The sequence below is a fragment of the Petaurus breviceps genome, unplaced genomic scaffold, assembly GCF_028583685.1.
Source record: "Petaurus breviceps papuanus isolate PSGF00001 unplaced genomic scaffold, PetGlider_PUasm1.0 90792, whole genome shotgun sequence".
Lineage (NCBI taxonomy): Eukaryota > Metazoa > Chordata > Mammalia > Diprotodontia > Petauridae > Petaurus > Petaurus breviceps.
In genome coordinates this window covers 10,759,897-10,831,985 of record NW_027187347.1, presented here as the reverse complement: position 1 = coordinate 10,831,985, position 72,089 = coordinate 10,759,897, and the positions used below count along the sequence as shown (strand labels likewise).

At 40.3% G+C, this 72,089-nt stretch overlaps 1 protein-coding gene across 1 annotated transcript; it reads right to left on the bottom strand.

The window, feature by feature from the left end:
- Positions 1 to 15,670: 15,670 nt before the first annotated feature.
- Positions 15,671 to 47,280, bottom strand: TIGIT (T cell immunoreceptor with Ig and ITIM domains). The gene is made up of 4 exons (XM_069070030.1): positions 47,144 to 47,280; positions 28,300 to 28,644; positions 19,479 to 19,585; positions 15,671 to 15,978 (listed from the first exon to the last, which is right to left on the bottom strand). Exons 1-4 carry the CDS (start codon positions 47,190 to 47,192, stop codon positions 15,751 to 15,753), a joined length of 729 nt encoding a protein of 242 aa, XP_068926131.1. The 5' UTR covers positions 47,193 to 47,280; the 3' UTR covers positions 15,671 to 15,750.
- Between the last annotated feature and the right edge of the window lie 24,809 nt (positions 47,281 to 72,089).

Below are 72,089 nucleotides of genomic sequence, written 5' to 3'. Positions count from 1 at the left end.
ATATGAAGACAAAATTTGTTTCAGATTAAAGATATTAAAAAAAAAAACCTAGTGAGTAAAAGATAGAGCTGAAGGAAAAGGCAAGAAAAGCAGTGGTTAATCATGTTAAGTTAGAAATCTAAGAGTAGCCTTACCTATTTCTTAACCAATGCTTATCAGTTAGTATTTTATTGTTTCCAGCACATTCACGCTTGTATCCTATTATCCTGGTTTGTTTGTTTTGTTTTTCTTCAATGTTCTTGAGGTTGCACGTTGTGTCGTTGTTGACAATGCCCGATTTTTATTGTATTATACTTTTATCAGTCATTTCCTTTGGAAGGATGGGGAAAATATGTTGTTTTTTATTAATTTTTTAAAATGCACTGGAAATAAAATTGGACACACTTCACTGTTTGAAAAGCAAAACAAAACAACAACAAAAATGAGGTTTGAAAAAAAAAACAGCAACCAAATAAGCAACAGGAGAACAAGCTAAGAGAAATCCCATCTTTGTATTGAACACACATCCAAAATACTATCTCCCATGAAAAATAAAAACCAACAAATAAAAGAAAGAAGAAACAATTGTCAGCCACAAAAAAGAAAACCAGCAGAGCCCGAGCTCAGTTGACTTCAGAACTAGTTGGGACGGGGGAAGGAGGAAGGAGAGAGTCATTGAGTCTCTTCCCTTAACCTTTATATTTTGATATCTTCAAGAAAGTAGTGCACATACACCTTCCCTTCCTTGTAGTCCTGTCTGACTTTTCAGCTTCCTACTTCTCCCTTGCAAGTGGTCCTCCATCGGTAGTGATTTCAGACCTTAACACAGGAAGGAAGCCATCATCAAAAAATAATCACTGGGTCAGTATCTGCCAGTGCTGGAGAATGTGTTGGAACCCACTAGATCGCCCTTCTTTATGGTCACTAGGTGCCATTTGAGCCAGTTAACTCCATTTAAACAAATAGCAAAAACAAAGGTAATTATAATTACTACCAGAAAAAAAATTTTCTTAGCCTGTTGGCTTTCGTTTGCTTAATGTTTGCTGATTTTTCTTAAGGGTAGGGGTGTGAGTGGATGTAATTTCACAATCCTGATACAGTAATTGTTTTGCATCTTCCATGTTTTATGCAAAAACAGACATTTAAATCAATAAATAATTGTGCCCTAGACTGAAAGGTAATGTTTAGGAAAGGAAAAAAATTGTTGGGATTTTTTCTACATTTTTTTGTGAAGAATCTTTTTTGGAAAGGAAGGATACATATTTTTGTTGTGTGATATTTTCTATTTTTGAATGCATTTTATTGGTACAAGACTGTTTTTTTGGTGAAGACATTATTTAAAAAAAAAAAAGAAAAAAAACTTAATCGAAAAGTTTGCCCTTAAGGATATGCTGCAGTTTTGAGGTTTAAAAAAAAAACTGATTCAAGATGCGTGTTAAAGTTGGGATTATATTGTTGTTTTTTGTAATTGTTACAAGAAGAAGTTTGTACCCACTGCTGTTTATTTTGTTTCAGATGAGTAAGTAAAGGGATTGTTCTTGTTTTATTCTTTTTTAAAAAAAAAAGCTATTTATGAAATGTCAAAAACACTGGACTGTGAGTTTAAGTGTGGAAGCATTTTACCACCCTGTGTCTTCAACTAATTGTTGCAACCCCTTTTTCTCTTCCCCCCACCTCAGCCTTGCCAAATGAGAGAAATACAACAGTTGTCAGAGGATAGAAGCCACCAGACTGGGTGGGAGGGATTGAGGGTGGGGAGGCACGATCTTGGCTTTAACATTTCATGGTTTGAAAAAAGTTGAAAAAACCAAAGGCAAAGTTGTTTTTGAAATTCTCTTGTCCATAGCTCTATTTTTTTTGATACAATACATCCTCACCTCTCCACCTTAGCATGCAACATTCCACACAGAGAATACCAGATAATAGGGAAAGACATCCTACAGCTATTAAGAGGTAATAATATATCCAAGTAACACAAAATATGGTGGGCCTGAGAGTTGAGGTCCCATAAAGTTGTCTGTAAATGGAATCTCAGTTACTCAGTGCCCAAACCATACTTTCCTATCTCAAAAAACATTCACCAGTGAAGCCATCCATGAGCTTCACACCTCTGTAACCATTTCCAAAGCCCTTGGTTATCATTGCTGTGTGGGAAGGTTTTGCTTCCACTCTCTTCTTCGTCTTTCTCACGTTCCTTGAATGGGGAGAGACTGAAATGGGAGAGCTAGAACAGTACGATGGAAAGATAACAGCGGCCATCGGGGGAATGAGGGGAAGGGATGATCAGTCTGGGGGATAGTCACCTGCTTTGACTAGTGATGGATACAGTAAGGCCAAGAAATTATAAGATCTTTGGCTGGCTCTGTGGATTGTCAGTTAACTTATTCACTGTGAAGGTGGAGAGCTTTGAGGTTGTTTTTGATAGCTTTTTCCATATTTTTTCAACTTTGAAAAAGTAATTTCAAAAAAAAAGAGTAAAACTGTGATATTTTTAGAAGTCATTTGGATGGAGGGAAGAGAAAAAGAGAATATCAAGAACTGTAACACAACAAACTGGAGATATTTAACTGGGACACTTTCTAGACTAAGATAAACCAATTCTATCCTGGACCCAAAAGCAGCCAAATCTTGAGACTGTCAAACTGAGAGAAAGCTGAAGAGTGGCCTTCATTTTCTCCTCTCTCCTTTTTCTCCTTCTGAATGTTCACTTTTATTCTCTTCTCACTGTTCCAGTTGGGTGACTGCTCCAAAGAGCATTTTTCACAATACTCTGAACCCTGTGAGTTCATACATATACACAAAGATACACACACACACACACACACACACACACACACACACTCCCCACTTATGCTTTTGCTTAATAGTCTTGGGACTCTCTTAGGACTGAATAAAATCATGTGCCTTCTTTTTTTTTCCTTGTATAGCTAGACTAACTTCTTCCTCCCTGAAATATATGAAACAGAGGATGCAGTTCAGATGTTAGTCCTAGGCTCTAGGGTTATCTGAGAAGGATTTTTATTTAGTCCTTTCCCCTACACATCACACACAGATACCCCATCTCCTACATTTCTTCGCAAAATTCCTTACATTTTTCCTGGGGTTTTTTTTTGTTTTGTTTTGTTTTTTGGTTCTCTTTCTTCCCTTGAATCACTTAATAGTACCCTGTGGTACAACTTTGGTCATTGTGAGATCACACCATGGACAGTTTCCATGAAAATCTATGGCCTTATCCAAACAATTACACCCCACTAAACTGGCAACCCAGCATCTAAAATATTTTTCCATGCTGGGGTTTTTTTTTCTATTCCTTTCATATTCTATTCACCTACCACCAACAATTTTAAGGCCTGCCTATAGTAGTAGTCCAATGAAAGAAGGTTGCAATAATTTTTTCTAGGCTCTTGATCTGGGAATCAAATTCATCCTAATGAGTTGCTCCTCTGATATAAACCAGTTCATTTTTACCTTTTGCACCTGTCAGATTTTTGTATCTACTTGACATAACTTTAGCCAAGTGTCATTGCACTTTCTTTCCCTGAATTATGGGGTTAGAGTCCATGTGTCGAGGGCAGGGTGTCCAGTTAATAACTGATGTTAATAATTCAGGGAAGATGGATGATTTTGTTCTTTGTGGAAATTGGCCTGACATTAAGACTGTCCTAGAACTCAAAAGGTGTAGGGATGTCCTAGACAGTAAGTTGAAGTGTTGATCTCAGCATTATTCACAGGGAGAATCAACTGATTCCCTCTAATTGCCAAGTTTCCCCTGCTGTGGTGGGAAGGGGAGTGATGGAACACTCACTCCTATGTAAAGCATACCTTTTCTTCCCTCTCCATCTGTTTCCATGGGACATACACACAGTTATTCACTTTTAGAGTCATAACTTTAGCTTTTCTAATCTATCCCAACAGTCTCTCAACCCAGAAATAACATCTCTTGATAATATGTTGGTGCAAAACAAAATCTTTTCTCTGTCCATCTTTAGCCTCAAAGGTGGAAGAAGAGTTTATGAGCCACATTCTTTTGACCACACACAACAGATAATTCAGTCCCTTTGGGCATTTCTGGTCACCAGTGAACAAATAACATGCCAGCCTTAGAGGTAGTTTTGAAATTTTAGTTTCAGAGAATCATAGAATTTTGCAAGAAAAAAAAAACAATAAAAGGTGAGCCGTGGCAAGCACACCTGAGCGGTGTGTTGTGGGGTGCGTGTGTCTCTCTGTGTCTACATTTAGGGTGCACTTCTAATGGTCTTTGGTGCTGAAGGACCTCAATTTCCTTTTGGAGACTGCATTTGACACATTTGAAACACACATACACACACACACACATGGTATCAATGCAATATGAGAAAGGCTCCATGAAATGGGGTTTTGCATCTTTTTGTAACATTTTGATTTCTCTGGTGCCTTATTCCTCACAGATGCTGGCACTCTCACAGACATGGGGAAAGAACACACAGAAAGCCTCGAGAAAAAGCATATGAGGGATGGAGCGTGTGCAGGGCCATAGGGAAGGTGGGGGAGGACTTGTTAGCTGCAGCTGAGAGGAGAATGTACACCCACTTTCAAAATAAAAGCTAAGTTTCCTAAACAGAAACCTATGAGAAAAATCACCTTTTCTTCACCTGTCCTTTCTTCCTTCTTTTCTCAGTCTTTCTGCAAAGGTGCTGCTAGGTTCAAGGAGTCCAGATTGCCCAACAGCATCCTGCCCCCGGGGCACAAGCCTGACACTGCCACCTCTGCCACAGGCATTGGAAAACACAAGCCTCTCATGCTTGGGGCTTATGCCTGGCAGAATCTCACACCCAAAAGGGATCGGTGGATTCCAATCATTTTGCGTTCAATGCACTTTAAACAAACAAACAAAAAAACAAAACTCCAGACTGTTTAAAATACACAGGGGTGAGGGAGGGGGAGGGGAAAAGGAGAAGAGAAATGTGTGCTCATGTCTGAACCCAGTTCGGTTTATCTCCAGTTCAAACAATATATACACTATATTATGTATAAATATGTACACACTTCTTCCATAGACCCACATATAGAGTGTGTATATGTTGCACATACGTGTTTATTGGTGCATATATGTCCATATGCACATTTCAGACCCAGATACTACACAAACAGCAGTAGAGGAAACGAGGTTGGACTCTTGAAACAGATCACAAAAAAAAAAAGCAGCCACTTGCAGTGACTTTGGTCATTTCTATATGTTCACAAGGAATGGATTGTAATAGAAAAAAGGAAAAAAAAAAAAAGGAACAGCATTATGGAAAGAATGGGCGAAACCATCTTGGTCCAATGGGAATGCAGTAAAGTTCTATACCATTTCATCAGTTCTCATTCTGTCATTTTTGCTTTCATTTTTTTTAAAAAAATGATTATTTAAGGGGTAAAAAAAAATAAAAGGTTAACCTAGATGAACCACAACAAACAAAAAAAACCAACTACAGTGAAAGCCCTTATCTACGGAAGATGTCAGAAATCTCAAAACTCTTGGCCTGGCTCAGAACTACCACGTGCAAACCAATACTCTTAATGTTTGAAATGAAAAGTGAAAAAAAAAAAATACTTTTTGAAGCACCTTAACGTGGCCATCCATTCCAGGAGTGGGTGCCACATTTTTCTTTGAGCACCTTACTGACGTGTTATGCTATCTGCTGTCTTTCTGTTACCTGTTGGCTGAGTGGCTGGCTCTTCACATATACATGCTTGCGCCAAAGGGCCAGGCACATGTGTCCATCATGAAGTTTACTGTGGTAACTGCTGAAAGGTGAACCTGTTTCCTGATTTTCCCCACCACTGCATTGTGATAGGATTCAGAGAAACCCCATTCCCTGCACAGAAATGTTTCTTATCACACTGTATCTTATTATGGAAAGGAATATGGTCCCTTTTTTAGCAATTGCTACTGTACACACATAACACACACACCGTTATGTACGCTGAGATCCATTTGTGTGTCTTGTGCAAAACAGAAAGTTGCTTTGCACCCATCCACCTTCACATACACATCCCAGTGGCATATTCAGTGTCTGTGTGGGTCAGTGTTTCTGCAGTTTCCATTCCCAGAGCATATTTCGAACTGAGGGCAATTATTCTGATCAGCCTCTGTCTTTTCAGGCAGGAGATGGAATCAACCTTTGGGTCTTTCAAGATGAACATCAGTGGCCTTCTCAGGTCATTGTACCCAGGCAAGGAAAGGGAAGGAAGACTGCTTTTCTCCAGTCCGTGTACTGGTGTAGTAACACACGTGTACACAAACAACACACACACACATCCATCCATAAATATGTACGTGGTTTGGGATGAGAAGGTCAATAGTTTTGAGGGGGAGTTTGTTCCTTTTTTTTCTCTCATTATACTCTTAAATGGTTGTCAGTTATCAAAACAAACAAACAAACAAACAGCAAATTTTTTTTAAAAAACCTTGCATACGCCTTTTCTATCAAGTGCTTTAAAATATAGAATAAATACACACATCCTGCCAGTTTTTTCTTACAGTGACAGTATCCTTACCTGCCATTTAATATTAGCCTCGTATTTTTCTCACATATATTTACCTGTGACTTGTATTTGTTATTTAAACAGGAAAAAAGTCAAAAAAAAAAAGAAAAATTAACTGTAGCGCTTCATTATACTATTATATTATTATTATTATTGTGACATTTTGGAATACTGTGAAGTTTTATCTCTTGCATATACTTTATACGGAAGTATTACGCCTTAAAAATACGGAAATAAATTTTACAAGGTTTCTGTTTTGTGTGGAAGAGTAATTGATGTTGCTAAGAATGATGTTTGTTTTTTTGGGTTTTTTGTTGTTTTTTTTTTTAAATGTTACCAGCACTTTTTTTGTAAGTTTCACTTTCCGAGGTATTGTACAAGTTCACACTGTTTGTGAAGTTTGAATATGAAGGAATAATTAAAAAAAAAAACAAAACCTCTTTCCCTGGTTTTCTATCGTGTCTTCTTTATGTGATGGTAATTTTTTGTCTTTTAGCCAGTTGTCCAGCATTCACATACACATTCATAGCACCAAACTCATACTGTGGGGAAGACATAGGGAGTATAAAAGAGGTCTTATTGCCTTCAAAGGCCTTACAGATTTAATTGAGAAGACAAGACAAACATAAAATAAATTGCAATGAAGCATTCAAGCAGGTTAGAGATAATGTGTAAACTGGAAGTGCAAAAAAAGCAAGGAAATCATCTGTATGGGGTCACATCAGGGAAGGCTTCTTGGAAGGTTAGTGTGAATAGAGCAGTGGGCATACATTGGCAGAGATGAAGCAGGAAGTCATTGCAGCTGAGGAGAGCACCACGAGGAAAAGCATGGAGACATGAGCAAGGAATATGCAGGGGAACTTAGGAAGATGGAACTGGACTGGCAAGCGGGGGCTCTGATAAGAACTACTGAGAGATGAAACTGCAGATATGATAGAGGCCTAGAATGTCAGACTTTGGAGTTAATGTTCCATCCTGTAGAAAATAGCAAACCAGCGCATGATCTTGGTCAGGATTGAATCAGGGCAACAAAACAGCATTTGAGAAAAATTATCTTAGTGGTTCTAAGTTAGCTCTACTGGAATTGGGGAAAATATGAATTTAGGAAGGGAGGAAAGAAGTATTTCTTACGTTCCTACTATGTGCTAAGCACCTTTTTATGATCTCATTTGATCTTCACAACAGCCCTGGGATATAGGTACTATTATTATCCCCATTTTCCAGATAAGGAAACTGAGATAGACAGTAGTGAAGTGACTTGCCCAAGGTTATGCAGCTAGTAACTGTCTGAGGTCATATTTGAATTCAGATCTTCCTGACTCTGGATTCAGTGCCCTATCCACTGCTCACTGGCCTCCAAGAAGCCAACACTCAATGCCTGACTGACTCTTTTGCCTTCCATATTCAGAAACAGCTCTGTTCCCACCTGAAAGTCATGGCCATTAGCCCTTCATCCCACTTGAAGCTTTCTCCATGAAGGTAACAGAATGAATAGGCAAGTACTTAAATGCCAAACTACTTCTTCAAAAAAATTCATCAAAATGCTTATTCAATAAATAAGAAATGCCAGCTGTGTTCAGAGCATTATGTGATACAAGAATTAAGTAAAACATCGTCCATGCTCTCAGAGAGGGAAATGCAATACAAACCCAACTAAAATACAAAATGGTATATAAGATACATGGTAATTACCTTGTAAGTGCCAGGAGATATTTTCAACGATATATCTTCCCTTTATTTCTGGGGTGATATGATGCTACAAACCTATGACCAGCAAGCCTTCTGAGCTAGAAAACTCTCCCTTATGTCTGATTTCACAAAACAATTACTTTTGAACCCCTTTAAAATCTTTGGGGCTGAGGACAGTAGGCAAGAAAGAGAACAGGTGTCTAATCTGTAACCTAGGGGGAAAAATTACTTCCCTTTTGAATCCTTGGGTGTTAGGATCCATAAAACTTTCCATAGTGTTAGAGCTGGAAAAGACTTTAGAGATCATCTAGGCTAATTTCCTCATTTTTGCAAATGAGGAAACACACTCCAAAGGTGAAATTACTATTTAATCAGATATTTGTATTACCTGATGTTTCCAGACTCACATAGATAATATTTTAAGACTCAGTTGACTATCTAAACTTGACCTGAGACTATTTTAAATAGACAACTTCTACCCCATAGGCCAAGAAAATAAGATTCTACCACACATGAAGTAAGATTATAGGCAATCATCTACGATGGCACAAAGGAACAAGATTGTTATTGGGGCCAAAAAAGATAAGCTGTCCAGCAGAACTGTAAGGAAAATGTTTAGGGATTCCTGGATTGGTCCAGTTTCCCATGTAGCTATAGTTAGGTCATTTTCCATTTCTGCCACATATTTATTCAATTGCCATATGCATACTATGCAAACTATAGCCATCTGCCTTAATGATACTTTATTTTTTTGCCACTCTCCCACAAACCTTGCTTAAAATTCTCTTTTGCACCTTTATTTTGTAAATATACATATAAACATATACACATACATGCACACACATATAGTATAATGCATGTGATGCGTGGCATCTACAATTCAGGGCCTCATACTTCTATTGAGCACAATATCTCAGTCTCTTGGCTGGGTCACTGATTCCATTCTACTCCTCACACAGGCAGTTCTAGGTTCCCAGAGAAAAATCACCACCTCAAGCTTGCATTCAAACTCTCTTAGAAGTAATTCTATTTTGAAGGGAGAAGGGGAGAAATATGCTCACTGTACTCACGACTTTGGGTCTTAAACTCCAACCAATGTGTTTACATTTATGCAAAACCAGCTACTTATATTAATTATGCATTTAGATCTTAAACATAATTAATTAATTTTTACCTCCAAATATTGATGTTCATCCTTCATTCTCAAAGAAGACCCATGACATCAGGAAGGTGATGTCTTTACCTGCAAGTGAATTGGATTTAAGTGAAACAGGCAGTCATCAGCCTCACTCTCTCCTCCAGAGCCATCAGAGTCCAGTGGCAAGACAAAGGTCAGGACACCTGGCAGCAGCTCCAAATACTAGGGGAGACCTTGGGTTTTCAAACTAAGGCCTTTCCCAGGTCTCAGCTTGTCTGAGGCAACACCCATTCATTAGCTCTTCTTTTAAAGGAGGACTAAAGGCAAATAAGGTTCAGAGAGACAAGAGTCTTACTTACCTCCATCATTTCTTACTCATCTCCCATTACCCCTATAACATGTTTATAATAGCCCACATTCCTAAAATTATACTTTTACACCAATTTCCCTATATGGAAAACAGTTTGCTCTCTCTTCACCTCCTAAGAGGCAAGATAGCATGGGAACAGACTTGGAATCAGGAAGCCCTAGCTTAAAATTCCACCTCAAACATTTACCAGCTATGTGACTACACTTCATCTCTCTCATCTTCTATTTCCTCATCTCTAAAGCTGTGATAATCATAACTCTAATACCTACTTCAAGGGTTCTCCAAGTATCAAATGAAATACAGAGGTGGTAGAGTTCTAGATTTAGAATTCAGCCAGAGGGTTTGAAACCTAGTTTTGCCACTTACAACTTAAGTGACAGTGGACAAATAACTAAATTTCTCTGGACCTCAGTTTCCCCAGCTATAAAATTAAAGGATTCACCCCTTCACACCTTTCTCTTCTTCTTATACCTCACACCTTCAAACTCTGCAATCCAGTGGCACTGGTCTCCTTGATGTTCCTGGCAAACAACACTCCATCTAGGCTCTGAGAGTTTTCACTAGCTTTCCCCCATACCAGGAACTCTCTCCTGCCTCTCTCAGCCTCTGAACTTCTCTGGATTCCTTCAAGGCTCAGCTAAGGTCCTGCCTTCTATAAGAAGCCTTTCCTCGTCTCCCTTAATACTAGGGCCCTCCTGGTATTGCTTATTTCCAATTTATCCTGTATATGTCTTGTTTGCATGTTATCCTCCCCATTAGTCTGGGAGCTCTTTGAGGATAGGGACTATCTTTTGTATTTCATTGTATCTCCACCACTTAGCACAGTACCTCACACATAGTTGGCATTTAATGAATGCCAACTGACTAACTAGATTACCTCTGAGCACCCTTCTAACTCTAAATCTGTGGTCCTAAGTGTGTAAAGCACCTTGAAAGTTTTAAAGTTCTATGTGCATGTAATCTTATGTCATAGATTATATCATAATCCTTGCTCCCAGAAAGCCCTTCCAGCATTTTTCCAGTGGTCTCTTGGCTTCACTTCCAAGTATTCCTGAGGACACCATTGTTCCAGCAGGAAGAGGAGTTCTGTTTGATTGAGCCTTCTTCCCTAAATTATCAATCTCAAGGATGTTGTCTTTTTTTACCTTAATTTTTAATCTCTCTCTGTAGAGTAGAAATGAGTATGGGGGGCTGATATGGCCACCAAAACTATTTCAGCATCTATCAGTTCCTTGGTTCTATGACATTTTCCTGTTCCCCATTCAGAGAAATGAAAGAATTAAGCACATAACCTTCCAGATAAAATTATTCTTTCCTTTGTCAAGAATAGATAGAATTTTCATCAGAATTTTAAGCAGTCAGAGAGAGGCTCCACCCATCTTCAAGGAGCAGAATGCTTGTCTTTCTGGTAGACAGTTACACCTACTGCTGGGGGCAGGGAAGTGGGGGGGAGGGGGGCAGGAGGGCATCATCCAAATAGTGACATGTCACCTCCTAACCATATTTCCAACTTCTGGAGGTCCATTTTTATTATTTTCTAATTTCCAAAGGCATTTTTAATATTTCCCACTATTTTTCACCGTGGCACTCTTTCCTCTTTATCCCTTCCAGACTTTGAAGGAAAAAAACAGGAAATGAAAAGGGGAAACCAATGCACCTCAACTAAACCCAACCCGTTTCCCCTCAACGCTCAACTAACGCTGCTCCTTATCAGCACCTTTTGGTTAATGTCTCTTTTATGAGTTTCCAATTTCTGTAACTATTCTCAGATATACAAACTTCAAGCAAAATGTCACACAGCAAAAAATAGAGCTTCACATTTAGCCAGGGATTGTGGACTTCACAGACATCAGGTCAGTCACCCAATCACTCTTGACTATCAGCAGGCAATAATAATAGCTAGCATTTCTATTGTATGTCAGGGTTTGCGGATGTCTTTTATAAATATTATCTAATCTTATTCTCCCAACAACCCTAGAAGGTAGGTGCTATTATTATCCCCATTTTATAGATGAGGAAGCTGAGGCTTAGAGAGGTTAAATGATTAAATGTCCAGGGTCACACACTACTGTCTGAGATCAGATTTGAACTCAGGTCTTCACTGTGCAACCTAACTGCCCAACAAGCAGTGAGGTCCTTGTTGTACAAATAAAGAGACTGAGACTCAGGCAAGGATTGCTCATGACCTGATAAGAGTATAAAAGAAGCAAGAGTTAAGTCAAATCCCTGCTTAATCCTGCTGAAATACTAGTGACACATCAATACCGTATTATAATCAACTTGTAACATGAAGCCTCGCATCACATTCTTTCTTCAATTCCTCTGTTCAGAAGAAAAATATCACTCACACATAAACCAAATCTCACTGGCAATCTCCTCTGAGAGATGGAAAGAGAAAGGATAATAGCCCTTTTCAGGTTTGTGTTGAATGGCAGTCAAACAGATCTGAGCTACTCAGATGACATCCAAATACCTGCACAAATGGAGATGAGGATTGAAGAAGAGAAATAAGATACTTCTTTTCTGGACCAAGAGAAAGTCCATATTTTTAAATGCAGATTTTTCTTTTAATTAGAACACATGGGTTCTGTTTAGAGCAGGCTCTTGGAAAAAGGGAGTTATCCATGTTCATCATTGTCAAAGAAGGAGCTGTCTAAATTGTACAAATGACCTTTCCTGAGCACACACTGCAGGAAGGAGTTTAGAAAATTCCATTGAGGGTCACTTATGGTCTTCAGAGCTGGCTAGGTTAACAGGGAAAGATACATGAAATCTGTGAAATAATGAACTGTGAATGTTTGTATATATACACACAATAAACAATGTTCTTGTGTGAGTCTTGTTCATGTTGTTTTTAAGTCATTTTTTCAGTTGTTTCCAACTCTTCATGACCTCATTTGGGGTTTTCCTGGCAGAGATAGCAGAGTGGTTTGCTATTCCCTTCTCTAGCTCATTTTGTAGATGATGAAACTGAGACAAACAGGGTTAAGTGACTTGCCCAGGGTCACACAGCTAGTAAGTGTCTGAGGCAGGATTTGAACTTAGGAAGATGAGGCTTTCTGAGTCCAGGCCCAGCACTCTATCCACCACACCATCTCACTGCCCCACTGCTTGTTCACGTTATCCTATAAATACTCCACAGATCTACCCAACATGGTGAGTCTTTTGTCTGGGTCTTTATATATAGACTTTGTGAATCCAGTACAGCACTGGGACTAGCTGTAATATAATGCCAAGGAAAGGCAACTTCCCAGGTTCAAAATACCAGCATAGGTGCTCTCTATTTTATTCAGTAACAAACCCAGAACAGAGAAGATCAAAACATGACATCATTCAAAATACAGCATTTACTAAGTGTGATTAAATAATCTCCAAGGCCTACCCCACCCCAGGACTTTCCAATCATTCAATCAATTACAAAGTCTCTGTTCCAAATACTTCTCCACCCCTAGGCTATACCTTAATTAAGTCCACCACAAAGCCCCTCTTCTCAAATGGAGATTAGTTTCCAAACATAAGTAAAATACATTCATTTGCTCAACCATAGAACACAAAAAGGTCAAAAGTTCCCCACCCCTGGATCACAATTGAATCTACCCCAGAGTTACATCAAGTTTAAACACAGCACTTAATACCCAAATGGAGGTCTTTTCTTCATCTTGACACGAGGCAAGTTCTCAGCAATCTTAGTTCCTGGAGAGACAAGGCTTAGCAAGGCCATAAGATACATTGCCAGTCCCTTCATGAATTTATCCTCTGTCTGTAGAACAGCCCTAGAACCCCTGAACACATTAGCAAAGCCCTCTCCCAGGATTTCTGTAAACATACAACAAGAAAATCCTTCTTCAGGGCTTCTGAACCAACAGAAAGGCTCCCAGACCCCTGCAACAACAGTACTGTCCCTCACCAGTGGACAGTATTCATTCTGTCTGCAGGACAGTCTCCAGACCCCTGCAACAACAGTACTGTCCCTCACCAGTGGACAGTATTCACTCTCTGTCTGCAGGACAGTCTCAGGCCTTCTTAACCAAATGCCAGGTTCCAGGACTTCTTCAACAGGACAGTCTTTCACCAGTGGACAAATCTGGCAAAATAACATCAAAACAGACAGACAAAGTACCAGCAAAACAGCCATGTCTCCTCAGTCCTTGGCAGCTCAGGGGGCAGGTCTCAAAAGTCCAGGGCAATTCAAAGCGGCCACCAGCAATCCTCTTAGTCTCTCTCTCTCTCCACGAAGTGCTGCTTCCAAAAAAGATCTTCCGCCTCTCTCCAGTGTCTCTCCAAATCTACGTCACCAGCTCCTCCCACTTCAGGACTTTCTTTTCACATCAACAAGCCCATCCCACAGGTGGGATTAACAAACTCTGGGTTTTAATACAATCAATTTGAAAACCAAGCCAATACAGGGGAATCTTTAATTGCCATTACTATCACACTAGCATGTCCATGTGACATGCCTAGATTTTGCTACATGACCAGCCTGCTCCAATTTTTGTTTTGTTTTGTTTTTGCTTTTTGGAGGGGGGAAGGCAGGGCAATTGGGGTTAAGTGACTTGCCCAAGGTCACATGGCTAGTAACTGTTAAGTGTCTGAGGTCAAATTTGAACTCAGTTCCTCCTGACTCCAGGGCCGGTGCTCTATTCACTGCACCACCTAGCAGCCCGTGCTCCATTTTATTTACATTTCCTTAGGAACATATTTCACTCCACTTCTATGTGACTGTAGACTGCAAAACACCAGTTTTGGAACATTTGAAATCACATATGACCCAAAGGGATCAGAGGTTCATGGATGTACACACACGAGGAGCCTGAGTCCAAGTAAGGGGACAAGTGGCACCAAGCCAAGTCTGCTGACTCAGTTCCGGGTACCAAAGTCTAAGGGTATTGATTAATTGGAGAGCATTCAGAGAGGGACAATCAAGAGAGTGAAGGGCCTTGAGGCTGTGCCCTATGAGGATCCATTAAAGGAACAATGGACATTGAAGCTGGAGAAGAGAAGCGGAAGGTGAGAGGAGCAGAAGGAAGAGGGGGCAGCATGCTGTCTTCAAGTATTTGATGGGCTCTCATGTGGGAGGGGGTTTGATTTGTTCTGTTTGGCCCCAGAAGGCAGGACCATGAACAATGAGCGGCAGTGGCAAAGAGGTGAATTTAGGCTTGATGTCAAGAAAATATTTCCTAACAGTTAAAGCTGTCCAAAAGTGGATGGGCTCAAGACATGCTGGTAAATATTTAACAACTGGTTCTCCAAGGGAGGATATAGAAATTGAAACCTTCCCTGTGTTGTCTCCCCTATTAGAAGGGATCTCCTTGAAAACAGGAACTATCTTCCTTTCTGTTTATATCTCCAGCACTTAGCATGGCACCTTGTACATAGTAAGCACTTAATAAATAATGTGTTTGTTCATTGATTCATCTTCTTGCCATTCTTCTTGTCACCATAGCCTTTCTCCCTTTTGCTATGGGATGGCCATTAAATCAGGGCTATCATTGCTTACGGAAAGGGCATGTCAATCACCCACCATGTCTCAACTCACTATTTCTGGAATTTCCCAAACAATAACTCTCTTTGACCGCCATCCCTAGTGTCAAAATATATGCTCCTTTCTCACCCTTGTGTTTGTGCATTCAGCACTCAGCACAAAAGCTGAGACATGGTAAGGCTCAATAAATATTTTTCATTCATGCAACCACTCACTGTTTGTTGGTGATGATGGCCCCTATTTGATGATTTCCCAATAACAACCCCTAAATAATGATCCAGTAACAACAGAGAGAATTCAACATCTTGGCCTTTGGACCCCAATGTCTACTGAGTCTAATAAAGTAACCCAACAATGGACTAGGAGATCAACAATCATCAGTTTTGTCCATGGTCAAACCCAAAATCATTTGTCATAATGAAATTGACTTCTCATTCTTCACTAATCAACTGACTTCCTTCCCACCCATCAACTTCCCCCCAAAAACTACACAGACAAAACATCGATTCAAGTGAAGGTGTTTATAAACACATATATGTACAAAATACAAAGGCTGTTCTGCAAGCACTTTTAAGGGATTAATTACCTTGTCTCCACTGGTAAGTTAAAGCTACTCAGACTTCTATAACTGAGGATATTAAAGTATTCATGAAATTGTGCTGAATCATTTTCTTGCTGATAATCTTGATTGATGGTCATCGGTGTGGCTTCTAGCTGGAGACACCTACCACAAGAGCTGGGGCTCAGTTCATTCTGTTTAGAGGGACTCCTGCAGCTGTAATTTACTGAGCTGATCTTGAAGGTTTTTGTCTGCAAAAGAAATTCCAACCCCAGACTGAGTATGTGGAAGATTTGGACCTAGATTTTTAATTATTCTTCAATTTACATAGTTACAGATCCTTGATTTTTCTAGGGGTTTTATCTTCTTAGTTACTTTTTCATTTCTCTTTCTTCCCTCTCTCTCCCTTCTCTCTTTCTTCTATTTCAGGGGAAATAGAGGACATTTTCTATTTCTTACTCTTTTCTCTCTCTTCATCTCTCTCCTATTTATTTTTCTCCCATCTCTCTATCTTTTCTTTCAACTCTCTCCTTCCTGTCCCCCATTTTCCTTGTTTTTTTTTTAAATTTTCCCTATTTCTTTCACTCTTCCCTCTTCATCTCTATCTTCTTCCTATCTCTTCTTTCCCCTATCTCTCACTCTCTTTTTCTTTCTCTGTATCTCTTCTCTCTCATCTCTCATTCTCTTTCCTTTTTCTCCTTTATCTCTATCTTCCCTGTCTTTTCTGTCTCTTTCTTTCTCTTGTCTCTTTTATCTCTGTTTATCTGTTCCCTCTTATCTCCCTTTTTCACTCTATCTTCTCTCTGTCATATTACACACACACACACACACACACACACACACACACACACAAACTATCCATGAGGGATTCATACTTAAGGAACTATTGAAGGGGGGTTATCACAAAAAAGGATGTTAGGGACAAACACACTTGAAGGGCCTCCTGAAGCACATCTTCCAACATTATGTCCCAGCTGTGGCATAAGCAGCCAATGGGAACAGCCTGGTGTGTTGCCATATGGTGCAATGGATTTGGAGACAGGATTTGGCCTCAGCTCCTGACTCTGCCACAATTCAGTTCAATTCAACAAGCATTATTAAATAAAATACTTACTTTGTGTCAGGCACAGTGCTAGGCACTGGGGATACAAAACCAGATACAAAGAAATTGCACCTCAGTGTGTTGCCACTTAGTCCCCTGAGACTCAGGTCCCCATCTGTCAAATCAAAGAACTGCACTAGATGAGTTCTCAGGCCCCTTCAAGTTCTAAATTGATAAGCCTTCCAGTTATAAACCTTGATTCTAAGTTTGTGTGTACACATAGGGAAGGCAGAAGGGGAGGGATGATCACTTGATTCACAGTTTGGGGGCTGACCACAAGTCTCTGAGGGAGAGTTAGAAACAGCAGTGGACTTTGAAACAATCTACTACAACTAACAATAAATTCATGTGCCCTTGAATGGGCACTGTTAATATGATTTGCCCTTTACAGCCATCCCCATCCACTCAGATAATTATCACTGTCTGTTGCATTATCTTCTAATACAAAATAATAGAGTGTAGATCCAATGGGTCAAACTCTTGCCCCCCACCCCAACAAACTGCCCACAAAACTCCCAAGGGCAACCAGAACTAAATTAAAATGTAATTGAGAGATGTTCAACAACAACAACAAAAATTGACAATATGACATATATAATGTTCATTTGTAGTTTTCTAAGTCAATCTGCAGAGGCAACTAGATAGAATGGATCTAGAGTCATGAAGTCCTGAGTTCAAATTTGGCTACAAGACGCTTACAGCTATGTGACTATGGGCAAGTAACTTAAATTCTTACTTAAATTAATTAGTTAATTAAATCAATCTACTGGAGAATAAAATGGCAAATCACTTAAGTATCTTTGCCAAGAAAACCCTAAGGGCAGCATTGGCATGATATGATCCACAGGGTCATAAGAATTCAGATGCGACTGAATGAACAAGTCAATATATGGACTGTTTTCTATTTGAGTATGACTCAACCAGTGTAGGTGACCATCTATATGATAAATAGCAACTGATTGTCTTCCATTCCACCATTATAAATGAATTCTTTGGAAGAGTTGCAGGTGGTTCTAGATTCCTGGACTGGTCAGTCCTGCTAAGAATTTCAAGTGCTCTCCTTGACATAAACATTGTAAGAAATGCCCTTGTGAATTTTACTGACATTGTGATTCAATGTAATATGTTCTTTGACGTTTAATTTATTGGTACCAATTTAATCATGTATTTTGGGGAAAAAATATTTCTAGGACTTTCCTGATGGCACTTGTTAATTTTAGCTACCTTTGCTCAGGCAGTTTGACTAGCAGATTTGTGCAGTAGAGAATCAGGAAATGTGGATTCCAGTACTGGCATTAAGTGAGAAAGTCACTCAACCTTTCTGAGTCTCAGCTTTCTTCTTCATAGAATGGGAATGATAATGGAATCATAGTGTCCACCTCATAGGGCTGTTAGAAGAAAACTGATTCATAAACCTTAAAATACTATATGGTTGTGACTCTAAAACTACACTGACTAGATTGTCCTCCGTTATTCAGTCAATACCCATTTCAGAGATAGTCATTCAAAGGATGGGTTTAGCTGCACTGAAAACTAACAGAAGTTCAGATTTAGAATCTTCAGTGTAAAAGGTCAAGTCCAGCAGCTCAAAATGCAAATAGATACGCAGAAAGGATATGATGTCATAAGTAATTACAGTGGCAGTACTACTATGCAGAATAGACTACAGCTTAAAAAAAAATTTCTAACCAAAGATGCTTGTTAAATATTGGGAGGTACACACTCAGTTTTTACAAAGGTCTTTTTGTGAATAAGCATTTCTCTCTAGTTTTCATACAACTCCTGGTCAAGAGGGAAACGCAGAAAAGGAGACAAGCTTCCCAAGGTTCTAAGGTAGCATGTGTAAGGAGGAGTAGACAGCCAGAATTGAGTGAAACTGGAAAGAGGAGAGACGTACAATGTGGTTCTTCCTAGAGGATACTCAGGGAGAAGAGAGATAGCAACGGATGAACCTGGCTCCTTCAACACATTAGAGAAGAGGTAGAAGCTTGCTGTTTCCTAGCTAACCTTGGATTTGTTTAGCAATGCTTCCATAGAATCTCTGAACCCCAGAGTTGGAAAGGATCTCAAAAATCAAGTCAAGCCTATATCTGAATAGTATTTCTTAGTCTATTGTCCCTAACAGTAGTCCCATTCAATCCCTTACTGAAAACCTCCAAGCATAGGAGATTTACTATTTTCCAAGATAGTTCATTATACTTTTGGACAGCTCTGAATGTTAGGAAGTTCATCCTTATATTGTGTCAAAATCTGCCCCTCTTCAAGGTCCATCTTTAATTAGTCACCTTAAAGCCCTACCTAGTTCTGACCTAGGAAATATGACAGAATTAGTCTCTTCTAGATAACATCCATTCAAAACACTTGAAGATAACTATCATTTTCCTCTCCCCTCCTTACTTTCTCTGCAAAATTTTCTCTTTTTATCTCCTCAAAAGGGATTAGTTTAAAGTAAGGCCATAAAGGTCCCATGACTTCCAAGGACCTTTTGGCCCCTTGAGCCTAGGATTGCCCTTTCCATACATTTCAGACTAATCCATGAAGTGTGTGAAGGGTCAGCATGACTTTCCTCATTGAAATGGAAACATCTCAAAGATATAGGGCTAGGGTGATTACTCCCAGAATTGTAGTCCATGAATCAGATACATTTACCTTGACACCCAAGATCACCAATGTGATGACTGTTGCAGCACTGACTATTATCACTGAGACCATGACTCCAAGAGAGGTCCTTGAATGGGAGCTGTCCAATGCCTCTGCTGCTGAAAGGTGACAAAAAAGCATGGGAGTTGGCAGTCATAAAGAAATGGAGCATAGTACCCGCTGCACCATCCCCCCACAAACTCATAGGAACAGTCTTACAAATGAACACCAAGGGACCTGGCACCTACAGGAGCCAGAATCTTTAAGTCAGTTTAGGAAGACGACATGGCCTATAATTGTGTGGGATTTGAGGGAGGATGGTGATCTTACTGTCAAGAATTAAACTGCAGTGATTCCCTATTACCTTTAGGATTGAAAACAAGATTCTTTTTTTGGCATTTAAAACTTCACAACCTTGCCCCTTCTTATCTTTCCAATCTTCTTGCACTGAACACATATTCTGTGATCCAACCATACTGTCCTGTTTTCTGTTCTTCACATGAAACTACATCTCCCATCTCTGTGCCTTTGTACTGGATGTTTCCTCTACCTGGGATATTCTGGGATAACAAATATTTGATATTTACTGCATTTATCCTAGAATTCCTTTTCAGGAAGCCTTTCACAGTCCTCCCCTAGCCCCCAGCTATTCTGAGGGAAGATAGCCTCTAAGATTACTTTCTATTCTTGTAGATCTTTCAAGTTTCTATTTATATACACATTGTCTTCCTCATTAAAATGCAAGCTACTTGAGGGCAGACTGTTCTTTTCTTTTCTTTGCAATCTCCAGTGCTTTACTTGGTTCCTGGTGCATACTAAGTGATTAATGATTTTTCTTTCATTCTTTATTCATTTTAGAAATTATTTTTATTGTGAATTTAACAATCACAAACAATGTTCAAAGAACCAAAGACGAACCAAACAAAGTAAGAATTAGACAGGAGAAAAGAGTAACTTTTAATGATGCCCTTTCCATGGTCACTTAATTTTAAAATCTCTTGGACATGCTGGATTGAAGTACAGTGATCTTTATTGAGTTTAGGGGAGATAGGTTCATGCTATGATTCCATGTTGCCTCAATAGCTATGGACACTGTGATATGCAAGTTGAGTGTAGAGAAATACCAGGGATGCAAACCATGGTTTATGTAAGAGATGAGCTTCTGAGTAATTGGGTGAACTGTATTATAAGAATTCTTCAACTGACAGTAGGCTAAGTATTCTTAAAGATAGAAAATATATTACTAAAGATGTTATCCAAAAGTCTGTTAGTTTCTGACTATCAGACTGAAAATAAGAGGCTATACAATAATGGATTTCCACCAGGAAGGTCATGAATAGTGCAATTCTCTCACACATGAAAGATGAACTGGGAACCCCCATTAGACATGGCATTAGAGGAGAAAATATGGAGCCAGGTGAACTCCTTCAGGATTAGGTGGCCAACCCTAATGGCGATGGGAGGAATATCACAAAGGAGTGAGTAATCCATGTTGATCAAGAAGTCTTCTACCACCAGAATTGCATCGTAACTTTGGGATTGGGGCATGTCTACAATGAAGTCCAGTGGAACTACCCCCAGGAACAGAACAGGTTTGGTAGAGGTGGCAACAGTCCTATTGACTTCTCCATGGACTCCTTGGACTCAACTAGAGGAATACCTTATAAGATTAGTTATCTCAGCAAACAGCTTTTTCTAACTGCAGTCATCAGAACTATAGGCAACCATATGTGTGACTTCTAAAATACTCACATTTAAAAAAAAAATGAATGTAAGACCCTGTGAGTAGGGATTGTTTCATTCTTTATATTTGTATCTCCAGCGCCTAAAACAGTGTCTGGCACATAGTATACACTTTAAAAATGCTTGCTGGTTGACTTAAAAAAAACCCCACATAGCCAGTGAACATGAAGCATTCCTTTTCAAGTCATGCCAAGGCCCAGCATAGAGACACAAGCAGATGGAGAAGAGACACTAGAGATTTGACTTTCCTTCAGATGTAGTACTCACGCTAGTTTAGCATGATACCATCTAGCATAGGTTTTGGCAGAGTGCCTGCCATAGGTGGGTCATATGTAGTAAGAGATGCTTGAGGATAATGTCTGTAAAGGGCTAATAGGCAGAGCAGTGGATAGAGTGCCAGGACTGAAGTCAGGAAGATTCATCTTCCCAAGTTCAAATCTGGCCTCAGACACTTGCATGGCCCTGGGCAAGTCACTTAACCCTGTTTGCCTCATCTATAAAATGATCTGTAGAAGTATATGACAAACCACTCCAGTATCTTCACCAAGAAAACTCCTCAAGGGCTCACGAAGAGTTGGGCATGACTAAAAAATGGCCAAACAACAAAAAGTATCTAAACTTGAATCTTCTTTCCTGATTGTTGAGTCCCTGGTCTGACTTCCATTTCATGAGGTGTCTAAGCCATACTCACTTCACTCTTAGCTCTATTCATTCTCCAGAGTTCTCCACTCCTTGACAAGTAGCCTTCTCACCCTAAAGATGCCTCTTCCCTGAAGCCCTTCTTCCTTCATTGATAAGTGTCTGACCCATACCACCATCTGTAATGGGAATGGTAATTTGAAGATCTTCCCTGCCCCTTAATAGACTGAATGTAATCACATGGAGCTTGTGGTGGGAGGAATTTGCTAAACTAGTGGAGCAGGAAGGATGGAGCATAGCTGAGAGGGAGCTAGAAATCAGAGCAGTTAGTATAGAGGGAGAGAGAGAACACAGGCAAAGAGACAGCTAGGCTTGTGAGTGTTTGTGGGAAGGCCCAAGCAGGGGAAAGGCTTTGGGATGGTGTTGCCTTCTGCAGTGTTATTGTGTATAGATTTCTTTGTTGCTATGATGGATTTCTGGTGCTGGGATTTGGCTTTCTGGTGTCTGAACAAATGTTTTGCTTCTGACTTATATGTGAAGAGTCTGTTATATTTTGTGATTCAGAACTATGCTGGAATATTCATAGTTGCCATTGGTGCTGTGAATATTGCCTTGGCAATACATCATCTCATGAGCTATCCATATCATGCTTCATTATGCTCCCTACTATTCTACTTCCCAGCTCCTTCTTATGTATTGCCTTTCTCCATTAGTATGTAAACTCCTTGGCACAGGGAGTCTTTTTTATATGTATTTGTATCCCCAGTGCTTACAAAGTAAACACTTAATAAATAAAGCATCTATCTTTCTGCAGGATGTGATCCACCAGTTTTACAAAGTCCTTTTCTTTTTTTAACATTGAATCTGTTTATAAGTTATGAGCTCCTAGAATCTGAGTGATGGTGAAGTCAAATCTAATAAAAGAGCTCCTGGAACTCCTGGAAGATCTGACATTGGTTAAAGTACCACATGGTTTAAAGGTGCTCCATGTTCCTAGGCTTGCAAAGGCATAGTTTCACATCCTGAAAATGATCCCTTCATATCTCAAATTTAGTTTTGACTACACAGCTCCTTTTCTTATCTCATGCAGGTCCTTTCTCCAATAGTCAGCTTATGAGAGCAGATATGGTAAGACCTAAGCAAGTACAAATTATAGCACAACTATGAGAGCATCAACTCCATGGAGCAATCCTATATTCACCGTTCTCTATAATGACATGTTTTTTAGATCCAGGTAGGTTAAGACAGGAGATGAAGTAAGCTAATTCTCGATGCCCCATAATGGTTAAATTCATTGACAGCTCTTTCTAGCACTAGTACATACTGGAAAGCCTTGGAGTATCTCTGTAGGTTGTTGAGACTCCATCAAAGCAGAAAACCTGGGGATGAAGTAGTGAAAGTTAGTTCAAAGGTCCTATCTTATGGAATGTATTTGCCAGTGGTCTTATCATGGGCCCTCCTCCTGGAGTGGGTACTTTTGCAACTCAGCAAGCATCCAGGATGAGCATAAGTTCTTGAAGGTTGCTTGAATAACCTTGTCATGCTGAACAGAATCCAGAGAGTAAAAAAGGATATTGTCAAAGTATATCCCTCCCTATCCCCAAGACCAGTAGATCCCTTTGTGGAAGGAAGAAAAGTGTAAGAATTCTAGTAGAAGGGCCCAAGTTATTAAGAGCTTTAAATATCAAACAGGTGTTTATGTTTTATCCTAAAGGTGATAGGTAACCACTGGCACTTACTGAATAGCAGGGTGACGTGATTAATGCTGTTAGAAAAATCTCTAGAAAAAACTCTAGAAAAATATCCTTGGAAGGTGAGTGGATGATGGATTGGAAAGGTGAGAGCCTTGAGGCAGGCAAACAATTAAAAGGCTATTTCCAGAGTCAGATGGCAATGAGAAACTGAAATGGGTTTGTGACTATGTCAATCAGTCAATCAACAGACATTTTTTAAGTGTTAATATCTGCCAGGCACTGTGCTAAGGAGCAGGGATATAAAAAGAGACAAAACACAGTCCCTGCCTTCAAGGAGTTAACAATCTAATGGAAATGTGAAATTGGAGTAATTTAGTATAGGAGGTTTTCTCCAGGATGTTAGCCAAAAAGGGAAGACAAATAAGGTGATAACTATTGAAAATGGTAAGATCAAGTGAGGATTTTGAAGGATGGGGAGAAATAGGCATATATGTAGGCAGCAGTCAAAGAGTCAGTAGATAGCGAGAGATTAAAGATAAGAGGGTATGATAGTGGGGGCAATCTGCTGGAGAAGTTGGAAGGGGAGAGGATCAGGGTAGAGGGTTGGCTTTGGCCAAGAGGACAGACACCTTTTCATCTAATACTGGAGTGAAGGAGGAGATAATGGAGGAAAATGTCTCAATGATGTGAGAAGAGGGAAGAGATAAGGCTACTTCTCAGCAAAAAGCCTTGATTTGGGCAGGGAGTGAAATAGGAGACAAGATCCCTGACTAAAGGTTGAGGAAGGGATTACCCTGAAGAAGCTTAGGGAAAGATGAGAATGTTTAGAACAGCTTTTGTGGAGACTAGAATATTTCATGAACTAGGGAGGAATAGAATGTTTGTCTTACTGCAGTGAGGGTCCAGTGGGGGTTAAAGAGCAGAAATTTGCATTCAACACAATCGGTACAGTTTCATAATTTCCTCCAGCTCCACTCAGCAGTTCATGAATAGGAGAAAAGAAGACAAGTGTTGGGAGTAATCCAAGTTTGAATTGACATATTAGTCTTAGAACAAAAGGGCAAAGGATTCAAGAGCATGGGATGGAGTAGAGTTTAATCAGGGTCAAATTAGTGCAAAGAGTAGAAGTAATGGAGGGTAAAGGAAGGATAAAGAACTGGGTCATGAGTCATAAGGTATAGGGAAAGATGTGATCATAAAAGGTTAAGATCAAATTAAAAGAATTTCAGAATTCATAGATAAAGAAATGGAACAGTTATATATGATGGCAAGATTAAGGATAAGACTCTATGTGGAGCTGAGGTGGAGTATAGGAACTGAGTAGATAAAGGAAATGGGAAGTTGGGTATTTGAGGAAGTATCAATGTATTTTATAGTCTTCTAGTTTGAGAACAGGAGATGGAGAAGAGAGAAAGACTGTGACACCGATACTGAACTTAAGGAAGGAAGAAAAATGCCTTGGAGGTCAATAGATGACAACCACCAAGACCTAAATTTGATGATAAACTTGGATTGCATGTGAGAGAAATAATTATTAATAATCAATTAATTTCAGGGGAACCAGTTTTTTCCCCCCTTTCTATTTCCTCATTCTTTACTAGGTGAAAGCAGCTTCTGAAGGTGGGGGTTGATAATGATATTAAGTTGACATACTCCTCAATCTTGGGTGAGACCCCCATCCAATTGGGACATAAGTGGTTTGGACAGAGGTAGATCCCTTTGTCTAGATTTCCTGAGGTGGGGTGGTCTGGGTAGAGATGAGTAAGAGTGACATAATCAAAGTCACAGCCCAGCCCCTCATTATAGTATTCATTCTCTCATTAACTGTTAACTCATCAGAGTTGATTTTTGCCTGTCAGGAACACCCACTCTTCCAAGGGTATTTAAACTCTCAGTAGGGATCCCAAAGTTTGTCTTTGGTTTACAAGAGAAAGCCAATGACCATAATTTTATTATTTGCTCACTATAATTAATAAAGTAATTATTAATTACCCAGAAATTATGTCTCTCAGACTTTTTATTCATCACAAACTTTAAAAGGGTTTCCAAGTGAAGGTGGTAGAAGGAATCTGGACTTAGCAACAGCAAACAAGGCATATCCAAAGTCTTCAACCACAACCAGTGGGTCAAAGGGTATGAGAAAAAATGTAGCTAGTGCTGGAAGAGGTGGTTAGAGATGCCTTGCCATAAGGAGGGAGCCATATCTCAGTGAGGGCCAGATCATGAAAGAGTTAAAAAGGAAAAAGTTGGAGATGAAATGAAGTTTGTTAATTATGGGGAAGACATTCAATTGGGTAAGGAGGCAGGTAACTTTAGGGTGAGAAATTGAGGAGGGAGGTGGTGTCATAGTCGAAGTAGATGGGTGTGAAGGAGTAATAAATTGACAATAGGGAACAAGGTTTGTACATCATCAACTGAGGGTTTGGAATCACTGGAATGAGCCAAGTATGAGGGGATGAAAGCATGCTAACCATTGTTAAGTGAGTCCAGCATGCCAGTAGTTAGAGAGAGGCCTATTAAGAGAAACAAAATAAGACTGAAATCTTTCCTTGAATTTCAGCTTCCTGGCAGATGGTTTTGTGTCTTATGAGATCCCAGGAAGCCTACCTCACAACAAGCAGAAGGCCATGGAGGCATGACGGTTATGAGAGCCCAGCCAGGAGGCAAGAGTTGGAGAAATCCCTGGAAGGCAAGAAATCCAAGTGGTCTTATTCCCAGAAGACAGCCTGTCCCTGGAAATGGTCCTGGGATGGACCCCCACTGAAGTGGAAGGCAGGAAGTGATTCTGAGAGTAGAGTAATGAAGATAATTTTGTCCCAGGTGAGCAAAGTGTGAAGGACTTGAGGCCAAAATAGCATTTGCTAGAGAGTAACTGGGCCTCAACCAATTGCCTTCCCAGAGTTTCTCAATCTGCACCAAGTGCTTGACTGGCTCTTCTTCTTCTCTGGTCCCATTAAAAAAAAAGTTCTTTGCCTTTGGTCCCACAGGTTGACCAAAGGGTCCACAGATAGACTTCAGGGGATGAGAAAACTTGAATAAGAAAAAAAAATCCAACTTTAATTTCACTAACTTTTGGTTTCCTTTGTAAACCTCTATATTTTACTTTATGTATTTAAAAACATTATTCTGAGAAAGGGTTCATAGGCTTTACCAGACTGCCAAAGGGGTCCATGACAGAAAGAAAGGCTAAGATGCCCCAGATTAAGGTATAAAAAGGTTGCTATCTGTATTAGCAGAGAGAATACTCACATTAGCAAAATAAATATTTATTAAGCACCACTATGTACTCAAAAGAAACATGAGATGTGGGGTGGCTAGGTGGCAGTGAGTAAATCAACTGCCCTGGAGTCAGGAGGACCTGGGTTCAGATCCTGCCTCAGACACTTAACACAAAAGTAAACTAGCCGTGTGACCTTGGGCAAGTCACTTAACACCAATTGCCCTCCCCTCTCCCCTCCAAAAGGCAAAAAAAAAAAAAGAGTATAAATGTCCAATTACTTAGGGGCAGCCAGGTAGCACAGCGAGTAAGAGCACCGGTTCCAGTGTCAGGATGACCTGGAGATCGAATCCTGGGCTCAGACACTTAGCACCCACTCAGAAATAACTGGCCATGTAACCTTGAGCAAGTTACTTAACCCTGATTGCTTTAAAAAAAAAAAAAAACATGAGATGCACAAATTTAGACAACTCCACGCCAAATGTCCATGTGGGCTATCTGTGCTTGACCTGTGGTAGAGTCTTCTGACCTCCTATTGATCTGACCAGTCACAGTTGCACACACTGTATATTGACCTCAACATACTGACATCATTGTGGTCATCTTTGAGCATGAAGGACAAAAACCCCTAGTCACTGGAGGTACAAAGAAAGGCTGATAACAACAGCAATATTTCAGTATTATTATTGAATAATTATTATATTATTATTTTGACTTTGCCTTCAGCCTGATTTCTTTTAGACACATTTCAGGCATCTATGAATCTAATTTGCCTTTTAGATATGTGATTAAATTATGTATCATTAGATATGTGACTCCATAGGTGTAACTGGTCCCTCCACTCATGTGGATAGCTACTCCATTCAGGATGTCTTCCATCCTGAATGATTCTCATCCATGTCTTTCTATAAATCCTCTAGAGGAGAGGCACCAAACACAGTGGAGGCCTAAGTCTGATTCTTGAGGGTATCCAAGGGTATCCATTTAAAAAATGACACACAACTGACCAACTCCACTGCCTTTGGTGGTTGGACATGTACTTTGAGCATCATCTCTAGTAATATGCTATAGCCAGCCTGCACCTACCAGATCTTTCTTGAGATAACATGTTTGTGAGTTTTTATAAACCTTAAACTGAACTGGGATTTAGGAGATGTATATTCAACTTTTGGCTTTATAAAATGGGATACTATTTGTCTAAGCACTTATAGCACAATGCCTGGCACATAGCAAGCACTAGACAAATGCTTATTCCTTTCCCTCCCTCCCCACCCCTTACACAAATTAGCTGTGCACCCCTGGGAAAATCACTTCATCTCTCTTGGTCATGGTTTTCTTGCCCATAAAATAAAAGGATTGGACTTGATGGTCTCCAGGTTTCTTTCAGCTGTAAGATTTATTCATTCCTTTTGCTTTAGAGTGCCCTTTGTTGAGGGATGGAGGAGGGAAGTTGGAGAGGATGCTTTATCTGCATGGAATAAAGATCTTTAGGATGTCTTGCATTTAAATTACAATTAAGGTTAGTTCATTGCCTTACCTGAACCTCCAGGAAAGCTTGGTTCTGTGACTTCCAAGAAAATGTTTCTTGTGTAAATCCCATCAGGAAAGGTGTGAAAGTTACAATGGTACTCGCCAGTGTCATTGGTAGTTAAGGACAGGAGAGTGATGCCGTGCCCCAGGGCCAAGTTTACCTTCTTTTCGAAGACTGGGTTGATAAAAGATCCATAAACAGAGTCACGTTTAGCAAGCAGTTGGTCATTCCTCTTCCAGGTGACCTGTGTGACCTTAGCTGTAGTATTTAAGAGGTTGCACTGAAAAGTAGCTGAGGTGCCTTCAGCTGCAGACATTTTCTTAACAGCTAAAATTCTCCCAGTCACAGCCCCTGAAGGGGTAGAGAAAGGACAATAGTTCCTGTGAGAACCTGGAGGATAGATACTTGCCTTATATAATAAGCATTCTTTTGCCTTTCCTATAGAAATTTAACTCAAAGAAGAAAAGAACTGAAAAGGAGGGTAAAATCACAATTGTAAAAGAAATAAAGAAAATAAAGAGACACTTACTTACAGCTACATGCTAACAAACCTGAGGAAGATTTCTGGGAAGATAGAGGATTCAATGGTCACAAGGGAAACTACTTCCTTAATATCTTTTCAAAACAATAATTGAAATGCAAAAGGAAAGGAGTTGGACTCACAAAATCCCCAAGATAAAATTAGTTTTCATAAACGGGATAATCAAAGAAATGAGCAAACAAAAGAAAAGTTCCAACATAAGGAATAAATATCATGGATTAAAAGAAACTGAAACCAAAATGCCAGAAGGAAAAAATAATGAATTAACACCCCAGAAACAAAGCTGGAATGATTGCAAGACATATTAATGTGGAAAATAAAAACACAGAAGGAAATAGAGGAAGAAATGAAAATAGTAAAATTAACACAAGATGAAATAAAAATCAAGACAAGATGATGATGAATTTCAACAGCTTGGAAATATCGATAGAGAATATGAAAGAAAAAAATGGATACACTGTGACAAATAATTTGCTTGGGGAAAGAATGATTTAAAAAGTAGGGAGGAAAGGGAGGAAACAGAAAAAAAAAATCCAGATGGAAAAATGCTTAGAAACTTCACAAAGGTGACAGACCAGTAGGACAGAGCTTGGAACGTTATCAGGATTACCCCTAAATGTGAAGAAATATATAATCTGACAAGTATATTTCAGAAAACTAAATAAGTATTTCCAGAAATACTGGGAAAATTGGGCCATTTTCATGTTGACAGAATTCACAGACTACCCATAAGGATGATCCACAGATTCAACTCACTCAGACACATTATAATCAAACTTCACAATTACAACTAGAAGGAAAGGATTTTTTTATGTAGACAAGTGGAATATTAGTATATATCACAAAATATCCTTTTAAATTATGCAAGTTTTATTTTTCAAGATAATAATGAAATGAACTGGAATACGATACACTGAAAATGAATGGAAATAGTACTTCATCTCAAAATCAACCACCAAACCAAGCCAAACAATTTTGAAGAAAAAAGATGTAAGGATATATAGGAATGTCAAGAATGTATGGTGAGCAAAGCTATCCTTATTATCAGAGTAGAAACTGGAGGCGGGGGAGGGAGATGGTGTTGAGCTTAAAAGTGTTTTAAGCTAGAGGCATCGAAGAGGTACAGTGGGTCTGGAGTCAGGAAGATCTGAGTTCAAATTTGACCTCAGACACATACTAACTGTGTGACCCTGGGCAAGTTTTTTAAACTCTATTTGTCTCAGTTTCCTCAACTGTAAAATGGGGATTATAATAGCACCTACCTCAGAGGTGATGAAGTAAGATAATATTTGTAAAGTGCTTAGCACCAGTGCCTGGTATATAATAGATCCTAAATAAATGCTTATTCATTTCCTACCTCTAAAATTGTTTTTGGACCAGACTTCTGATTTCATTGATGGAGGGAGTTCCTGATAAGGAAAAAATGTAAGAAGGTGCAACTCTGAAACTTAGAATCTTCAAGTATTGACTATTGAACTAAGAGGCTAAGTGACTTGCCCAGGGTCACATAGTTAGCATGTATCAGTGGCAAGACTTGAACCCAGGTCTTTCTTCATGGCCAGCTATCTGATATGCAGAAATGACCAAGTCAAAATTGAAATACAATTATAAAAAATCTTACATGAAGCATTATTTTACATCATAGAATCCAACATATTAAGAGAGAAAATTAAAATTATGTTTTCCTTTTCTTTCCATGTCTACCTGGGGTTCAGTATCATTTGCCTTGGTTTTCTTTCTTTATAGATAGCTGTTGTCAATGTGTTCACAGTTCTGATTTTACTAACTACACTTTTCATCACTTCCTATAGATCTTTTCCTATTTCTTTTTATTCACATTTGTCTTTTTTTTTTGGTGTAGTAGCAAAATATAGACACAAAGACTTTCTTCCAACAGTGTGTCTCCAATGAGCACAGAAAATCATACAAGATTTCATGACACATGTAAAAAGGGGATTACTTTGATTGAGCACCCTTTTAATATCAAGTGATGGATGAAAACAAGTTGTATGCCCACCCAAAGTGTTTGATGGTATGATGGTGGACATCCAAGTCAGTCCAAATGAAAGAAAGATTCCTGCTAGATGCTGAGTCCCTCGAGAAGCTCATGTTTGTGGATGAACTTGTGCTGGTTGCATCAAATCCTGAACTTTCTAAATGAAATTCACAATTTTTCCAAATGTGACGTCAGCTTACACAGGAATAACCAAGTAAGCAAGGCATTCCAATTACAGACTATAATATGCAGTTGGATGGACAGGACATAGAACTGGTCCATTGCTACATGCCTCTTAGACTGACACTACAGATTGACAATGATCTGAAACCAAAGTTGAATTGAATGAAGAGAGTGAAATAGATTAGAATTGGGAAATCATACAGCACTTTCAATGACCCACGCTTCTCACTGGTTTTGCATCTTTTTAAATAGTAATAATAATAATAATAAAGATGGAGAATTATATATTTGACAAACAAGTATATCACTTGGATGAAAAATTGTATTTTTTAGAATCAAAGTCTTTAAATAAGATCAATAAAACTATTCAATTAAAGGTATCCTTATGAGTAGTACAAAAAAAGGATTGTAAGTTATAAAAAATAAACTAAGAACAAAAGATGAATTTTTCTCATCCATAAAAAAACAGAAAATGTAAATACAAGGAAACATGGAAAAATCTATAGGTAGTAATGGAAAGGAAACTGAAAAAAATGATGAAAATTATACATAAAGAAGAAATTACAGTCAAAGTTAGTACAAGGGTGGAGAACCTGTAGCCTCGAGGCCACATGTGGCCCTCTAGGTCCTCAAGTCCCCCTTTGACTGTCAAAGGGCTGCACTTGAGGACCTCGAGGGCCACATAGGGCCCCAAGACTACAGGTTCCCACACACACACACACACACACACACACACACACACACACTGTACTAGAATCTCAGAGAGATGTGGAAAGAGACAGAAAGAAACACAATTTTTGTTTTCTCTTAATAAGTCAGATTTTTACACTGCTATGTGGTAAGGACTTTATGTAAGATAACCTGACAATGTTAAAGTCCCAACACAAAACAAGTTTTTGTAAATGTAATAGAAAGAAAATAAACTATGGGTTTAGTTTTAAAAATGTGCATTCTGATTAATGCAAAAGAGAAAGGAGGCAAAATATAACCATTTTTAAATGATGATTTTTCAAAGAAAGTGGGGAAGGAAAGCATCTGACAAGCTTAAAAGCAAAACTCCTATCACTGTAATAAAAAGGGAATAAGCTTCAGGAAATCAAGAATTAGTAGATTTTAAATTGGATGTTTATTTGGTTTGTTAAATAGCTTTGGTAGAAATTCTTACAGAAAATGAATGGAATTTTCACTGAAACAATATCAAAAACAAAAACGGAAGAGTGAAATGCCAGGAGAGAAATAAAAATGAACATTTATAACAATAAATGCAGATGGTCTGAATTGCATGATGCAGTAGAAAGACTACTTGATTTAGAATCAAAGAACCTTACTCAGTGCAAGCTCCACTCCTTTTCTTGATACCTGTCTGACCCTGGACAAATCATTTACTTCTCCAGGCTTCAATTTGCCTAATTCAATAACTAGCCTCTAAAATGACTGGTTAGAGTAGATGAACTGTGTTACAGGGCCCTTCCAGCACTTGGCCAATGAGTTTATGACCTCTTAAGGTTTTATAAAATCCAATCTTATTTTATTTTAAGGTCCATATTCTCTCTCTGCCCTCGTGTCCTCCCCCACTTTGAAAAAACAAGAAAAACAAAGCCCATTAAAAACATGTATATTCAAGTAAAACAAATTCCCACCTTATTTATGTTGTTGTTATTTAATTGTTTTGGTTTCGTCTGATTCTTTGTGACCCCATATGGGGTTTTCTTGGCCAGTATACTGGAGTGGTTTGCCATTTCCTTCTACAGCTCATTTTACAGAAGAGGAAACTGAGGCAAACAGAATTAAGTGACTTGCCTAGACTGAGTCCAGATTTGAATTCAGGTCCTCCTTATTCCCGGCCTGATAATCTATCCACTGCACCACCTATCTGCCTTCTTTATACCCATTTATGACCTCTTATTAAAAGGAAAAGAGTTGTATTTTAAAATGGATTTTTAAATTAATTTTTCAAATCAACTTAAAAAAATAATAGGCTGACTCTAAAAAATAAATTTAATGCAAAAAGAAATAGATTGACTAAAAGTTAAGAGCTTGGTCAAAATTATTGTATAGTTGCTTCTATGCTTTGATTGATCTGGAATCTCAGAAAGATTGATACTCTTTCCAAAAGTACTTACTCCAGAGGTGGGAAACCTGTGGCCTCAGGGCCACATGAGGCCTTCTAGGTCCTTGGGTGTGGCCTTTTGACTGAATCCAAGTTTTACAGAACAAATCCTTTTATTAAGGGGATTTGTTTTGTGCAGTTTGGATTCAGTCAAAGAGTTGCACTTGAGGACCTAGAGGGCCACCCATTCACTCCTTCCCATTCAGTGCTACTCTGTATCCTTCCACTAGGGTTTCACATGCTGCACCCTTCCTCTAGAATTCTTGATATAGTGTGCATAACAATGGAGCCCTGGACCTATGCATCAGCTGTCAGTAGACATTACTTACCACATGACTGGCCGACCTCTTCCAGGCATACATCGCTGTTTGACAACAGCCTTCACACCACTTCTCCTGTTTAATTCTTCATTAGCAATGTATTGCAGCTTGCTCATTCCCATCATGCATCTCTCCATTGCCCTCTAGGTAACCCCCAACTTTAATTCTTCAGAGACTATGGTATTGCACGATTTGCAGCAATTTTTAAAAAAGCAGGAGTGACAGTAATGATAACACCTAAGGTTGAATTCTACCCAGACATCAAAAGAAAGACAGACAAGGGTATTATACAATAGTGAAAGGAAGAATAAATAATGAATATATAACAATTTTTAACTTATATGCTCCAAACAATTCAACAGTTAAATTCATAAAAGAAAGGTTAACAGTAATAGAAGAAGAACTATACAAAGATATAATAATAGTAAAGGACTTCAACAGTCAATTGTCAGAATGACAATATAGCAAAAAGATTGACACTGAGGAAATGGAAGATCTGACAGGCTTATTAAGTGTTAAGAAAGCTAGAAATAACAGGCATATGGAGATAATTAAATGGTAGAAGAAGGGAATACACATGCTTATTGAGTGTATGTAGAACTCTAACAAAATTTGATTATGTATTTATGTTCATAGCCCAGTGGTATAGTTGCAGGAGCAGTACATCTGGAGTCAAAAGACTGGGTTTGAATCTCAGTCCTGTTGCTTATTTTGTGAGTAACCTTAAGAAAGTCACTTACTCTACCTGTGCCTCAGTTTCCTCATCTGTCAAATAATAGAATTAGCTTATATAGTCTCTAAGGTCCCTTCTAAATTTAGAATCCTATGATGTATGACCCCTTATGTTATGACCTAGTTCTTCTTGTTCAGTCATTTCAGTCACGTCTGACTCTTTGTGACCTCATTTGTGGTTTCTTGGCAAAGATACCAGAATGGTTTTCCATTTCCTTCTCTGGCTCATTTTACAGGTGAGGAAACTGAGGCAAACAGAGTTAAGTGATTTACCCAGTCACATAGCTAGTAAATGTCAGAAACTGAATTCAGTTCTTTCTGACTCAAGACCCAGCCTGCTATCCACTGTACCACCAAGCTGCCACCTCTTATGACCTAGATCTTTGATAAATTGAAAAAGGCAAAAATTATACATGCTGTATTTTATACCATAATTCAATAAAATTTAAAAATAAACAACTTAGGGGCAGCCAGGTAGCACAGCGAGTAAGAGTACTGGCTCCAGTGTCGGGATGACCTGGGGATCGAATCCAGGCTCAGGCACTTAGCACCCACCCAGAAACACCTGGTCATGTAACCTTGAGTAAGTTACTTAACCCCAATTGCTTTAAAAAAAAAATAAAAATAAACAACTTGAACAATAGATACAAATTTGCATGGAAATTTTAAAAATCTATTCAATATTAATTGGATTGTAGAAAAACCAGGAAAATGATAAATGAGTATTTCACAATAATAGTGATACCACATATCAAGGCCTATGGGATGTACCAAAGCTGAATGTAAATTTGTATCGTCAAATGCTAGCATTAAGAGAAAAAGAAAAATTAAGTGAACTATCTGAGTTTTAAAACCCTAGAAAAGGAATAAAGCAATAGGCCTAAAGAAGTTATAAAAAGAGAAAATGTTAACAACAGAAACAAATAGAATAGAAAATGTAAAACTAATACTCCAATAGCTTTGTGATGCCATTGATGTTGGTTCCCTCCATTGGTACAAGCCCAACCATGCCATCTCTTTGTGTCATTCTTTTTTTTTAATATATTTTATTTTCCCTCCAATCACATTTTAAACATTTTCTTAACATTTTTTTTTTAAACTTTGAGTTCTCAGAAGAACATTATACACAGTAACAGCCACAGTGTGAGAGGATCGATTTTGTTTGACTTAGCCCTTCTCAGCAATGCAAGGTCCTAAAACAATTCCAAAGGACACATGATGGAAAATGCCAGCCACATCCAGAGAAAGAACTATGGAGTCAGAATGCAGAACGAAGCAGGCCAATTTCTTTTTTGTTTTATTTCTCTTGTTTTTTCCCATTTGTTGTAATTCTTCTATGCAACATGACTAATGTGAAAATGTGTTTAATAGGAATATATGTGTAAAGCCCATATCAGATTGCAAGCCATCTTGGGAAGGGAAGGCAGAGGGAGGGTGAGAAAATTTAAAATTTATGGAAGTAAATGTTAAAAACCCAAAATAAGTAATTTAATTAAAAAAAAATAAGAGACAGAGTAAGGTAAATTTTAAAAATTAATTTTAAAAAAATTTCTTTTGAGTTCCAAATTCTATCCCTCCCTCTCCTCTTCCTGCCATTCCTGAGATGGTGAGCAATAAGATATAGATTATACATGTGCAATCATACTTTGTTGGTCATATAAAGAAATGCTTATGATTTATGTGGGTTTATCTTATATCCTGCAACTTTGCTAAAGTTGTTAATAATTTCAAGTAGTTTTTTAGTTGATTCTCTAGGATTCTCTAAGTATAACATCATATCATCTGCATAGTTATAGTTTTGTTTCCTCATTGTCTATTCTAATTCCTTCCATTTTTTTTCTCTTATTGCTATAGCCAACATTTCTAGCGCTATATTGAATAACAGAGGTGATAATGGGCATCCTTGCTTCACTCCTGATTGTATTGGGGAGGCATCTAGGTTATCCCCATTACAGATAATGCTTAAAATTGGTGGTTTTAAATAAACATTACTTATCATTTTAAAGTAAGCTCTATTTATTCCTATGCTTTCTAGTGTTGTTGTTTTTTTATAGGAATAGGTGTCGTATTTTCTCAAAGGCCTTTTCTGCATCTATTGAGATCATCTATGTTTTCTGTTGGTTTTGTTATTGATATGGTCATTTATGCTGATAGTTTTCCTAATATTGAACCAGTCCTGCATTCCTGGTATACATCTCACATAGTGTATGAGCCTTGTGATATATTGCTGTAATTTCCTTGCTAGTATTTTATTTAAATTTTTTGCATCAATATCCATTAAGGAAATTGATCTCTAATTTTCTTTCTCTGTTTTGGCTCTTTTTTGTGTAGGAATCAGCACCATATTTGTGTCATAAAAGGAATTTAATAGGACTCCTTCTTTGTCTATTTTTCTAAATAATTTATATAGTATTGGCATTCATTGCTCTCTAAATGTTTGGTAGAATTCACTTGTGAACCAATCTGGCTCTGGGGGTCTTAGGAAATTCATTGGTGACTTGTTTAATTTCTTTTTTTTTTTTTTTTAAGCAATCAGGGTTAAGTAACTTGCTCAAGGTTACACGGCCAGGTGTTTCTGGGTGGGTGCTAAGTGTCTGAGCCCGGGATTCGATCTCCAGGTCTTCTCAACACTGGAGCCGGTGCTCTTACTCGCTGTGCTACCTGGCCTCCCCGACTTGTTCAATTTCTTTTTCTGAGATTAGGTTATTTAAATATTTTATTTCTTCTGTCAATCTGGGAAATTTATATTTTTGTAGATGTTCATCCATTTCACTTAAATTGTCAAATTGATTGGCTTATGATTCTCTTACTTTCCTCATCATTGGTAGTAAATTCACTCCTTTCATTTTTGATACCTAGTAAATTAGTTTTCTTTTTTTTGTCAAATTAACCAATGATTTATCTATTTTATTGATTTTTTCACAAACTGAACTTCTAGTTTTATTAATTGAATGGTTTTTTACTCACATTTTTCTGTGTATTTAGTGACTTGGTGTTTTTATGTGAGAGTTGGGCTCTAGTCCTGCACTGCCTCATGCTTCTTGTGCTGGGACTCAGGGTCTTGCTTCTGGCTTTCACTGGGATTCAGGACTAGCTGCTTGCTTGCACAAAAGGGTTTGCTTACATTCTGGCTTGTACTAGGGAGTGGGGCACCCTGCTGACCTTCCCAGGTTGTGGGATTTCTCTGCTGGCCTGCCCCAGGAGCAAGGTCTCACCACTGGGTTGCTGTGAAAATAGTGTTTCTGCATGTCTAGGATCTGCTTTGATTTGATAGATAAACAATGAGTTATACATGGATGGAATTATACATAGATGGAGTGGATGACATTTGGGTAGCTAAGTGGCATAGTGGACAATACACACACATATATGCACATATATACATACATATGCGTGTATACAGGAGAGGCAATTGGAGTTGAACTCAGGAAGATGTCTTCCCTGACTCCAGGCCTGGCACTTTATCCACTACAATACTTAGCTGCCCTGGATGTGGTGGTACACACCTGTAATTCCTGCTACTGAGGAGGCTGAGGCCAATGGATTGCTGGAGCTCAGGAGCTCACAGGTTGTCCTTTATGAGAGGCCCTGAGCCCAAATCTTCTTCACTTTGAGGCTGGCTCAGTCTTCTCTACTCCTAGAGCCTCTCAGCTTTGATATGCTGATAGAAAACAAAAACTGGGGACAAGATGCATCATTTAACATTAGAAGTGCTGAAAATTGGGGCGGCTAGGTGGCGCAGTGAGTAAAGCCAGCCCCAGAGTCAGGAGGACCTGGGATCGGTTCCGGACTCGATTCTTAACACCCACACACAAAAAAAAAACTGGCCGTGTAACCTTGGACAAGTTACTTAACCCCAATTGCTTTAAAAAAAAAAAGTGCTAGAAATTAAGAATGCCTCCAAGGATTAAGGATCAGTTGGTGTAGTGCTTTTATTTTTAACTACAAGGCAAAGAAAATAGAAATCACACAATGAAATGTTTAAAGTAAAATTGTAATACTTGGGGACTTTTTGGTGTTAATATACTTTAAAATGATTTATCAACAGGGTAAAAAATAAACTTAGATCTGAACATAGCTTCATATATCACAAGAAATTCCAGCTAGATTATAGATAAATAAATATAAAATACAAAATAAAAAGAAGTATAGCTAAGGTAGGAGAAAATAAAATAATATACATATCTCAACTGTGAAGGGAGGGGAAAGCTTTTTATGTATAAGTTTCTCTAGTTTGCCTCCAATACTAGCTGTATAACTCTGGACAAGTCATTTAACTTCTCTTTGCCTGTTTCTTCAACTATAAAAAGAGGATGATAATAATAGCATCCACTTTGCAGGGTTGTTTTTAAGGATCAAATGGAATAATATTTGTAGAATCATTCAGCATAGTGACTGACACAGCAGGCTCAATATAAATGATTTTTCCCTGTCCTTCTGTACAACAAAAAAGTAAATAATGAAAATAAAAAGAAAAATATGCTACTGGAAAAATATGTATGCCCAATATTAGTAACAAAAACAATATCTAAAATTTTATTTAAAAAAAAATATTCAGGGAGACTAGGTGGCACCAGCCCTGGAGTTAGGACTTGAGTTTAAATCCAGCCTCAGACACTTGACACACTTGCTAGCTGTGTGACCTTGGGCAAGTCACTTAACCCCAATTGCCCTGCCTTCTCCCCTCTAAAAAAAAAAACCCAGGCAAAAATAAATAAATAAAGATAATATTCAAATTTACAAGAAAGGAGACACAAATTACAAATAATTATTTAATAAAATGTTCAGCCTAACTAATAATTTAAAAAATCCAAATTAAAACAGCTTTAAGAAGCCATCTCATATCCATTGAGGTAGTAAAAAAAAAATAGTACAAAATTGAATGCATACTCCAGGCTGGGCTTTAGAGGAATAAGGACTCTCATCCTATGCTGGTGAGATGAAAATTGCAAAATCTTTTTAAAAGCAAACTTACCATAAACCCCAAGTACTTTGTGGTTTATAAAGTGTGTTCCTCACAACAGCTACAAGATGTAAATGTCTTAAGTATTACCTACATTTTACGGAGAATATAAATGGAAAAACTGAGGCTGTGAGATCTGTGGTTACAGGCCCACGTTCACCCAATTAGTGTTAGAGCTAAGCTAAGGCACCATGGGTCTTCTGACTTTAATCTCAATGCTCTTTCCATTACCCCACATTGCCTTTCTAAGCATGTCCCTGCATAAACATAATATTAAGTAAAGTCTGAAAGTGCATGCAAGATAAAAATAGTCATATCTGAGCTCACAAAGAAGGTAGGAAGGCTTATTTCCCTCTGGGGGCAAGCAGAGAAGGCTACACTGAAAAAAGAAGTGGTATCTGGTCTTGGACAGGAAGGTGTTCTAGTATCAAAACTGGCTGCCAGGATGAAAGGCCTTCACAATTTTCATAATATCATTCCTCCAGTTCAAAATCACTATTTTTATACCTCATTATCTAAAATTCTCTACTATTTAAGGTCCTCCTTTAATCCAGTCCCATCTGATTTACCCAGGAGGACAGGCTTCAGGACCCTGCTGAAGACCATGGCTTCCCTGGGATTATGGATTATAATTAGAGTCACCCCAATTGGTAAAAACTGTCTTGAAATCACATTCCCTCTACCAGTTTGGGGCCCTCAGGCGACTGAAGCGTAAGGTTCTTCCCTGCACTCTGATCACCAGTCCTGCAGCCTCAAATTGCTACCACCATTTAAGCATATAGTGACTGATGCCCTCCTTCACCTCCTCTGGTTTGTAGGGCAGGTGGCTCCCCCACGGTTCAGGGTAGTTGCTGGAGCCAGAAATATTTACAGTCTATCTCATGAGCCTCTATTGATGTGTTTACCTTTTATAGTCAGAGGACATTATTCAAAGCAAAGGGACTTAATGAAAGGCCTATATGGTAGTCAGAAAAACAGCAATTGAATATTTCCACACAAACTTGTGGGAGACATTTTGTTGTTCAGTCATTTCAGTCATGTCTGACTCTTCATGACCCTTGTGGGGTTTTCTTGGCAAAGATCCTGGAGTGGTTTGCCATTTCCTCCTCTAGCTCATTTTACAGATGAGGAAACTGAGGCAAACAAGGTTAAGTGACTTGCCCAGGGTCACACAACTAGTGTCTGAGACCAGATTTGAACTCAGGAGTCTTTTTGACTCCAGACCTGGCACTCCATCCACTGTGCCACCTAGCTGCCCAGATACAGGAAAACTGGGTACCCATGAGAAATATGCTTAGAAGTATATGCACATAGGCAATATGTTGTTGGCAAAGAACAAATGTGGAAGGGCACACGTGTAAGAAACACATGCAAGCCAGGGAAACGTGCGAAGAGGCAACTCATACCTCTGAGGCTCTTCGGCCTTTGAATCCTGCCCCTTGCTGGTCTCTGGTGAATGAAATGCTGCTGGATACTGTTACCAGAGACATGCAACTTCTGCTTGGCATGTTGTCTCTGCCAGACACTGTTCTCCTGGGCATGTGACTGCAGAGCATTGCTTGGCTTCCAGATTCTGGGTGCATCTGAAGTCCTTGGCTATCTCTTTTTTATGAGAGATGGCCACCATTGTCCTCTTTCAGTTAAAAAACCAGAGCCTTTTTTTGTTAATGGCTCTTTTAAAAAAAAAGTAGTTGATCCATTCAGGAATCAACAAAAGCCCTGGGGAAAAAGAAACCCCCTTCACTCTTACTTTAATGGAGTGACCCTCCTGTTTCCTGCAGCCTGGCCCATGAAGTCTTTCATTTCCAACATGAGAGTCTCAGCCCCAACAATCAAGCTCTTTAGAACAGCAAATTGCCGAGCTGGAAACTAAGGGGGTGACCGTGGATTGGGGAAAAGCTGAACAAATTGTGGAAGGCGATTGTAGGGGAATACAGGCGTGTTGTGAGAAATGACAAAAGGGACGGTTTCAGAGAAGCCTGAGAAGATTCGTATGAACCTATACAGTGAAGTGAGCATAACCAAGAGATAGATACAAGAGATGGATACAACAACAACGTTGTAAAGATGAACGATTCTGAAAGACTCAAAAATCCCTATCGGTGCAATGACCAGCCACAAGTCCAAAGTGCTGCTGCTGCTGATGATTCATTACTCACCTACTGACAGAATGAGATATAATTTTGGCCATGGCCAAGGAGAAATTCATTTTGCTTGACTATGTACCCTTGTTACAAAAGTTTTGTTTTGTTTTTCAGCATCAAGAGAAATAGGTAGAAAGGAGAGAAAAATTAGCTTATTTGAAAAACATAACATTTTTAAAAGAATACATGTTTTTAAAGGGCAAGGACTTGTTTTTGGTTTTTTGCTTTTTGGAGGGGGGAGGGCAGGGGAATTGGGGTTAAGTGACTTGCCCAAGGTCATACGGCTAGTCAGTGTTAAGTGCCTGAGGTTGGATTTGAATGCAGGTCCTCCTGACTCCAGGGTTGGTGCTCTATTCACTGTGCCACCTAGCCACCCCAACTGTCATTGTTTTTGGTATTCGTGTACCCTACACTTAGCACGGTGCTTGGCACATAACAATTATTTACTAAATAAAGAAATAATTGTTTAACAAATTCTTCTTACTTTAAAAATAACAAGAAGCAGAGACACTCCTAGATAAGTAACTAATGCAGTCTCCAATACGTGTTTCCTTTGAACTCCCTTCCTGGATCTCTGAAATGGTACACTAGCCTTTCTGTAAACCAGAATTCTGTACATGGTCACATAGGCATATACAGAAAGGAACTCTTTTTTTCTGTCTTCGTGTCCCCGCCATTTAGAATAACGTTCAGCATATCAGTTGATGCTTAATAAATGCTTATTGATTCCTTGATCCAAAGCCAGGGAGGTAAGCACAACCTCAAGTGGAATATACTCAAGTGGTTTATCTCATGCAGTTTGGACCCATGTCATGTCTCTCAAGCTTTGCGCTGGTCTAAAATGTGATCCCTGCTTATCTTTAGCTCTTAAGAGTCCTTCCCATCCTTTAACATACAACTCAGGCCCCCTAACTGCTAATGTACCCCTCCTAAACTACCTTCTATTTATCTACTTTGTATATATTTGCATTTATTCACTTGTATATTTATGCTATATATGCATAAGTAGGGAGCTAGGTGGCACAGTGGATAGAGTGCTGGACCTGGAGTCAGGGAGACTCCTCAGTTCAAATCCAGCATTAGACACTTACTACCTGTGTGACCCTGGGCAAGTCACTTAACCCTGTTTGCCTCAGTTTCCTCATCTGTAAAACGAGCTGGAGAAGGAAATGGCAAACCACTCTAGTCTCCCAAAAGGGTCACAGAGTCAGACATTACTGAAAATGACTTAACAACAACAAAATATACACATATGTGTACAAACACATGCACACACACATATATACTTGTTATCTCTCCCTCTTGTCCCACCTTCCCATTAGAATGTAAATTCTTTGGGAGTAGGGATTGGTCTTTGCTTTATTTGAATCCTCTGCACCTACCACGGTGCCTGGAACACACAGAAGGCACTTAAAATGCTTGCTGACTGACTGGTTGCCTGAGAGCTACCTTTTAAGGTAAGTTCTAGCTTTGCCCCTTCCTTGCCTCACCGCCTGGAATGCTTCTCCACCCCACCCCCTCTTCTCTTTGCTCATAGACATTGTACCTTTCCCCCAAGGCCCCTCTCCTTTTCTGATAACATCGGGTCCCTTTGATCTCTTCCTTCTCTAATTCCTTGCTCCTTTTGTCTATATGCTATTTCTGCTTAAGTCCCCCTTAGTTGGCAGGTCTCCTTTCCTTAAGGAAAAAGCCATTTAGATGGGAAAAGATCCTCTTGTATAGGAAACCCAAAAGACCCTTCCTCCTTCCCATAGAAGTCTTGGGGGGAAATAGAACAATGAGGGTAGAATTATTGGGAAGCGCCTTGGTTTAATTTTCTAACTACAAGGAGATGAAACTGTCTTATTGACAACTATGAACTGACCTGGAGAAAGGGGGGGGGGGGTAGTGGTCCCCTTAGTTAACTTGGTAGCAATCCTAAGTCCTTGGATGAAGGCAAGGAGAGTCATTCCTACAGAAGAGGTAGGGTAGCTCCTTAGCATAGACCTCTAAGGGGGAGAAATTTGGTATTATTGCTGCCCCCCAAGGTGTTCTCGAGGAGGGGGTCCAGGGAGTACCGAGTGGTACAGTGAGAGCTTCCATCTCTCCTCATGTCCTCAATACTGCATTCTGACCTCTCAGCCACTCGATGCTAGACCATTAAGAAAAATTAGCAACTTCCAAAAGTGTCCTCATTTTTGCTGTGTCTTTGATGTTCCTGGTGTATCCTACGCTCAGCTGTCAAACTGACCTTCCTAAAACAGAAGTTTGACCATATCATCATCACCCCTTGTTCAATAACCTGTAGTGACTTGCCTTTTACCTCCAGGATCAAATATAAAATCCTGTTTGACTTTCAAGGCCTTTCATACTTTGTCCTTTTCCTGCCTTCTAGTTCTCTTACACCTTGTTCCCATTCACACATGCTGTGTTCCAGTAACACTGGCCTTCTTGCTATTCCTCACTCCATCTCTGGACACTGAGTATTCTCACCAACTGCCCCCCATGCCTGGAACTCTCTCCCTCCTCATCTCCACCTGCTGTCCTCCCTGGCTTCCTTCAGATTTCATCTTCAGTCGCACCTCACACAAGAACCTTCTCCCTGTCCTCTTAATCATAATGCCTTCCCGTTGAATGTATTCCAAATTCATCCTGTATATATCTTGTTTGTATATGTAGCTGTTTGCATGTTATCTCCCCCAATAAGACTACAAACGGTTAAGGAAAGAGACCTTTTATTGGGGTGGTGTTTTTTGCCTTTCTTTGTATTTTCAGCATTTGGCACAGTGCCTGTACGCAACAGGCACGTAATAAATGCTAAATGACTGACTGGTGCTGCTCCTACTCACTTTCACAGCCTTCCATCACTGTGAACTGCATGAATTTGGCATTACCTACCACACAGACCAAACACTGAGATTTAGTTCTTCCAAAGGGGAGAAGTAAAGCTTAGCATTTCTGGTCTTCATTCTTTGACATTTGGATGCTACTTCAGGGACCATCAAATTTATTTTAGCAGATTGTTTTTAACAATATACTTTTAGTTGTTTTTTTTTGCTTTTGTTATTTTTAAGTTTTGGTTTTATTCCTCCTGTTTTTCCTTCAGTATTGCCTATGCCAGGTCCCTCACATCTCTTGAGATTAGGGCTGTCCAGTAACCTCCCTAAAGCCATCTATATACTAGAAGATCTTCCCAAGACTTTTAAGAACCTGCCATGAAATAGGATCAATCTCCATCCCGTAGGTAATGCAGGCTTAATTGGCCTGGGGGCCAACGTTGAAGCCAAATTGCTGTTCTTTAGTTGACCCTAGCTTCCTGGTGACAGTGGCTTCCTATTTACCTACAGTCACAAATCAACCTGTTCCCATGGATTCAGGGTCTTTCAGACTTGATAGAGCAAGTACGTCACCACCCCCTGCCCCAACCTACTGACCACATCCCTTTCTGTGAAGGAAAGTGAAGGTGGGCTTAGGAAGCCTTTGTCTCTTTAAGCTAAGTGTTGTATCCCTCTTGACTATGCTTCCTATGCTAGGCTTACATGTTTTGTTAACTGTTGAATGGCCTGTGTCTGATCAAAATCCTGGGGAACCAGCCTGAGGCACCTGCAGTTGATGCTGGCTCCCACCTGCCATTTTCCTCTCCATGGCCCAAGAGAGAATGTTCATTCCTGATTTTTTCAGAGCCCTTTGTGTTCCATATCTCACAGACACACAACACCACTGGTAGAATACAGGTACTATAAAGATGCCCCTTTGTTTCTAAAAGAAGTTTGGGATGATTAAAGGAGCTTTACAAGTTCCTGAAGGCTACTCAGCTCTCTCTCTTCCTGATTAATCTTGGGTCCAATGCTCTTATGAATAATAATTTCTTATTCACTAATTGTTTTACGTGTGATACTAATCGTTTTATGACTTCTTTCCCCAATTAAACGGAAAAGTTCCTGTGGGTGTTAGGAACATAAGATATAGTATTAGATGGAGTCTCAGGAATCAACTGGTCCCATGGTATCTTAGCCTCTGTGAGTGTATGTGTGTGTGTATCTGTGTGTCTGTTGTGGACTCCTCAGAATGTTTTTAAATGCATATGATTAAAAATATAGTATTACACATAAAACTAGTTATATTGAAATTTGTCCACATTTTTTTTTAAAGTTAATGGATCTCAAGTTAAACTTCTTCAAGTCCAGCCCCCTTACTTTGCAGATGAGGAAACTGAGGTTTTACTAAAGAGATGAAATGACTTGCCTAGGGTCACACAATAGGAGAGTCAAATTTCAAGCCCAGAGCCTCCAATTCCAAATTCATTGTTCTTTACATCTTGCTCTCTCTGACCCTATTATTTTCTTCTTGTTGTTGTTCATTAGTTTCAGTTGTATCCAAGTCTTCACGTCCTCTTTTGGGGTTTTCTTGGCAAAGATACTGGAGGAGTTTGTCATGTCCTTCTCCAGATCATTTTACAGCTGAGGAAACTGAGGCAAACAGGGTTAAGTGACTTGCCCAGGGTCACACAGCTAGTAAATATCTGAGACCCAGACTGAAACTCAGGTCTTCCTGACTCCAGGACCAGCATTCTATACACTATACTACCTTCCTGCCCTGATCCTATTATAGTTCTTCATAATTCAAGGGACCTAACATTAGATAGATAGATGATAGATAGACAGACAAGGTGTGTATACACACACACACACACACACACACACACACACACACACACATATATATATATATACACACATAGATTAATCTCTGCCGGTGAGTGCCTATCTTGTCCTACAATTAAATCAATAAGACGTGGCTGGGTGGCACAGTGAATAGAGCACCGGCCCTGGAGTCAGGAGGACCTGAGTTCAAATCTGGCCTCAGACACTTAATGCTTACTAGCTATGTGACCCTGGGCAAGTCACTTAACCCCAACTGCCCTTCCAAAAAGCAAAAATAAAAAAAAAAATTTAATCAATAAAAGGAAACTCTTTTTTTTTTCCTAAGCAAGCTGACTTCTAGAACACTGTGAAGTAGATTTAGTCTTCCATGATAGTCTGCTTCTCTCCTTTCACCCCTGTGCCTGCCTATGTGTGTCTGGACAGGAGGAAAATAATTTCACACTAAGGTAGTCAGTCTTCATAGGTTACCTCTCTCAGAAATGCTGAGGAGCATAGGATAAAGAAGTAATTTTGCAAGAACAAGAGAAATTCGGTCTCCATAGACCCTCCCCTGCCCCAACTTACTCTGTGTTAGCTCAGCACCCCTAGTCTTAATGGTTTCTGTGCTGTGCTCAGCTCCTTAGGAACTTGGCTCAAAGTAAGCAGACCTTGGCATCCTTCACAATTTAACCCAGTGCCCACCCTGACCCAGAACCCAGAAGCCCCCTCAAAAATGACTGCCAAATGTCTTCTTTCACAGAGTTGTTGCACTCCATAGTTCCTTAGCTGGGCTCCTTAGTCTCTAATCATTTTTCAGCAAAGCTCTCTACCTGGCTACCTTTAGGGATCCCTAAGATAAGGGATTCTGAGATTCTGAGATGGAAAAGGCCTTAGATATCATGGGACCCAATCCTCTGATTTTATAGATGAGGAAACAGAGTCATAGAGAGGTCATAGGATCATAGACGTAAAAGACAGCTAGACTAACCCCTCTGATTTTACAAATAAGGAAAGAGAGACCTAAAGAGGTCAAAGGATCACAGAGCTAGCTAAAAGGCACTCCAGCTGTCATCTAATCCAACCGCCTTATTCTACAGATGAGGAAACTGAGGCCCAAGGAGGAAAAGTGCCTCTGCCAACATCATGAAGGCTGGACAGTGGCATTCAAAACCCAGGTCCTTGGACTTTCAATACAGACATCCTTCCACTGCATGAAGCTGCCTTCTTGTCTAGTCTTACCTGAGCCAGGGAGAAGGGCTTGCCAGAGGAGAAGGAGCCACCAATCCATTCAGCTGCTGGAGGAGGACCAGAGGAAGCAGAGTCAGGTCAGTCCAAAGAGCTGACCAGCTTTCAGATAAATATGCGAAACTGAAAATATCACGAGATGTCAGTTGTGGAGTAAAAGAAAAAAATTGGAAATGTCAATTTAAGCAAAAACATTGTGGGTGGCAGGAGAATGGGGGGAACAGGTTCTCTTAGCAAGTACACAGGCAAGGTAAGATGAGCTTCAGCAAAGACCACAACACGTCAACAGAAGAGACCACAAAGGAAAACATCTAACAATGCGGTTAAAGCCAGATGGCCTTGAATTGTTATTAGTCAATTCCCTGCTACTTTAGGCTACATTTATTTATCAGTTCTCATCTAAAGAATCAAAGGTGTTTGACATGCAATGTCTCTGCATAACCCAAGATGGCAAATTCAGCACTCTTGGGAAATTTTCCATGTATTTTTCCCCATCTCATCCAGCTAAAAAAAATTTAAGGAAAACTAAGGTTTGAACAGTTCATGGGAAAGGTTCCGTTGAATGCTGGTAGGCAAATAAGTTAGAAGCATGTATGACAGGGAGCTGGTGAGGCTTAGAGGGGGAAAAGGAAAGGAATAAGCATTTACAGAGAGCCTACTATGTGCTTCGCCCTGAGTTAAGCATCTTTTACACATATTATTTCATTTGGTCCTCACAACAACCCTGCAAGATAAGTGCTACTATTATCATCATTTCACAGTTGAGAAAACTCGGGTGAACAGGGGCCTAGTGACTTGCCCAGGGTCACATAGTCTAGTATCTGAGGCCACATTTGAACTCAGGGCTTCCTGAGTCCAGACCCAGTGCTCTCTCCATGGTGCTAGCAGATGCCTTCAAGCAGGGTGCTATGAATCTTGGATAACTTTGACATATTTTTTTCCCCTTCACTAGAGGTACCAGATGTTCTAACCTTCTTCCAGACCTCTATGCAACCCTTACAAGGAGGGAAATCCAGGAAAGGGGGGAGGAAGAGGGACAGTGTTTCTAGCATGGTCTAGTGGAAAGAACACGAGACTTAAGAATGAGAAGACAAGGGTTAGACTAAGTAGCAGCTTGGCCACTCTGGAGAGGGAGCATCCTAGCCCCTCATTGGTGTGAGCATAGCCTCATCTGTCCTTTCAGCCACCACGCAGGCTAACTTGAACAGAGGGGCTGTCAGACCTCTGACGGCATGGGGACCACAAAGGTGATGATTAGAGATCAGGGGACAATGGTGACTGCATAGTACCTGCTCCTGGGCTCCCGGCTTCATTTGCCCTCAGAGCCTTTCAGTGGTCTCCTCTTTTCAGTGGAGGGGAGCATCAGTGGCCAAAAGGTGGTAGAGACAGAATAGGGCTCCATGTCCTGGTGCTGGGAATCAGCATCCTGTTTAGACATTTCACTGTGACCATGAAAGTCACCAAAAGATGCCATGGGGGACAGCTAGGTGGCACAGTGAATAGAGCACCAGCCCTGGAGTCAGGAGGACATGAGTTCAAATCAGACCCTTAACACTTACTAGCCATGTGACCTTGGGCAAGTCCCTTAACCCCAAAAGCCCTGCCTTCTCCCCTCCCAAAAGCAAAAATTAAAAAAAAAAAAAAAGCTGTCATGGTTCTTTCTATTTGAGACAACCTATGATGAGTATCTACGTCCCACTCCCGATTTTGTTGTTGTCATTGTGGTTTAGTCACTTTTCAGATATGTCTAACTCTTCAACACCCTTTAAAGGGTTTTCTTGGCAAAGATACTGGAGTGGTTTGCCCTTTCCTTCTCCAGCTCATTTTATTGACGAGGAAATTTGAGTCAAACTTATATAGTTTTGCTAAATAAGCATTAAATCACTTGCCCAGGGTGAGTGACACAGCTAGTAAGTGTCTGAGGCTGGATTTGAACTAAGTGGCATCTTCATGACTAAAGGCCCAGCACTCTCTCTGCTGTGCCACTAGCTGCCTGACTTACTGATTGTCAGAGGTCTGTTATAAAACACTGAATTTCTGAGCTGTTTCTCCCCCTATTCCTGAACTGCACCTGGAAAGCTAAAAACAGAGGAAATGGACTCCATCCCGGGAGGGAGAGGTTTTTTGCCCTGAAGTATGGAAAAAGGAGTGGGAGGAATTTAGGGGTTTTAAAGTTTGCTGTCCTATTATCTAATCTAATTAAATGGCTAGCTTGACTATATCTTTGCCTGGGAGTTTGTTACGTCCAGGGAAAGGCTGAGTAGGGAGTGGCAGGGGCATGGCCAGCAGATGGGGAGATAGCCTAGTTTTCCTGGCTTCCTTCAAGTGTTAACCTAAAACCGGACTTTCAAGACATCTTTCCCTGTCCTTCTTAGTCATAGTGCTTCCTGGGTTGGATTATTTATCCTGTATATATTGTTTGTACATAGTTGTTTGCATGTGGTCTCTCCCATTAATTAGCTTGTGACTTCCTGGAGAGAAGAGACTGTTTTTTACCTTTCCTTGTATCCCCAGAGTTTAGCACAGTGCCTGACACATGATAGGAGTTTAATAGATGTTTGCTGACTGACATTGACTGGTATAGAGTCGTCAAAGTCATACTCTTCTCCAAATGCCCAGGATGTAGATGCCCCCGACTGGGGAATGGATGAACAAATTGTAGTGCACGAAGGTAATGAAATAGTGCTGTGACAAAGGGATGATGATGTGTGAGATGAATAAAAACGCATGGAAAGATTTATATGAACTGATGCAGAGTGAAGAAAGCAGAACTAAGAAAGTAATATATCCACTAACTACAGCAATGTAAAAGAAAAAGAATAACCATACATCAAAAAGTGAAAAGTGAACATAACAAAATTATCAAGATCAAGCATGACTCCAAAGAGGAGCTTTGAGACATCCCCAACCCAACCTCTTCATGAAGGTGGAGGTCCACAACTGTTACACACTGCACATGTACGTTGTTTTTGTCAATGTATCAATCAGTTTACTATTTTTTTCTTTTAAAAAATACTATTTGTCATGATGGTTCTCTGAGAAGGGAAGAGAAGGATTCTGAGAATAACCACAATGATTTAAGAAACAAGACATCAATTAAAACTTACTTTAAGAATTTTGAAAGAAAAATAAGTATCCAGGGCATAAGCAATGGAGGACAGGGTGCAGATTCATTTCCAGCCACCAGCCTTCTGGCCTTCACAGTTGACAGAATTCAAGAAAACAAGTTTTATTCACTTGTAAATCATGTTGCCACAGGCAAGTTTCTTAGCCTCACCAAAACTCAGTTTCCTCATTTGTAAAGATAAGGAAAAAAATGCTTGGACTCTCCACCTCACTGGGTCATTGGGAGAAAAGTGCTTATGTCAAGCCATATTGGAATTTATTTTTTCCTATTTACATTCAAAAACAATTTTTAACATTTGTTCTTAAAACTTTGAGTTCCACATTCTCTTCCTTCCTCCTTCTCCAGATCCCTCCCTACCTCCTCCAGTGAGAAAGCAAGCAATTCGATATAGGTTATACATGTGTAGTTATGCAAAACATTTCCATAATAGTCATGTTGTAAAAGAAAACATAGACCAAAAAAAAAAAAACCCCTCAAGAAAAATAAAGTAAAAAAAGCAGGCTTCAATCTGTATTCAGACACAATTAGTTCTCTCTCTAGTGAAACCGACATATTTAATAGTGACTTAGCTGCTACCTCTTTAGTCTATGTGAGGGATAATTTGCAGTGAAGTTTCCCCATTCTGAAAAATCAAATCTAGAGTGGCTTCAGCATCCACTAGGCCTAAGTTTAGAGGTCACTGGACCTTGCAGGAATGTGGGACTTAGAGCAATGGAGACCCTCCCCAGTGCCACCTCAGCACAAGATATGCCAAATAAGGACAGAAGTGCTTTCTCAAACGTACATTGGGTGGTTTACTGTTTCCTTGAGGTAGATTGCCGTGCTTAGATTGTGCACTTGACTTCCAACCAATGGAAGAAAAGGGTCAGGAGGGGAGTGGGGGAGAATCCATGTTGGTGTTTTATAACTTAGCCATTTCCTTTTGTAAATTACTTCTCCTCCCTGACCATTCATCATGAGGGTGGCCCTTTCTCTAGATCGTAATAAATAAAATATGATTTGGTAAATGGGAGACAATTGGTTTCATTTGCATAGAATAGAGTAGAATTATCAAATCTTTGACTTTTAAAGCTAGAGAGTAGCTTAAAAACAGTCTAGTCCAAGCCCTCATTTTTAAAATAAGAAAACTAATGCTCAGAAGTAGTACATCTATAGTAACAAGGAAGGGGGAGGGGGGAGGTTTTAGGAAGAAAGATGATGGTTTCCATTTTAGACACGCTGAGTTTCAGATGTCTACTGGATATCCAGTTTGAGATGTCTGTAAGGCAGCTGCAGATGTCAGTAGAGAGTTTGGGGTAAGATGGGTAGATCTGAGAATTATCAGCATAGAGATGGCATCCTAGTTTAATTTGAATCCCTTAACACAAATTAGCTTTTACAAAGAGATTTTTACTTCAGATATAGAGATCAAGAACAAACACAGAGCACTTCCCTGAGAGAGCAGGCCCAACTCATTCCATAAATAGTATGAGTCCCACCAAGCTCTTGTCTAAGTGTGGCACACCTGCCTGGAGAATCCTTCAGAGGGCAGAGGTCCTGAAGTTCACTCCTGAGGCGATAGTAAAACTGAGCTGGCTACACAATCTGGTCTCATTCTTGCTTCCAGAAGCCTGAGGCTCACTCTCCCCACAGATTCCTTTCACCTAGAATAGAAATTAACAAATGAGAAGACCAAAGACTGAGGCTGGATCCTCAGGGCCTTAAGGCCTCAGAAGGAGAAAAGACCCTGAGGCCTCTTCTCTTACAACATTCTCTCACAAGATGCCTTTAGAGAAGGAGAAATTGAATGGAACAGGGACAACAGAAGTGGTCTGTGACCTTTTTGAAGGCGCCTATGGTTTTGGTTACAGGTTCCTTCCAACCCTGTGGTTAGCCAACAAGAACCAGTCTCTCCAAGGTGCTTTCCCCATACATAATCAGGCTTCTCTTAGAAGCAAGGTCTCCAGCATCTTCCTGGATGCTCCATCCAGCTGGAGAGGTCTGCATATGTGTCAGGCCACTATTATGGCCTGAAGGGGAATAATATGCAGTAAAGCTGAAAAGGTAGTTGGGGGTAGGTTGTAAAGGGTTAAAATGTCAGACAAAAGAGATTCTAGAGGTAATCGTGAGTCACTGTAATGACCGGGATGGAAAGTGACAAGATGAGATTTTTTCACTTTGGGAAAATCACTTTGGCAGCTGGGTTGAGTCTGGATTGGAATGGGAAGAGACCTGAGACTGAGAGACCAATTAGAAGGCTCTTTCAATAAATCCAGGCAAGAGGTCACAAGGGCCTGAAATGGAGTAATGGCCCTATGAGAGAAGGATTCAAATTCAAGAGATGTTGTAGAGGCAAAGATGGCAAGAACTGGAAATTGATTAGATAGCTCAGGTGAGCTGAGTAAGAGTGGGAGCTCAAGAATGATGCCAACGTTCTGCTACTCACTGCCTACGACACATTGGATAGGGTCACTTTCCCCTCACTTATAAAATGAAGGGATTGGACCAAATGACTTTTATGGATCTAGTCACACTGATCTCTAACACTCTCCAAGTTCCAAATATCCTTGAATGCCAGGGGCAGTATCTTCCTACACAGAGACTAGTAGAGGCTCAGAACTGTGCCATTCAAATATGGCGTCCATCAGATATCTGCCATCGCTATTCCCAAATGCTAAGATGACTCCATATGGAAGGCTCTAGGAACACTGCACATTGAATTTCACCAGTTGGAGGCACCAGCTGGGAATGTGCCTGCCTCCATGTACCACCCTAATCCTCATTTCCCCTATGCTTCCTAGGGGGCAACCCTAAAACATCTGGAATCAACAACCAGACTTCTGAGGATATTACCCGACATACTCCCAAATGACCAAAGAATTAGCTGTGCAGACAGATCAGGGCAGCAGAAAGAACATCACTGCTGCTGGAGTCAGAGGGTGTGTATTAAAATCTCATCTCCTGGAATGCTGTTGTGTTGTAGAAAGGATGAGCAGAATGCTTTCAGAAAAACCTGGAAAAACTTACATGAGCTGATGCAAAGTGAAATGTACTGTGTACTAATTAACAGCAATATTGTAAGACGATCAGCTGTAAATGACTTAGCTATTCTCCACAATACAACAATCCAAGACAACTCTGAAGGACTTAGGATGAAAAATGTTCTCCAACACTGGAGAGAGAACTAATTGTGTCTGAATACAGATTGAAGCCTGCTTTTTTTACTTTATTTTTCTTGAGGGTTTTTTTTTTTTTTTGGTCTATGTTTTCTTTTACAACATGACTATTATGGAAATGTTTTGCATAACTACACATGTATAACCTATATCGAATTGCTTGCTTTCTCACTGGAGGGAGTAGGGAAAGAGGGATCTGGAGAAGGAGGAAGGAAGAGAACGCGGAACTCAAAGTTTTAAGAACAAATGTTAAAAATTGTTTTTGAATGTAAATAGGGAAAAATAAAATACTAAATTAAAAATGTACACAAAGAAAAAATAAAATAAAATCACGCTTTAAAAATTAAATAAAATCTCATCTCTGATGCTTTGCTACCTGGGTCACTTAATTTTGCTGAGTTTCAGTTTTCTCATCTGCTAAATGAGGAAATTGGACCAGACCAGGGGTGGGGAACCTGTGGCCTCAAGGCTAGGTCCCTGAGTGAGGCCTTTGACTGAATCCAAACCTCTTTATCCTGTAAGGTTTGAATTCAGTCAAAGGGTCGCAGTTGAGAACCTAGAGGTCCACATGTGACCTCAAGGCCACAAGTTCCCCACCCCTGATCCAGACTAGACAGGTCTGAGATACTTCTCAGCTCTAGAGCTATAATCCCTCCTCCCCCCACCCAAATACAAACACAGACACTTCCTCAGCTTGGGCAAACTCCACCACAGCTACTCCCTGGCTACCAGAGCCAGGAGAAGGCCTGACTGATTCTTTGTAACCCGGGTAGTAATTACAACAGTTAACATCTGGAAGTCCTCCTTTAAAGCTGTTCTGTCTACAAAACCTGGCCTGAATCCCTCCTCCCAGATTCCTGGGGCTCACTCTTTGAACCAAACTCCTTTCACCCAGAATAAACATGAACAAACAGAATAGAAACCGACATATTTAATAGTGACTTAGCTGCTACCTCTTTAGTCTATGTGAGGGATAATTTGCAGTGAAGTTTCCCCATTCTGAAAAATCAAATCTAGAGTGGCTTCAGCATCCACTAGGCCTAAGTTTAGAGGTCACTGGACCTTGCAGGAATCTGGGACTTAGAGCAATGGAGACCCTCCCCAGTGCCACCTCAGCACAAGATATGCCAAATAAGGATAGAAGTGCTTTCTCAAATGTACATTGGGTGGTTTACTGTTTCCTTGAGTGTAATGGGAATGTAAATTTGGAAGATCTTCCCTGCCCCTAGGCTAAAGTGCACCTGAAGCCTGGGGTGGGAGGCTTGTTTTTCAGTAAATACTTTTTGATTGGCCAGTGGGTCTATAAGGTTGTTACATTCTCTGAGCCAGGAGAAGGCTATATAAGCCCTGATGTGTAGCTTTGTTTTGGGGCTCACTTTGAGAAGTGTTCTGTGATTTGATATGGATTCTGGGAAGCCGTTGTCCAGAGCCCCCCGGCTTTGAAAAAACCCAGATGTTGAAACCCAGATGTTGATTTGGTATGGATGTAATGGCTGAACAGTTTGGAAAGCTGTCTACTTGATCTGTTAATTCTAACTTGATCTTGATAATTCTGCCTGTATACTTTGAAGTTCAGGGTGCTGACCTTTTTCCCCTGAACAAGGTAAAAGATATATGTTTGACTGATTAAAGTAAGCTTGTTAACCCATTTTGAGTTGCTTTCCTTTATCAAAGCAGATCCAAGAATCTATATTGGCAGCAAACCCTGAGTATGCTTGGGGTGCTTGCTGCTACATTGAGGTAGATTACCGAGTTTAGATTGTGCACCTGACTTCCAGCCAATGGAAGAAAAGGGTCAGGAGGGGGGTGGGGGAGAATTCATGTTGGGGCCATTTCCTTTTGTAAATTGCTTCTCCTCCCTGACCATTCATCATGAGGGTGGCCCTTTCTCTAGATAATAAACCATTCTTTTCTGCTTCCTACCTTGAGAAACCTCTGAGTATTATTTGGATAAGGATTTCTGTTGCACACAGTTTTTGGGGTGCACACATCTATCACACTTTATATTCTGTCTTGCCTTTGCCTGACCTTCCCAGCCTAAGTTATCTGTTGAAATCCTAACCACCCCTCAAAGCCCAGCTAAAATCCCATTTTCTCACAGAACCATCCCCAGTTAGACATGCTTTCCCTCCCCCGAATTTCTCTAGCACTCATCTGTACCAATGGGATCGCCTTTCCTTGGGCTGTAGCTATGTATGTAATTTCCCTAGCTTGAATGTAAACTTCTTTAGGGCAGGAACTGTGTCCCATACTTCTGTACTCCTCACAGTGCCCAGCCCAGTGCCTTCCATGTAGGAAGCTAATCCACACAATTGCATTAGAGTCAAGCAAATAAAATGCTGGTCCATGCTCCTCTGGAAGCCATACAACCAGGCCGTAGAGAAGACTGGTCAAATCTGTTGTCTGGTGCTGCCAAGGTTTGCATAAACAGACTCTTTGTTCCTAAGCATGCTACCTCCTCATGTTGTTGGCACTTGATAAATGTCAAGTCATGAGATTTTTTAAAAATTATATTCATTAAAAAAATGGACAAAATGCCTTCTTTTTGCTGTTTTTTACCAGCCAATCAAATCTGTAACTCAATCCATCTGCTCCACTGTGCCTTTAAGATAACCAAAGAGAGAAAAAGAAAAGAAACATCCCAAACACTCAGAATTATATAAATCACTCCATCTATATCACTTAATCAAGTTGTGTAGATACAAATTTGAGTCCAGCAGGTATTTGTTAAATAGTCACTATACTAAGTTTGCATTGTAAGAAAATAACTTCAATATCCCCTCCCAAGCTGTGGTTTCATCAGTGTGAATACTCCACAGATAAGGATTTCGATCTCTTCTATACCCTAACAATATGTATCACAGTTTTACAGGTTCATAGGATCAAATCTAACCCCTTTATTTTTCAGATGGGGAAATTGAGGCACAGAGCCTTATTTTGGCCAGAGTCGTATATCTATTAAATGTCATAAATGGGACCTACATCCTACTGACTCCATGGCCAGAACCCTATTTACTGCCTTTTGATGTGGTTTAATAATTAATTAATAACTTTCTGACCAATCTTTTAGTACTGAGCATGAATGAAGTTCACTAGACCACTTTCAGACAGTAGGTAATAATACATCACCAGATGGGTTCTATAAGCTAAGCTTTCCCAGAGGGAAAACCTTGGGAGGTAAAGGTCACTTCCACCTTAGGCTGAGTAGAGTAGAACTGTAGTAGAGGGATGCAAAGATTCATATTAAGGCACATTTCCTTCCCTTAAAGAGCTTACAGTCCAGGGGAGGGGAAGGAGAGGCTACAGCAAATATACAAATCATTATTACGCAAGATAGAATATGGTGCATGTATAAATAAGAAAGGTGAAGGTGCAAACAAAATGCTGTTTGAGTTCCAAGGAAGGAAAAATAATTTCCAATTGGGGGATTGGGAGGAAGGGATAAGGTAAGACTTTATGAAGGAGGTGGCATTTAAATTAGGTCTCAAAGCAAAGGCAGGCTCCACATATGCCAAAGAAATATGTCTGTCCTGATTTTGGGGGTCTCCTGGCTCCTTATGGGAAGACCAAGTAGTGATTTCAGCAACGGTTCCAGAGCATTTCTGTTTGAATCATATTAAAACTGGAAGGGACCTTTGAAATCATTCAATCCAATTCCTTTCCCCCATTTTACAGATTATCAAACTGAGGCCCAGAGAGAATAAGTGACTTAAGGGTCCTGAGACTAAACTGGCCATCTGGACTCTAAGCCCAGCTTTCTCTTCAGTTCATCTCTCTGCCTTCGGCATTTTGTGCCTGAGGGTATAGTCTGTGCTCTTTCAGAAAATAAGAGCCCCGAGCCAGCCAAATCCTGAAGATGCTATGGAGCCAGAGGATGGTAATGACAGAACAGTCTCCCCACAGAGCGTCCTCCTGTGAGTCCATCTGGGAAGCCCCCTCCTGTGAGTCCATCTGGAGACATTCTCTCCCCCCAAGTACACTTTGCAGAAAGTCATGTAATTATGGTTCAGCAGCAGGAGAAGCCCCCAGCTGAGAGTCACATCTGCATTTTTTTTTAAGGCAGGCCCCAATCTCGCTGGGGAAGCCGGAGCCTTTCGGGACAAGTCAGCAACCTTGCCACCCCTTTTTAAAACACTTCTGGTCTTAGAAAGAACCACAAGGTTTAGATGTGGGTTTCCCCCAGCTCTCAAACTGCAGCAGCAGTATATCTGCCTTTGCCACAAGGTCAATAAGCATTGAAGAAGGTGTGGGGGTGAGAGCAGTGGCTAGAGCCTGGATTCAGAGCCAGGAATCACTGAATCTGGACCTCGAGCACTGACATGGACTGTGGGACCTGGGGCAACTCACTTAACCTCTCTGTGCTTCAGTTTTCTCATCTGTAAAATGAGTATTGGACTCTCTGAGGCCTCTTCCAGTTTGAAATCTATGATTCTAGTAAAGCAATACAACACTTGGCCGATGTACTGATTCATATTTCTTATTTATAGTTACTTGTAACAAGGGAAGGCTTCTATTAGGGGGTAAGGGGATGAGTTAGTGTGAAGTGGTGAAGGAAGGATGGAAAAAAGGGAAGAGAGGGAGGGAAGGAAGGAAGGAAGGAAGGAAGGAAGGAAGGAAGGAAGGAAGGAAGGAAGGAAGGAAGGAAGGAAGGAAAAGAAGGAAGAATGAGAAAAATCAATAAAACATTAAAAATACATAGTAGAAAAAAAAAAGAAAAATAAGAAGGGAACACAAACAGGGTAATGTTTTCCTGGCTTAATTAAAAACAGCTCAAATGCTACCTTCTGTAGGAAGCCTTTCCCAGTCTCCCCAGATGTTACTGCTTTCCCCTCTAAAGTTACCTCCATCAACTCTGCATGTATCATATATGCATCTATTTAATTAATGTTGTCTCCCCCATTAGAATGTAAGCTCCTTGAGGACAGGGACAATATTTTTTCTTTTCCTTGTAACCTCAGCATTCCACACACTGCCTGACTCATGGCAGGTGCTCAAAAAATATGCTGAATGACCAACTGATGGACTGCTATTACTACTTGATTAGATTCAGTATAGGTATACTCTTTTTTTTAATTTTTTAAATTAATTTGTTTGTTTCCTTTTAGTTTACAGGATTCAATTCCACAATTCCTTGAGTTTCACATTTTGTCCCCCTCCCTCCCCTCCTCCCCATGGCGGCATATAGTCAAGTATAGGATCTGTAAATACTTTCATATTATACATTAGTCAGGTTATAAGGACAGATTGTACCAGCTGGAATGAAAAATGGTAAAGAGGACATAAAACCAAATAAGAGAAGGAAAAAGATCAGGTATTTTGCTTCCACCTGGATATAAACTTAGTTCTTTCTAGTTCTTTCTCTGGATGCACATATTTCTCTCCATCATGAGTCTTTTGGGATTGACTTATATCTCTGCATTGCTGAGAAGAGTCTAGTCCATCAAAGTTGATCATCACACATACGTTGTGTCTGTAATTGTGTACAAATTTTTCCTGGTTCTACTCTTCTCACTCAGCATCAGTTTGTATAAGCCTCTCCAGGTAAATATGAAGACCGTCTGCTCCTCATTTCTTATAGCACAATAGTATTCCATAACATGCATATACCACATCTTGTTCAGCCATTCCCCAATTGATGGGCACCCCCTTAATTTCCAATTCTTTGCTACTAGAAAAAGAGCTGCTATAAACTTTTGTACATATGGGTCTTTCTCCCATTTCTATGATCTCTTTGGGATATAACCCTAGGAGTGGTATTGCTGGATCAAAGGGTATGAAAGTATTTATAGCCCTTTGGGCATAATTCCAGATTGCTCTCCAGAAAGACTGGATCAGTTCACAACTCCACCAGCAATGCATTGGTGTTCCAGTTTGCCCACATCCTCTCTAGCATTTGTCATTTTCCTGTTTTGTCATCTTAGCCAATCTGACTGGTGAGATGTGGTACCTCAGAGTTGTTTTGATTTGCATTTCTCTAATCAATAGTGAATTAGAGCATTTCTTCATGTGCTTACATATATCTTTGATTTCTTTCTCTGAAAACGGCCTGTTCATATCCTTTGACCATTTATCAATTAGGGAAAGGTATACTCTTTTTTAAAAGTTGTGTATTAACAGTAATTCAGTTTCATATACAACCCTCTTTTTGCTCTTTGTATATTGGAACACTTGTATTTGTTAGTGGATAAGGTCATAATAAAAAGCAGAATATTAGAAAAGAGAAAGCAATGTGTCACCAGGAAGAATGTAGACAAAAGTGTGATCAACCAAGAATTTGGAAAAGGAGAGCACACGAAATTTTTGAGAGCTCTAAAGAGCAAGGACCTCCCTGAGGTCTATAAGAAAGGCCTAGAACTGTCACGTCTCAGAGCAGAGGCAGGGCTGGGTGCAAAGTGAACCATGAAGGAGGGGAATAAGCAGATACCAGGAGAACAGGGAGCTGGATGCTTCTGCACTGAGGGATGGTGGGGGATAAGGGATTGGCTCAGGGAAGAGATGCCTGCCCAGGTGCCCAAACTCTCTTTGCAATCAGTGCTGGGGGATCCCCTCGCTCCCTTAGCCACTGCAAGATGCCTTAATGGAAGAGTAGAGCCAGCCAGTGGAGTAATAAGATAACTGCTCAGAAGCCTCTTGCAGAGAAAGCAACCTCAGGAAATAAAATGCTCACCATGAAAGCAATGTTTATGTTGCAAGGCTTATTAATAAATCAGCAGGGCTACAGGGCACTTAGCTGAAGCTGTTCTCTGGAACAAGGCTATAGGAGAAGGCAAGAGGGAATGATTGGGACAGGAAGCCCCTGACTCTTATTTGTCTAAGTTCCCTGGGGTCAGGCGACTCGGATTGTGCCTGGAAAAGGCTGCCAAGGGTCTCAGTGGACTGTGGGAAATGCTATCTGGTCTTCCCAGCTGTGAAAACAGGGAACAGAGTCCCAGTGGAAACAGAATGCAGAATGAGAAAGAGTAGAGTTCATCTTCACTCCTCCCACTGTTCACCTTCTTTCTGTGCATCCTGGGAATTATTGCAGCTCCTGTCGATGCTTCCTCTCTTCTTTCCCCTTATTCTCTCACTTTCTCTGCTGTATCCCCTCCTAATGCTCTTAAGTCAAGGTTTTTGTTTTAGAGTCAGACCCAAATGTAAAGTATTCCTCATATGGCCAATTAGTCTCCAACAATTTCCTTCTTAACGTAAGGGGAATTGGTCAAACCCAGGCCTTGTGAGCATGCATACCATGCTGAGATGATGTGATCTCCAGGTGAGCTCCCACACCTGTACCACTATGATTATTTCTGATCTGTAAACCAGATGGTGAAGAAACAGGCTTTTTGATTGATTGGTTTCAAAGCTGGACGTGAGTATGCATATGAAAGTTTCCAGTAACTGACCATCCTTCCTGCCTGGATGGCTTCAAGTAAGGAAGACATGCTGTAAGCCTGGGGTCGGGAGATGCCTCAGGCCTTCCTTAATAACCATGATCTCAGGACTCTTCATTCACTCCGACTAACATCAACTATTATCAAAGTACATATTCTGTCAGTGTTGAAGGACAACTCCAGTTAGACAGGTAGAAGCAGCCAGCTTCTTGCAACTGCTCCCCGGCCAACCAGATGCTGCCTCACCACTCTCCTGGACATGCAGGGAACAGAGCACCCTGAATTCTTACTCACCCTGATAGTAAGTGATGAGAAGGGAGCTAAGTACATGGGAGTGTGCAGCCTGTCCAGTGTGAAACGGGAACCCTAGATAAAGTATGGACACCATAGCCTTCAAGGTTTGCCTGACATCATCTGCTGGACATCATGGAACTAAACAAAGCAGTAATGGAAAACAGTGACCAATAGTTATCTTCTTTGTCTCATTGCTCTATAAAAACCTTGCTCATTGTATCAATAAACGGAGTTCAGAGTTCTATCCCAAACTGCCCACCTGGCCCGGTTTATCTCACATCTCTGCTCACACCTGATGCTAGCTTCAGGTGGCCCCCTGCCATGTTAGTCACCAAACATTTAATAGTCACCTCCTGTGTGCAAGGCACTGTGCTGAGCACCAGGGAAACAGACAAAAACTAAACAGTTCCCAACTTCAAGGAATTTATATTCTATTGGGAAGATAAAAGATCTTGGCCTTGTGGGAATCAGGGGCATAGATTCTAAGCTCAGCTATCACAAGAATTCAGGAAGTGGGCACCTCCTTATCAACTAAACACTCCCACATCTAATGTTAAGAAAATTCCCAATTCCAACTTTTTGTATTTCTGTTTTTCAGAATCAGTGTCTGCTGAACCAAAAATCCTTTCCCCCTTCTGTCTCTCTCCATATCCTCATCTTTTTTTCTCCTTCTAGTGATAACAGAAACCTGGCTCTTTCCAGGTTTCTGGTCACTCCTTTCCTTTACTAGCCACTCCTCTCATGCCATCCAAAGCACTGGGCCAGGAGGAGAAGGTACACACTCCTTGCTCTTTACTCCCACTTCCAGACTGCCCTTTTTGCCACTATCACTATCACTTCCTTCGTCTAAGGTTCAATCCACCCATCTTTATCACCCAGCCATCCACCAATCTCCAAGTCATGCTCAGTCTTTCTCAAGTTCAGTATCTCAATTGTAGTATTTCTTTCATCAAAGACCTTGCCCTAACTATTAGGTTCTTTAACATACATATCAATGTCCTCCTAAATACTTTAACACTACCCCCCCTTCATAATCCCATGGTCTCCATCTTTGGTCTACTTCAACCACACTCAAGAGATGGTGTTATTTTGGATCATCACCCATAATTATGGCCACCTTGATGACCTAAAATTCTCCCTAACCACCATCTACCCTTCTGGTTTACCTTCCTTAAATGTATTCTTTATTGTCTCTGAGACCTCTAGACCTTCTACCTGGTTCTTCCAACTTATCTTTTCCTTCCCAGTCTTGACTTCATGGTTGATGAGTTCAACTATAGCTACTGGCTACTCTTAAATCCCATGTCTCTTTCTATTTCCTGACTCTTACAAACAAATCCAAACCTAAGTTATCCCCATCTATTCTTTCCCCATTACTATGCACATATCGTTGAATGTTCCCAGAAAATGCAATAGTCATGACAATTCATTATAAATTTAAGTCATCTAATTTTGTTGTAAGAGCAGCACATTTTTTGGAGGCCAAGTTGGTGTCCCTAAGGGAATAGACAGGTCATCCTAGGATTTGGATGGCCTAGGGGACCAGGACTTGAATTATTGGTTTGGCTTCCTTTCCCACTGAGGCATAAAGAATCCAACTTATAGAAGTTGTTGGTCAGCTAGGTGATGCAGTGGATAGGCCTGGAGTCAGGAACACTCATCTTCCTGAGTTCAAATTTGACCTCAGACACTTACTAGCTATGTGACCCTGGGCAAGTCACTTAACACTGTTTGCTTCAGTTTCCTCAACTATAAAATGATCTAAAGAAGGCAATGACAAACCACTCCAGTATCTCGGCCAAGAAAACCTCAGACAGGGTCACAAAGAGTCAGACATGCTGAACAAGAAAATGGAAATTGTTACTAATGATGTGTTAGTGGATGCCTTCCTGACCTTGTTTATCAGTTGCAATGGTGACAATGAAGACAGAGGGAAGTAGTGTTTTATTGAGTAAAAATACTTTCCGACCTATGGTTTATCTTATCATTTGTAATCAGTAAGGTAATTTCTACTATATTTTATGGTCAGCACCTTGTTGAATTTTAACTCTGAGTTTTAAACACAGCACTTAGCCAAATCCCAGAATATTTGGCATGGTTAGCAGGGGTTGTTTCTAGTAACTTCATGATTAAATTCATTGTTGAAGTGAGGGAAGGGTAGTGGGGATGAAAAGGAGCCTTAAGTGTTGGGCTGGATAGAGATAGGACTCTTGCAGCCCGTGACCACTACAGAATGGTCATAAGATCTTTGGGGGAACACATGGACTCCTCTCAGTGCAATAAGGAAGGAGCTATGGGGAGCTAGGTGGTGGGTCTCTGACACTTAACACAAAACCTAGCCATGTGACTTTGGGCAAGACACTTAATCCCAACTGCCCTGCCTTCCCCCTTCAAAAAAAAAAAAAGGAAAAAATAAGGAAGGAGTTTCCACTGACTTCCTAGGGTTAGCATAATGGTTATTAGAGGAACTTGACTGGGGAAGTAAGATAGGAAAATTAAGCATCCCTTGGCTCTTATTAACAATTTTTAAAAATCTGACTTGCTAAAGTAAGGAAAAATGAAAATCAATTGCCTTTGATTATTTGGCAATTTGAAGCAGAGAAGAATGCCTTGTTTTCTTTTTAAAGATTGTGCCTTGAGGGGCAGCCAGGTAGCACAGCAAGAGCACAGGCCCCAGTGTCGGGATGACCCGGGGATCGAGTCCGGGCTCAGATACTTAGCACCCACCCAGAAACACCTGGCCATGTAACCTTGAGCAAGTTACTTAACCCCAATTGCTTAGGGGCAGCCAGGTGGCTCAGCAGGTAAGAGCACTGGCCCCAGTGTCTCAAATCCAGGCTCAGATACTTAGCACCACACCCAGAAATAACTGGCTGTGTAACCTTGAGCAAGTTACTTGACCCCAATTGTTTCAAAAAAAAAAAGATTGTGCCTTGAAGGTAGAGGAACAACTTATGGCTCTAATAACAACATAGGGGAAAGGGTAATACATGGAAAAACATGGACAGACTTGCATGAAATAATGAAAAGCAAAATAAGCAGAACCAAGAGAGTATTGTATACAGTAACAGCAATGTTGTTTTAAGAACAACTTTGTGGAAATTAATTGTTTTGATGATTATAAATACCCAAATTAACTATAAAGGACATATGAAGGAAGATGCTATCTGCATCCAGAGAAAGAAATGATAAATAAAAGTATGTATAGAATAACTTACCAATTTGTGTCTAAAGGTACCCATGGGGGGGAGGGGAGGGAGAAGGAAGAAAAAGAAATTTGCATGATAATTTTGTTGTATATTTGAAAGGAATAGCAAGTTGAGCATAATAGATTTGCAGTTTCATGTTCAATCATCTTCTTTATTGTACTGTTATGGAAATAATTGCTTTATTCCATAAATTAAAAATAAAATAAAATTTTTTAATTAAAAAATTAAAGTCAGCTTTATTTACATTTTTGTATATTGTTTATTAGACTCTGATTTCTTTTTTTTTTGGTTCTTATGCTTTTAATTTTTTTTTGTTCTGAACTTAACAAATGTCAGAGAAAACGAATATTTCCATATGCAAAGTCAAACAGAAAAAATTGGATTATACATGAAACTGTGGATTTCTGTTATGTACAGTTTGCCTTCCCTTTATTTGAATGGAGTTCATCTGGGCCAGAAGAACTGAATTTCTTACTGGCAGGTAGGTGCTCTCTTATTATCTCCTTAATTAACTTAGGCATCAGCTCACTGTTAAGCATTTTTGTTTGGTTACTTCTGATGTAAAAATCATTCTCTGCAGAGAAAAAAAAGAAATGAAATGAATTGAACAGTTCTGACTTCTCTCTATTGTAAGATATCATCATAATTTTCACCCCCAGAAAATGTTCGATCCCTTTTCTGATTGTCCATTTCTTCCCAATACTAAAAAAAAAAGCAAAAAACACCCAAACCCAACCAACCTAATTTATTGTTGCTAATTTTCCCTCAGTAGCATTCCTAACGTCATTTTATAGGAAAGAAGTATTTATTAAACACCTACTATGTGCCAGACTCTTCACAAATATGATCTCATTTCATTCTCTTAGCAAACTTGGAAGGTGGGTACTAATATTATCCCCATTTTACTTGAAGAAACTGAGGCAGTTAAGTGACTTGCTCAAGGTCATCCAACTAGTGTCTGAGGCAGGTTTCAAACTCAGGTCTTCCTGACTCTAGATCCAATCTTCTGGCAACATACTAGGCTCATACTCATCTTTGTTACTTGACCTTCCTTCCATCTTCTGTATAAAAATTAATTTTCTTGAGTTCCTTGTGCACCCATATTAGTCTTTTCAGACAAACCCCCTTTTTCTTTCTCATTGGAATTATTTCCCTTCACCTCCTGAATTTATTAAGCACCTACCATGTACACTTTGCTAAATGCCATACAAATATTATTTGATCCTCATAGCAACCCTGAAAGGGAGGTGCTATTATTATCCCCCTTTTACAGGCGAGAAAACTGCGGCAGACAGAGTCCATCCAGGGTCACACAGCTAGTAAGTGTCTCAGGCCAAATTTGAACTCCCGGCTTTCTATCTCCAGGCCTATCTCTGTCCACTGCACTACCTCGTCCTGCCTCTAGGTGGAGAAGGTCAAGGAGTAAGAAAAGTTTGGTTTGAGTGGTGGGGTTGGGACCAAGATTGCAAAGAATGAAGTGAATCAGAAGCAAGGAAATGGAGGCAATGGTATAGAGACTATGGGAGCAGCTTTGAAAGGGAGAAGACAGAAAGCACAAGAGTTTAAGGAAATGACAGAGTGAAATGAAGGTGATTTATGGATGGAGGGGTCTTGGGCGCTTTTCTAGGCAGAAGGAAAGGCGCTATTGGATAAGGAGAGATTGAAAGGAGTGAGTGAGAGGGAAAGACCGAGGGGAGAAGCTCCCAGAGGAGATGGGAGATGGGACCAAGAAGACAAGTGGAAGACTCAGCCTTGGTCAGGAGAAGCCCTGCCTCTACTGCCAAGATCCAAGCGAGGAAGAGAACAGGGAGTGAAGAGCAGGGCTGGTGCTACCGACTGGAGGAGAAGACAGACGGGGCTGCTAACAGGTGGCTTCTGTTTCCTTAGTCAAGTGCCCTTGATGGCCCTCTCATTTCTTTGAATTGTCATTTTCCCCTGGGCCTGAGTGATAGAAAGAGGGGTGAGAAAAGGAGGGATGGAGGGAGAGGGAGAAAGAATCAGGGACAGACAGAAGAGACAGAGAAGAGAGACAGACAGACATGGAAAGAGGGAGAGACAGAAGAGAGACAGATGGAGAGAGAGAGACAGAGAAGAAAGAGAGACAGATAGGTAGACAGATGGACAGAGAGGCAGAGAAACAGAGAAGAGAGATGGAGAGACAGACAGATGGACAGAGAGAGACAGACAGACGGAGAGACAGAGGAGACAGAGACAGATGGACAGAGAGACAGAGAAGAGAAATGGAGAGACAGACAGATGGACAGAGAGACAGAGACAGAAGAGAGACAGATGGAGAGAGACAAAGAGACAGACAGAGACAGAGAAGAAAGGCAGACAGACAGATGGACAGAGAGAGACAGAGAGAGGCAGAAAGAAAGAGACAGAGAGAGAAAGATTGGCAGAGTAGCTTCTGGTCCACCACAGCAGAGTAATTGCCCTTCCCTCAGAGGGTTTCAGGAGTTCTTGATTATAAGAAGGAAAAAGTTCCAAGATCAGGACATGATTTATACTTTGTAGTGACCATACTTGCTTCTTATGATTCTTCCCCTAATTTTGGGACTTGGACTTCTGAGCTGCCATGAGGGAGCTGGGAGCCTCTAACACTGTGGTTGTTGCTGCCAGGGATGTGAGTGACCAGTAACAAGGATTCACAGAAGGAGGGCAGTGAATAAAGTCTTGTGGCTGTGGTATATAGAGCACTGGGCCTTGAGTCAGGGAGACCTGAATTCAAATACCATCTCATATGCTTACTGTCTGACAGTGGGTAAGTCACTTCTGTTTGCCTCGGTTTCCTCAACTGTAAAATGAGGATAATATCACCAGGGTTGTTGTTATTGAAGTTTAGGGATGCTGGTACCTCAAGATAGCAACATGCGGGTCCTGCCTGAATGTATTTGACCCAAATCTTCCTTCAGCCAAAGACAAGGTTTGTTAGAACACCAATAGAGGCTGGGTGTGATTCTAAAAATTGGCCACATTGGCCAGATTTTAAGGAATCTAAGCATGGGCTAGACTCTTAAAGAATCTGAGCACCTTAAATGGAGGCAAGATGGATCTTATATACAGAAAGACTGGGGGAAGGATCTAGGAGTGCCCAAGCAGTCTGGGGTGACTGGGAGGTCACAGAGAAGGGCCAGAAAGCCAGGGACCTGGACCACGTGTCCAAGGGAGAGTGGTCTAGATACTGTAGCTTCAAGGGTGGGAAGTAACCCAGGCTTCCAGAGGTAACCAACAAAGAAGGGCTGCGCTAGGTTAGGGGTAACAGAGAACTGGGATTCCTACAATGAAAGGTCAATTGACTGGGATGGGTCAATGCCTCAGGCAAATGCTGGAGACTTGACCACATGGGAAAATTCAGGGAGAGTTCAGGGGAAAGTTGGGGGGGGGAAAGGGAGGGGGAAGAGAGGATTTCCAGGGTATATACCCCATCAGATTCGAGGATCAAATGAAACAATATTTGCAAAGAATTTAGCAAAGTGCCTGGCACATGGTAAACATTATATAAATGCTAGATGTTATTTTTATTATTAAATGTAGGAAACATGACTAGAATTAACCTGAAGCCATAGTCACTTGAGAGTGATAACTGGAAGAAACCTTTGCAGCAGAGTTTCTAATCCTGGGACAAAAACAGAGACTGGGACTGGAGAGGAGAGAAGGTCCAGGTTAGCTGAGGTCAGGTTGGGTCAGTGAATTGAGGGAAACTAATCTCCCTCTTTGTCTTCCTCTCTTTGTTTCTAATCTGCAATCCCGAGGATTTTGCCTCCTTTCCCTAGTTCCTTTTCTTCTTATATGAGGCTGCAAGATAGTACAATGACTAGAATGAGACTGGAACCAGGGAGACCTCAATTCAAATCTAGACAGACATTTATTAGCTGTGTGAACCTGAGTAAGTTACTTAGCCTTTGTCTCCTTCAATTTTCTCACCTATAGAATCTCTCTCCCCTCCCTCCCTCCTCCCTTTCTTTCTCTCTCTGTCTTTGTCTCTGTCTATCTGTCTCACTGTCTTTCTGTCTGTATCTCTTTTTCTATGTCTCTGTCTCTTTTTCTCTCTGTCTCTCTCCTTCCCTGTGTAGAATGGGAATGAGAATAGCACTTCCTCCTGGAATTGTTGTGAGAATCAGTTGAGATAATATTTGTAATGTTCTTCACAGTCAGGGAACCATAAAATGAAGACATCAGGGAACCATAAAATGATGAGGTTTAAGGTCAGGGGCACTCGAGACCCCAAAATACCAATACCCCGGGTCCTGCCAAATAAATTTGACCCAAGTCTTCTCTCAGCCAAAGAAAAGCAAAGTTGATTAAAAGTTCACCATATTGGGTGCACTCTGAAGGAGCCTCGGTATCTGTTGACGTTTGCATTGGACAAGGAGGCCAGGATCATCTGACACAGAGTGAGTCTGTGCTAGATCATTCTCTGGCTTTCCTCACAAGGCAAGATGGGGTCTTATATACAGAAAGGTTGTGAGACGGTTCTAGGGGTGGGTTAGAGGAAGAGTTTGGGGAGGATCTTCAGGAGAACTCAGATGAGGTCTGACTCCAGTAATGAGAGATTAAGGGTGGAAAATAGCTGGAGGCTACTGGAGACTACAGACAATGGAGGGCTAGGCTAGTTTAAGGGTAACACATTTGGGTATAGATAGATATTTTGGGAGGATCAAGGGTGAGAATTTGCTGGACAAAAGAGAGCTAGGCTAGTAACAGTTTTGGGCTGAGCTAAATTAAAGGCTTAAGGCCTCAGGCAAATGCCTCTTGTGGAAAGGTTCAAGGAGAGCTCCAGGGGGTTCCCAGAGCCCGAACCTCATCACTTCACACATCTTAAAGTGCTATATAAAAGCTAGCTATTATTGCATGAGGCACAGGTACTCCTGGTCAGCAATTTGTTAGTAAGATCTTGAAGCCATAGGCTTGCATTTGAGGAAAATTCTGTTGTCCCCATAAGACTCCCTTATTAGCTGATTTTAATGATTTACTAGCTTGTTTTTCCTACAAACTTCCAAATTCTCTGGTGCTAACAAGGAGGCTTGTCTCACCTCTGATGCCCTTTGGAGGTGATAGGGTATTGGCTCTGGGAACCCCCTGGAACTCTCCTAGAATCTTCCCACTTGATCCTGCATTCTCCTGAGGCTATATTATCCTTAGGTCCAAATCTCAGTTACCTCCAAATTGCCTCCAGCTACTTCCCACACTTCTTCCTATCAAAATCCCATTCTCTTTGTTCCTGGAGCCGGACCTCCAGTCACCCCATACTATTAGACCACCCCTAGATCCCTCCCACAGTCCTGTATGTAAGATCTATCTTTTCTCCATGAAGGCACTCAGATTCAATCTGGCTCAGATTCTCTCTGGCCCACTGGCATTAGTGATACAAATGCTCAGGATCCTTAAGAGTCACCCAATATGGTGAATATTTAATAAACTTTGTTCTTCTTTGGCTGAAAGAAGGCTTGAGGTCGAGTTCATTTGGGCAGAACCTGACATGTCTGTATTTGGGGATCCTGAGCACCTCAACAGAGGGAGTCACTTCTTGGGAATCTGTATGGCACCGTAGCGGTAACAGAACAACCCAGGGTCTCTCTTCCTACCAATGTCAATTCCCATTTCTCATTTGTACTCTGCCTCCCATTCTATTCCCCTATTTCCTTAATCTTAGCAGAGTTCAACCCATTCACCAGCAAAACCTGTGACTCAGAGATCATGCTTCCCATTCTGTGGCCCATCAGTCCCCATCTCCTTAGGAAACTTGGTTTCCTCACATTCTTTAAGTTAACTTATGGCACAAGGGAGTTAGAGGACAGCAAAGGTGCTCTCCAGCTTCTGATCAAGTCAGATCCTCTTTGCTAGACGTTTATGTCCAGCTCTTATGTCCCAGTCACTCCAGAACTATCCCTTAGTAAGTCAGTCAATAAACATTTGTTTAGTATGTATGTTCAGAATTGTTTAGTGCTGGGTGGAGCACATAAGTGGTACAATGGATAGTGTGGATAGAAAACTTAAATCAGGAAGACATATTCTCATGAGTTCAAATCAAGTCTCAGACTCTTACTAGCTGAGTGACCCTTGTTTGCCTCAGTTTCTTCATCTGTATAATGAGCTGGAGAAGGAAATAGCAAACTGCTCCAGTATCTTTGCTGAGAAAACCTCAAATGGGGTGTAATGGCAAGCAAACAAGTACATAGTGCCTTGTTTCAGTTGAACCTTGCTGGTGATTATATCAAGTCTTTTTTAAGAAATAGGACTTGTGGCACCCAAAGTGGGAGGGACTTGCCAAAAAGAGAAACAGGAAGGATGTAAGAGGTGGGTGGAATAGGGAGGAGCTAATGACCAGGTATAACTAGAAGTCCAAGCTGAGAAAGGGCAGAACTGAGAAGGGAATGAGAAAACTTGTGGTGTCCTTGCACTCTGTTCTGTCTGTGTTGATTTGTGTTTGTAATACATCGTACAGAAGCCCTGGGACCTTCCTGGAAGCCCTGAAAGAGGATTTTCTTGTTGTCTGTTTACAGAAGTCCTGGAGGAGGGTTTTAGAGGTCCTGGTGAGGATTTGTACTGATGATTTGTGTTGAGTTCTCAGACCTTATTTGTGGGTCTGTGTTGATTTCATGGGCAGAAAGTGAATTGATGATGGTGCTGGCAATGTTTATGAATATTGTTTTGGCTCTGTTAAGCTTTGTCTTCCCAGAAACAGAAACTGTGAAGGACTTGAGGTGGACTGGACACTGTGAACTTCAATATGGAACTGGACAAAGAGCTGGATGAGGAGCTGAGAAATCCAGGTGACAGTTGGGTGTATTTAGGCAGGAGCTGGACCCATGTAAGAGGAACCATGGAATTTGGGAGCCAACCTTGAGTCAAGATGAAAAGACCTCTCCTTGGGTACTTAATACTGACTGAGAAGATCATGATTTACTGTGGGCTAGGGGTGGGAGAACTTTGTACTCTGTACCTTATACCTCTTAAGGATGTTAAGGATGATTGGAACCTAATCTCCAATCAAGAAAAAAGAAGACTTTTTGATTGAGAGATTAAGACAATGTGACCTAGGGGTGGAGAATTTTGACCTTTGTACTTGAGTTAAGAACTTACTGAATGATATCTTTTGTTTAAAACTATGTGGCCACTTTGGTGAAAATGATGTGGCCAGTTTAGTGATAAGTTGTTATAACATTGTGAATCCTGTACTTGGGTTTCTCTGAATGTTTTGCTTTAATTTACTGTTGAATAAATAGAGAGTTCACTATACTATGTAATCAGAACCTTACAGCTGTTCCCAGCAGCAGTCCTCTGGAAAGCTGCTCATGCTTGGCTTTATAGGGGGTCAGTCACAAATAGTTGAACACAACTGAAACAGCTCAAAAACAATGATGTTCCAGCACTGTATTATATGTTGGGTATACAAAAAAAAAGTAAAAGCCAATGAGTGCTCTCAAAGAGCTTGCAGTCTAATGGGGGAGACAATATGTGATAAGATATGTAGAAACTATATATAGGATAAATTGGAGATAATCAACAAAGGGAAAGTACTAGCTCACATTGAGTGGCTAGAGGTAGGCTTCTTGTAAGGGGGGGGGGGGTCCAAGGGGGGGGGTGTTAGCTGGGACTTATGGAAATAACTGAAGCCAGAAAGTAGAGATGAGAACAAAAGTTCCAGACACAGAGGGCAGCCAGTGAAAATGTCTAAAGTCTAATGTGGCAATACGTTTAATATGATCATACGATGTTTATGGATCACTGAGTATGCGATGGGGTAGAGGTGGAGAGAGGAGGTGAATAAAGTGTGCAAAA

Bases quoted from the DNA above. Each gene is read 5' to 3' on its own strand.
- TIGIT (XM_069070030.1), bottom strand. From the start codon at position 47,192: ATGGATTGGTGGCTCCTTCTCCTCTGGCAAGCCCTTCTCCCTGGCTCA. The intron at 28,645-47,143 runs GTAAGACTAGAC...CTACCCCTTCAG, and splicing joins AGCCCTTCTCCCTGGCTCAG to GGGCTGTGACTGGGAGAATT. The intron at 15,979-19,478 runs GTAAATGTATCT...TTTCTTTTGCAG, and splicing joins TGGTGATCTTGGGTGTCAAG to ACAAAAACCTTCAAGATCAG.